Source organism: Pteronotus mesoamericanus, unplaced genomic scaffold (genome assembly GCF_021234165.1).
Source record: "Pteronotus mesoamericanus isolate MK-2021 breed Mesoamerican mustached bat unplaced genomic scaffold, CSHL_Meso_final contig_42, whole genome shotgun sequence".
NCBI classification, from domain to species: domain Eukaryota; kingdom Metazoa; phylum Chordata; class Mammalia; order Chiroptera; family Mormoopidae; genus Pteronotus; species Pteronotus mesoamericanus.
The window spans coordinates 12,444,680-12,516,768 of NW_026555157.1; the positions used below are offsets into that span (position 1 = coordinate 12,444,680).

The 72,089-nt window shown below is 36.7% G+C and overlaps 2 protein-coding genes and 2 pseudogenes across 3 annotated transcripts; 2 read left to right on the plus strand and 2 right to left on the minus strand.

Moving 5' to 3' along the window:
• Nucleotides 1-9,132: 9,132 nt before the first annotated feature.
• LOC129073699 (olfactory receptor 5K4-like) lies at nucleotides 9,133-10,059 on the plus strand. The gene has a single exon (XM_054577341.1). The coding sequence runs from the start codon at nucleotides 9,133-9,135 to the stop codon at nucleotides 10,057-10,059; it is 927 nt and encodes a 308-aa protein (XP_054433316.1).
• Nucleotides 10,060-21,270: 11,211 nt separating this feature from the next.
• Nucleotides 21,271-21,921, minus strand: LOC129073644 (triosephosphate isomerase-like; annotated as a pseudogene).
• A 9,414-nt stretch (nucleotides 21,922-31,335) lies between these two features.
• LOC129073646 (60S ribosomal protein L13a-like) lies at nucleotides 31,336-38,196 on the plus strand (annotated as a pseudogene).
• Nucleotides 38,197-59,620: 21,424 nt separating this feature from the next.
• Nucleotides 59,621-66,903, minus strand: CLDND1 (claudin domain containing 1). 2 transcript variants are annotated; one of them, XM_054577347.1, is made up of 5 exons: nucleotides 66,820-66,903; nucleotides 65,158-65,464; nucleotides 63,010-63,120; nucleotides 61,543-61,680; nucleotides 59,621-61,371 (listed from the first exon to the last, which is right to left on the minus strand). In XM_054577347.1, exons 2-5 carry the CDS (start codon nucleotides 65,444-65,446, stop codon nucleotides 61,151-61,153), a joined length of 759 nt encoding a protein of 252 aa, XP_054433322.1. In that variant the 5' UTR covers nucleotides 65,447-65,464; nucleotides 66,820-66,903; the 3' UTR covers nucleotides 59,621-61,150. The 2 variants fall into 2 exon arrangements, with proteins under 2 accessions (XP_054433322.1, XP_054433321.1); XM_054577346.1 differs by having other exon boundaries at nucleotides 65,158-65,459; nucleotides 66,820-66,900.
• Between the last annotated feature and the right edge of the window lie 5,186 nt (nucleotides 66,904-72,089).

Below are 72,089 nucleotides of genomic sequence, written 5' to 3' on the forward strand. Positions count from 1 at the left end.
GATAGCAAACCTATCAGATGCACAGTTCAAAACACTGGTAATCAGGATGCTCACTGAATTGGTCTCAAAATGGAGGAAAAACTGAAGGCTATGCAAAGTGAAATAAAGAAAAATTTACAGGGAACCAACAGTAAAGGGAAGGAAACTGGGACTCAAATCAACAATTTGGAGCAGAAGGAAGAAATAAACATTCAACCAGAATAGAATGAAGAAACAAGAATTCAAAAAAAAATGGGACAACTGTAATAACATAATCAATAAAATAGATATTAAAAAATAAAATATAATAAGACTGAAGAATTCAAATACATGGAAGTTAAACAAAACACTGCAGAACAAAAAAAAATGGGTCAAAGAAGAATCAAAAGAAAAGTCACAAGGTATCCTGAAAAAAAAAAAGAAAACACAATTTACCAAAACTAATGAGAAGCAGCAAAGCAATTCTAAGGGGTAAGTGTATAGTAATAAATATATACTTTAAAAAATATATCTCAAATAAACAACCTAACTTTAAATCTAAAATAATTAGAAAAAACTAAACCCAAAGTTAGCAAAGAGAAAAAAATAATAAAAATTGGAACAAAAAGAAATAAAATAGAGACTAGAAAGATGAAAGAAAAGATAAAAAACTAAGAGAAGATTGTTTGGAAAGATAAAGAAAATTGAAACATTCTTAACTAAACTAACAGAAAAAAAGAGAGAAGACTCAAATAAACAAAATTATAAATAAAAAAGAAGACATTATAACTGTCACTATAGAAATGCATTGTTTAAGGGGCAACTATGAACAACTATAAATCAACAAATTAGATAATCTAGACCCCAGTGGATAAATTCCTGGAAACATACAACCTACCAAGACTGAATCATAAAGACAGAAAATCTGAACAGACCGATAACAAGTAAGAAGAATAAATCAGTAATCAAAACCCTACCAACAAAGAAGAGCTTAGGACCCAATGATTTCAGGTAAATTCTACCAAACACTTAAAGAAGAATTAATGCAAATTCTTAAACTCCTTCAAAACATTCAAGAGCAGGGAACACTTTCAACCTCATTTATGAGATCAGCATTACCCTGATACTAAAACAGATAAGTAGGCTACAAGTAAAAAAAACTATAGGTCAATATTTGTGATGAATATATGTGTAAAAATTCTCAGAAAATTCTATCAAACTGAATTCAATAGCACATTAAACAGCCAATATGCCATGATTAAGTGGGATTTTTCCTAGGATACAAGAATGGCTTAATATTTGGAAATCAAGAAATGTGATACAACACATTAACAGAATGAAAGATAAAGATCATATGATTATTCAATGCATGCAGAAAAGCATTTAATAAAATTCAACATCCTTTAATAGTAAAACCTTTTAAAAAATTGAGTATACATCATCTTAATTAAGGCCATATATGACAAATTCACAGACATTTAGAAGTAAAACACTGGTCAATTAAATTCAGATAGCATGGTACCAAAAGGTTATTTTTTTATCTGAAAATATACTACTGGGAGTATCATTCAATAATCAGATGGTCTGCCAATACTTTCCACTGAGAAATATATTCTGATGTTATTATTCAGCCTTTCAATGTATGTAAAAGAAATCTCCTGGTTATTCATCTGTTCATGAGAACCTGATGTGGTTATTTACCAAAACATATCTAAGACACCTACAAAGTAGCATAGCTTTATTAACTGTAATAGCTTTAGATAACAGAAAGCTCTCGACTATTTATTGATCAGACCTGACAAAATTAATACAGTATGTTGGGAAATGCCCTGTCTGGTTTCAGGGACTGTACCCTCGTGAACAGGCAAGAGAGCCCCAAGGCTAGAGATAATCAAGGAGGCCTTGATAGTGTCTAGACAAATAGTATGCTGACAGGAAAAAATCAATTTCATAGTTTACCAAGTTTTTTTTCTTTTGTAAATTTTGCCTTGCCTTCGTTCAGCGGCAATTCATAAATAATTGATTTCCCTTATATGAACAAATTTCAGTTGTTATTCTTTGAAAAGGCATTGGGCCAAATGGTCATCCGTCAGTATAGTGTGTGACATATGTTGAGAAACAAGAAGGACTTCTGTCCTTGGAAGTGCTGCTAATGATTTCCATTCATTTGTTTTCAGTCTATCATTGTACAATACATTGCAGTTTACCTGTGCTTAGTTAAATGACTTTAAAGATATGTTCTAATTTTATCTCATTTTTCTATGAAATGGTAAAGTCACCTAAACATATTTCTGGAAATTAATGTTTGAAATTAACACTGTTATTCAAGGATAAGCTAATAAGAAGGAGAGGAGGAGAAGAAGAAGGAAGAAGAAAATGGCCAAACTGACATTTCCCTTACACTCATTATAAGCACTTAATCAGTTTTAGAGATAAAATTGATGACTCTAATATCATCTGAAAAAAGCAAGAGAAAAGCATATATCGAAAGTCTCACAAACTGTACAAGAGATTTGTGTTTTTATCTACTATCATTAATAGTGAAACTCATCCTGAAATGTGTTTTGTAACACTAGTTATTGAAAACAGAACTGTTGCCCTGTTACCACCAGCTAAACATTTTAAAACTATGCACCCAGGGCATAAAAGCCTTTTGAATTTTTTTCAAAATCTATGTTTAATGTCACTAACATAAAACAACATATTATGGTGACTAAGAGCACAGAGTGTAGACTCTAGAGTCAAAAGTCACTGGTTTCAAATATTGGTATTCTAGCCTATAATATATGGGACCTGGTGGTGGTTACTTAATCCCTGTGTGTCTTAATTTCCCCATCTATAGAACTGGAATAATAATATAACCTACTTTACAGGACTGTTATGCAGTTTTAGTGAATTAGTATATTAAATGAGAAGAGTGCCTAGAGCAAAGCTGCTCACAAACTGCCAACTATCATTATGCAATACTCACTCCATTACTTTAAAAATTTAACTAAATGATGGAAGTTAAAAAGCTCCTATTGAGACTATGTAATTAAAAGTAAAGATAAAAAGTCATATATTAGTGGGGAAATGCTTATTTACCTTGAATAAAAATGCCTATACTCATTTAAGAATTGGCAGAAATAGTGCAGAAAAACAATATAGTAACAAAGCAAAATGTATTCCTTTATCATTAACAACTGCCACACAATAAATCAATGAATAAAACAAATAGAGATACCACTTCATTTGAAAATAATTATTTTTGACATTCATAGATGCGACAAAGAGGCCAAAGCCAGGGATATATGTAGAGAAACAAGATGTCATTGATATGGTTATCTTTTAATTGAAATGATTCTTAAAATACTACAATCTTTATGATATCTTGAATTGAGATGAGAGGCCATGCACAATACAGCGGTTCACTGAGAATATGTCAATATTTAAAAGAGTTGCTGAATTTAGGATGTGTTCTATATGTACTTTTATTCTAATATAAGGCAGTTATTCTAAATTCAATGATCCATTCTCTGATCAGAAGTAGCTATTCAACCAATATTTAAAAAGTAATTAACATCTTTATGTTTCTCTTAATATATAATGTGATATTTAACTAAGTGAAAGCAACTGCTTTTCAAAAGAAAATCATACAACACAAATAAAATTTTGAAAGCATATTTGGGTTTCCATACTCTGATATGATTTTCTGAGCAAAACTCATATAAGTAATATATTAAAAATTCTCATGTGTGGCCCTGGCTAGGTGGCTCACTTGGTTGAAGTGTTGTTACGTACACCAAAAGGCTGAGGGTTCAGTCTTCAGTCAGGGTACCTACCTAGGTGCAGGTTTGATCCCCAGTCAGAGCATGTATAGGAGGCAACCGATCAATGTTTCTCTCTCATGTCTAAATTTCTCTTCCCCTTTCTCTCTCTCTCAAATCAATAAACATATCCTCGGGTGAGGATTATTAAAAAAATTCTCATGTCTGCATATATTTTTTTAAAACTTGGAAACAGAATTTTCTAACCAACATGAAAGTATAAAAATATTGCAAAGAGTTTCAAGGACATTTGAGCCTATTTTTAAATATAAAAATTTAGCACATTTTGATTAGTTTCCATGAACAGCTGAATGACATCAGAGAATATGGTAATTTATTAGCTAAATATTAGAAAAATCCTTTACAAGTTAGGAGTTAGTATTTAAAATAAAGTACCATAATTTTGAAAATGTACTAAAGAATACACTTTTTTGTTTCCACAAATGTGTATTTGTGAGGAAAGGAGAATCTATTGTAATACAAAATATGGAGAGAAAACAGCCAGAGATATAGGCATAAAAAATGTTTTCACAGAAACCGGAAGAAACAATGAATTCAGAGTATGGTCAACAATACCAAATCATATAGTTATTTAATTAGGATAATAATTGTCAAAAGTGCTTTGGATTTGGTGGTTAGGATATGAGCGGTGAGGCTGGTAAGAGAGCAGTGTCAGCAAAATGGAGGGACAGAAGCAGAATGAGTTCAAACCAAACCTCCCAACTTCTCCTATTTCTAGCATGTTCCGGACACTGGCCACCCTGAATTACTCTCCATTCCTTAAATACAGGATCTGGCAGAAGCAATGCCTGCTTGAGTGTGGTTGGTACCGTAATAATATGGGGTAGTAATTTATAGTTTTAATTTGAACATTTCACCTAAAATGTCATATGGTGGTCTTGACTGAGATATTGTTATGTTACAGAATTACATGCTTATGATTTTGTAATAAAGAGAGGTGTTATTTGTGCAGGACCGTATATTTTCTATGAGTTAAAGCTTCCATGCCTTTACCTTTAATCATGCTGTTCCTTCAGCCTACAATATCTTACCACACATTTTCTGTTTATTGAAATCTAATCTATCCTTCCACTTTGCAAACCACTTCTTTGCAAAGTTTTTTCCCAGTCTCCTAAGTTATGTCCTTCACTGAGTTTCCATATACCTTGTATTCAGTTCTATTTTGATATTTAACTCAGAATGAGCTGCTCTTTATACAGCTCTGTAAGTGATGTCCTCTTAGATTGCTTGCTCTATGATGGCAGGGTTCTTTCGTATTTATCTGTGCAACTTCCTTCCCAACCTCACCCCTACTGAGGGGTCCTCTTTGCTCAATGTCTGACTCAATGACTTGTCTTTTAAAATCACCCTATGAATGCTGAATTTCATTTAAATAAAATCTCTGCAACTAAATCAATAAGCATTCTTTAAGGGCCTATATTATCTGGTACAATGAGAGATTTGCAGTATGAAAAGTTAAATAGAAAATTCAGCTGAAAGTAAACAAGACTCATATAAAGAAAAACCAAATGAATGAACATCCAAGTGAAGTATAATTAAAAGGTCCTTCTATGCCAAAGATAGTTAATTATTTTGCATCTCAGAATGTTTAATATGTTTTCATGAAGGAAATAGGTGTCATATAAAGATTAAATAGGACTTGGGCAAAGGAATGGGTTGCACAGGGCAAGGGCATTTTAGATGAGAAGTAGATCCTGAGTAAGTATTCTAAGTTAGGATTTAAATCTAATGCATCAAGAAATAGAGAATCGATAGGTATGTTTTTGGAGATCGATTCTTAAAGATTAATGGTAGAAAATAAGCCCTAGTTGGTGTGGCTCAGTGAATTGAGCGCTGGCCTGCAAACCAAAGGTCCGTCAGTTCAATTCCCAGTCAAGGCACATGCCTGGGTTGTGGGCAAGGACCCTAGTAGGGGGCGCATGAGAGGCAACCACACATTCCTGTTTCCTTCTCTTTCTCCTTCCCTTCCCCCTTCTCTAAAAATAAATAAATAAAATCTTTAAAAAAAAATAGAGTAATAGGTGAAATAAGACCAGTTCCATGGAGACCTTGAAATACTACATAAAAGATAAAGACTTGGTTTCGAGAGTAATGAGGGGCCAAAAACATTTCCAATCCATAAGAGTATATTTATAATATAAAAATGGTAGATATGGAACACCAATTAAAAAGTTCTTTTATGATACATAAGTGAAAAAAAGAACACATTATCAGTGTTGTTTCAGAGGATGACTCTATAGCGCGGTCAGATTCATCAAAGGGAGTAAAAGAAGAATGCAATCATATTTTTGTCTTCTTTCCACAAATCAAAAGTCTCTCTTCACATTTTGGCTTAAAATTCCACTTTTTCCATTACATGATCAATATGATTTTCTTCTCTCTGCTATAATTTTCAAGTAAAGAGGATAAGAGAGAGAGAGGGGGAACAAAGAACAGAGAGGGGGTAGTGGGAGGGAGAAGGAGAGAGGTATCTCAACTGCATAAAAAAATAAACATGATCCTCCTTGGAGAAGTGTCTGTTCAGGTCTTTTGCCCATTTTTTAATTGGATTGTTACAAAGGGCCCAGAGACATATGAAAGGATGCCCAGCCTCACTAGCCATCAAAGAGATGCAAAGTAAAACCACAGTGAAATACCACTTCACACCAGTCAGAATGTCCGTCATAAACAAACCAACAAACAAGTGCTGGCGAGGTTGTGGAGAAAAGGGAACCCAGTACACTGTTGGTGGGAATGCAGACTGATGCAGCCACTGTGGAAAACAGTTTGGAATTTCCTCAAAAAACTAAAGATGGAACTGCCTACTCTTCCTGACAGCATAGATAGAACTAGATAGCATTATACAAAGTGAAATAAGCCAGGGGGCTAAAGACAAATACCATATGATCTCACCTGTAAGTGGAATCTAATCAACAAAACAAACAAGCAAGCAAAATATAATCAGTGACATGGAAATAAAGAACAAACTGACAGTAACCAGAGGGGAAGGATGAGGGGGATAATGGGGCAAAGAAGAGGAAGGGTCATCAAGGAACATATATAAAGGACCCACCAGCAGACAACTGGGGGAGGGGAGAATTGTATGTCGGAGGTGGGGGTGGGTAGGGCAGGAGAGAGTAATGGGGGGGAAATGGGGACAACTATAATTGCACAACAATAAAAAAAATAATCAACATAATCCTTTGCTGACTCTAGTGATGGTCATTTAGCTTAACCCCTGAATCTCAAAGGATCTTTATCTTTCACTGATGCTCTTTGGTTTAATTGTGTTTTAGAAACCATGTCTCTCAGGTCAGGCATTTCTGCTGAAATACCATGATGCCAGTGCCAAGCAAATCCCTCTAGAATCAACAGAAAACTTTAACTTTGCCTGAGGCTAACATAATTATTGTCACTGACCTATTGGTAGAGAGAGTATCCTAGAGTTACATAATTTATTCCCAAATGTTTTAAAGACCCAGATTTTTTTAATTTATCTAAAAACAAACATCAAGTGGCCAATTAGCTAGTATACGATATGTGTCATTTTATATGAGGACTGATTTCTAATATACTTACATGAAAGCATTAAAATGCAGAAATACACACTTTCCTAAAATACCTCAGCACTTTTAATTGGTTTTGCATTTTATCCACGTAAGTGCTTCCTTGGTCTGTGTCTAAATTAAAGACACCCTAGAAAGTCATAAAGAAGTACAGTACAGTGGATCATTCTGTCCTATTCTGAGTTCAAAAATACTATCATCTTCTCAGTAAACATACAGGTAAGGCTACAAATTACTCTGTAAAATAATTATGGGATGTAAAGTAATATTGATTTCTAATTCAGTTGAATAATTTGTATTTCACATTGAGGGAAGAAGAATGAGTTTTCACTCATTATTCTGATATATTATCTTTTACGTAAAATAGTGATTATTGAAAATTAAACCAAAGTTCATAGGATAAATATTTTCAATTGATTTATCATTATGTTTTGCTAAAATAATAATAAAAAGCTGTCTTTGATACTTTCACTAAGTTTTCCAAAATACTATAATTCTAAAAGGTATTTTTAAAGAGGACCTAAAATATAAAGGGTAAACTTATTTTATTCATTTGATTGTAACCTTCTAGTGATGAGTTCAGAAAACTTTACCGTACTATGCGAGCAAATAGAAAAATAGTATATTAAATTCAGTGTAGACAATGATAAGAAACAGAAAAAAAACTAACCAAAGTATGTTTTAAAAACAATGTACTTCAATTAACTATTGTAGGTTCTTCTTCAAAAGTGTCTGAAAAATGCTGAGGCCAAATACTTTTAGCAATTTCTGGGAGAAAAGAAAGATGATTTTGGCATTCTTAAAAATCTATATTTCTTATAATATTATGGTTGCTAAACTATAATAAATATATAATCAATTTGGGTGATCATTGAATTCCAATAAATATAAGGGGGTTAGAAGTAAATGAGTTTGTAAATGTAAATAATCATATAATTATTATCTGCATATAATCTGCATATACATGCAGAACCTTCATGGGGTTCACCAAAAGTGAAGACATTAATTTCTATATAAGAAGTTTCAGAGAGTACAAGATAGGTATTTATCATGACATATGCATACTGTGAATGGAGACCAAATCTTGTAATATTAGACATGCATGTAGGATACTTACAACTAGAGACAGAAAATATTAAGATAAACAGATAATTAAGAACAATAATTTGTGGGGGATGTGTTATGTTAATATAGGCATAAGATTCAGAATGTGTTGCAATAAATATAAAAATATCAAAATTAATTTACTCTTATACTGTCGCAAAGGCAAATATGTATTCCTTTGAAATATCCTGTGGTAAACTTAGCTGTGAAGGGATACTAAACAAGAGGAACCATTTTAAAAATCCACTGTGATTCTGTGGAGTTCTTAACATTAGACACTTAAAATAGCTAAAGAGCAATTTGTTTTCAAATACCACATCAGTTCCATAGGAAAGTACTTTAAACTTATTTATTTGTTTTCCTGGAGGAATAGACACCATAAGAAAATGTCTTTTAATTTTGGAAATGCCAAATTATATGCAAGGACTAGGACTTCCCACATCAGCGTTGGATAATTCATGCAGAAAAACAGCTATTCTCTCTTGAGAATTCACACAGCATTTCTAGACAATATGTACACTATCTGTGATACTTGTCTTCTCACAGACTTGACCTACTGTGTTAGTTTTCAGGAGACAGTACATGATGATTGAAGAGTTTTTTCATTTTGTATATGGAAATATTAGGGGGCAGAATTACACCACTCTACCTTAGAATTTCATTTCTCTATGATTTCTATCTCAGCCAAGAAGCCAGGAATGGCTAAGGAAAATCACTCGTTGACAACTGAGTTTATCCTCATAGGATTTACAGATTATCCAGAGCTGAAGATCCTTCTGTTTCTGGTGTTCTTTGCCATCTATCTGATCACGATGATGGGTAATCTTGGCCTGGTGGCACTGATATTTGTGGAACATCATCTGCACACACCAATGTACATCTTTTTGGGCAACTTGGCTCTGATGGATTCCTGTTGTTCTTGTGCCATTACTCCCAAGATGTTAGGAAACTTCTTTTCTGAGGACAGAATAATTTCCCTCAATGAATGTGTGGTACAAATTTATTTTCTCTGCCTTGCTGAAACTGCAGACTGCTTTCTCCTGGCAGCAATGGCTTATGATCGCTATGTGGCCATATGTAGCCCACTGCAGTACCACACCATGATGTCTAAGAAACTCTGCATTCAGATGACTATAGCGACCTTCATAGCTAGTAACCTGCATTCCATGATCCATGCAGGGCTTCTATTAAAGTTAACTTTCTGTAGATCTAATAAAATTGATCACTTTTTTTGTGATATCCTTCCACTCTATAGGCTCTCCTGTACTGACCCTTATATCAATGAACTAATGATATACATTTTTTCAATGCCAATTCAAATCTTCACCATTGCCACTGTCTTGACTTCTTATATTTGCATCCTTTTTACTGTTTTAAAAATGAAATCCAAAGAAGGGAGAGGTAAAGCATTTTCTACCTGTTCATCTCACTTTCTGTCTGTCTCAATATTTTATATTTGTCTTCTCATGTATATTCGACCATATGAAGAAGAGGATAAAGATATACCAGTGGCTATTTTTTATACAATAGTAATTCCTTTATTAAACCCTTTTATTTATAGCCTGAGAAATAAGGAGGTAATAAAAGTTCTGAAAAAAATTACACAGAATCATATTCTTAAATGAACTTCATCCTCAATGGAAACATTTTAATTTATTAAAATGGTTTCATAGATAAGAGACATAGAAAAAGAAAAATATATTTTCATGTAAAATAATAATCTCTAAATTATTCTTGTATTTCAAAAAAAAGATATATGAATGGAATTTCAAAATTGTCTGGCAAATCTTTAATCCAAACTCCACTATTACCAAGTAAAGCAGGAGAAAACTCAATGGTAACTTTCCATACCAGCTCTCATTACTCTCATGGAATTGTGTCAGACTATTGTTCCAAACCTCAATAAATTAACACAGCATCAAAATTAAATGTTTAAATGTGCATCAAAGTCTGCCTTGATTAACCTTTTCTAGTTAATGGAAGACATTATATCTAATCTGATGTAGAGTGTTTGAAACATTTACAATTTCTTGGCAGAAGTCTGTTCATTTTCATTCAGAAAATTGACCTGGTAGTCATGTAGATTAGTTTGTGTGCAGAGAGAGACTAGGAGCAAACTAATTGCAGTAATCTATTTTTAAAGTAATTATGTTTAATCTAGATAAGATTCATGAATGGACAGTAAAATGGGATGAGAAGAAATACACACACACAGAGTCAAATATGCATTTTGTAGCAAATTATAACAAGTTGGCTACAGTAGATTAGGGCCTACTTTAACCTGTAGTATGATTGAGGTTCTTTGCCTTTTTAAAAACATCATTAATGTTATGTATTATGGAATATAGAACATCAACTTACATGGTAAATATTCAATAAGCATTTAAAACATTAATGAAGTCTGTTTTATTGTTTTATATTTTTAAGTAATAGTGAAATTAATTAATATCTTATTTGTTTATTGGCCATTTTTACTTCTATAAATTATCTGTTAATTTTTTAAGTCTTTATGTTATTTCTTAACTTATTTGCAGTACTGTTTACAGAGAAAAGATATTAAAGTGGCAAGATTATTTGTGGCAAATGATTTCTATATGTTAATAGTATGTCAATATTTGTTATTTCTAAATTGATAAAAATTAAAATTTGATATGCTCACATACATTGATTTTTGTATTATATAATCTTTTATGTTTTTTGTTTAGAATTTCTTAATCTGAGATATACTATTAATCATTTCTTTTTCTCTTTTTCTTTTATCTCTTCCTCTTCACTTTCCTCTTTATTTCTTTTTTTGATAGTTTAAATTTTTGCACTTTTGATTCTATTTGAAATTTATCTGTATATGGCATGAGTTGAAGACTTAACTTTATTTGGCTTGTTTTTACAAAAAGCACCCACAGGTTAATTTAACTCAAATAAGCATCCAAAGAGGACTTCTTTGGGAACCTGGCAAAATAATTCTAAAAGTTTTCTGGAAAAATAGTAATAAATAAAGCAAATAGACTTGATGTTTATAGATTTAAATATATAATTTAGTGCCAGTAACTAAAACAATTTGATTTTAAATCAAGAATCAGTACATGGATCAATTTGAAAAGTCAGATTATCCACATTTTATTACTCCCATATAAAATAAGAAGAGCATCACAATGAGAAAGAAAGAATTGATAGTGAATGGTCCTAGATAAATTGGTTAGCAGTTTATTTCTTCCATTTGTATTAAAAGTTATGTTCTCATTCAGAGATATTTTATGAACACATTTTTTATCTTTCTTTTCTCATAGCTTAAATTTTTATACATAGCACTTCTACTCAACTGGGATTCATTTTAGAATGTTGAAAATTAAAATCTGATTTTTTATAGTTAACCAGTAGTTCACCAGCATTTACTAACTCTTCCTTTACTTACTTCTCTTATGACTCCTTTTTGTTCATTCATAATCATACACTCACAGGCACCTGCATATAGAGAGAAGATTAATTCTCGTCTCTCTATTCTGCTCAACAGAAACAAGGACAGACAGTCCCAATATCTACACCTATATTCTGTTAGGGAAGAGAGACTTTTAAAGAAGTAATTAAACAAAGCAGCAATGACTTTTATGAGAGGAAAAGATTCTTCTGCCTCTAACCATAGTCTGAATATTAGGATTCTATAAGTTTCAAGTATAAAATTCTTTATGCTATACTTTCCATTCTTTTTTTTATGACATATTTTTTTTACTGCTTTTAATATCATCAACATAAAGAAGGCTGAGAATGTATATTTCTAGTTCTGACACATTTTCTAGATCTCCAGGTTCATGTATTCAACTGCCAAGCAGGACATAATTATTTGAATGTCTCAAAAACACATTAAATTTTACATGATCAAAAAGTACCTTAGAATTTTCCCCAAAACATGGTTTTCCCTGGTCTTCTCTGTCCTGTTGTAGCAGCCTCCAATCAACTGGGCAAGGAAGAAATTAGGAGCAATTCTCCATCTCTCTTTGCTCTCATATCCAAACTTTCACAAGATCTGGCAACTGGCTCTAAAATATATCTGAAATGTGCCCAAATCTCTCCATTTACACTAACTACCTTTACACAATTCCATGCTGCCATCATCTCTTGCCTGGACATTATCAAACGATTCAGACTAGTCCCCCTCTTCATTGCTTCTTTTATTTTATTTGTAGTGTTTATTTTTATTCAAAAACCAATTTTAAAAATAGCGCTGAAAAGTACATTGTAAAATGGCTGGTTTTATGCTCACCAAGACCTATGCATTTTAGCTACAACCACTTTATAATTGTTCCAGCTGTTTCTGTAAAAATTTACCTTTATATTTCTTAGTATAATTGTAGACATATTAATAAACTTTCTGTTGTGGTAAATGAACATTTATTATTTATTTATTTATTTATTTATTTATTTATTTCTCTTTCCCCATGCCCTCATGCTTGATGGTATATCATGATTTTCCGTAATTTGATAATCAGTTTTCGTTAGGGACATGCAAATCTTTTTCACCACTGAAACAACTAGTGTACCATGCTTATATTTTCTTTTCTGTGCAATTTTTGTAGGATTTTTAAAAAGTTAATAAAACTTTATCTTCCCATTTGTTCAATTAAGTCTATTGTGTATCTATCCAATATGTTCCTTAAAAACTCAACCGTATCAAATAATCTTTTCTTCTTTTTTGTCTTAGAGATTTTTCCTGGTGTCCTCTGTGCTCTTGTTCTGGTCTAGTAAGATTGTTCTCTCTGAGCCCATTGTATCAGCTGTCCTGCTGAGACTTCCTTTTACTGAGTTACTGTGTTAGACTGTTTGCAAGCTCTCTGTCTTGCTCGGCAAGGTTCATTCTGTCATTTAGCTAAGGAATTTTACTTGCCTCTGGCCAGTCAACATTTGGTCTTGACATGTTGCCAATCATCTTTGTTCTTTAATCACAAATGATTAATAATTTGGTTTCTTTGAAATTCTAGATTTGAAATAATTTTCATTCCAACATTGCATGCATTCTTTATATTCTAGCAAGCACTGATACTTTTGAGAAATTGCATGTCATTCTGATTCCCATTCTCTTGTTGTCTCTCTTGAAACTTTCAGAATTTACATCTGGCTTTATAAAAGCTCAGAATGATTATCTTTGACATTTTTTCCATTCATTTTTCAAAACAGCGATGGAATCTTTGTTCTTTTATCTTTGCCTTCTTGGCTCTGTTTTCTGTTTTATTTTATTTTCTTTCTCCTTTCCTTTTCTCTCCCTCCCCTTCTCAATTTGTTCTCTTCCCCTTTTCTATCTCTTCCTTTTCTTCTGTCTACTCCCTTTTTCTCTACTCTTTCTTTCCCTACCTCACTCCCCTGCCTTGCCCCTCTTTCTTTCTCTCTCTTTCACTGTACAGATTCAAACCCAAGAGACAACAAATAGATACAATTCTCATAGTAAAAGTAGAATTAATAATACACCTAATTACCAGCTTTCCAAATAAATTGTTTTTCTAATATCTTATGAAGATCATTAATATTTTAAATATTATCATTATAAACCCACAGATTTTATTGTTTTATATGCCTAAGTCCATTATAATTATTATTCCTTATCTCAAATTTGGCATGTAGGAACTTAACTCAAAAACTTCAAGGTGGTTTCTTAGCTCTTCTGATATGGCTGCAGTCTGATGGATTACTTGTTCCTTGATACAAGCTAGGCTTGTTGCATTTCTTGCATGACAGTGAGACTATAGATATTTTTCTGAATAAACCCTATAAGCAATAATGTTCATTAGTTTCTTGTCCATATTTCTTCTGTTATTTTTTAAAAATAAGAAAACACACAAACATACATGCATATCTACACAATCTTATTTCCCCTTCTTTCTCACTCAAATGGTAGCATGTACCCACACACACTTTGTGCCTTTTTTTTTTTTTTTTACTTTACAATGTGATTTGGGAATCATTTCATATCATATGTACTGATATTTCTTTTTATAGTCACAAAGTACTCCATTTTGTGTATATTCAACTGTCTTCTTATGTATTAGTTTTTAGATGGTTACTTACAACTTATCAGATACATCTCTAGTCATACATTTATTTGGAGGATTTTTGCATCACTTCATTTTAGTTTTATCTGTGTATAAAGTACAGAGGTCAGATTCCTTTTTGAGAAAATCTGAAAATCTTTTTATTAGTAACAGTTTAATAGTTTAATAATTTAGTGTAATAGTTTAAATTATTCCATTTATATTAATTTATATGACTGGTTTAAACTCTCATATTACTTAACTGACATTTACCAACTATATTATGTTATCTTTAATGTTTATAAGGCTTGTCTTATTTACTTTTCATATATCTTTTTGTATTTTAGATGGTTTGAATTATTGTTTCACTTGTTAACTTTATGTTAATTTATTGCATAACATTACCCTTGTCCTGTATTTATCATGCTACATTTGGTTTGTCACCTTTAAATAATATCATTTGATTATGACTAGTATTGACTTGGAAATCTATGAATTTATTCCTCCTCTGCTTATTTTTTAAAATTTTATAAATATTTTTACTTAGAAATGATTTTAGATTTTCAGAGTTACCATGTACACTTTACCCAAGTTCCCCTAATGTTAACATTTTAAATAATCATGGCACAATGATCTAAACTAAGATGTTAACTTTAAGCTTTATTTTGGATTTTATAGTGTACCCACTGTCATTTTTCTGTTCTAGAATCAAACCCAGGATACTATTGGCATTTAGTTCTCATGTCTGCTTACTTTCCTCCTTCCTGTCTGTGACAGTTTATCAGTGTTTCCTTGTCTTTTATGACCTTGAAAATATTGAAAAGTTTTGATTAAATATTTTGTTGAATGTCCCTAAATATTGGTTTGTCTGATATTTGATCACCATTAGACTTGTATGATGAGTTGGGAGAATATCATCGAATTCAAGAGGACCTTCTCATTGTATCATATTGGGGGCACATGATGTTAACATGATTTATTACAGTACTGATAGCATCAACATTGATCACTTAATTAATGTGGGTCTACTAGGTTTCTCCCCTGCAAAGTAAACTATTTTTCTTTATTCATACTTCATTTACAAGAAACAAGTCACTAAGTCCAGACTGCACTCAAGAGGAGGGGAACTATGCTGCATCTACCGGAAGGAGTATCAAAGAATCTATGGGAATATTTTAACACCACCCCAGTAACTAACAAATGTTTTGGGGAGATATTTTAAGACTATAAAAATATCCTTTTTCTCCTTAAAGCTTTGCTCAACACAGCAATTATTACTGTGGGATTCTAATTACTATTTTCCATTTTCCTGATTCTGTCTATGTGTCTTAATTGAAAAGTGAAACTTACCTAGACGTAAAATTCTCAACTCACTTTTTCTCCTTGAGCTTATTGAAACTATTGATCCTCAGTTATCTTGCTTTGTATGTTGCTGTTGAGATGCTTTCCTGATTTCCTTTTTATGTGAAGTGCAGTACATTTTTTTCTATCTTAAAGTCTAATACTTTTACTGGGATATATATTGGATTTCCTTTTCTGCAGTAAGTATCACAAGTATGTTTCAAAATGTATATTAGTCTTCCATTATTCCACACATTTTTCTGGGACTATAATTTTAATATTATTTGTATTCCATTATTTCTCTTCCTTTTCAGGAATTCCAATTTTATGTGTGGTATATCACCCTTGCTAATATTCCATCCATCATACTCTCTCCAATTTTTTTTAGCCCTTTATTTGTTTCACCTTCAGTCTCTTAGTTATTTTCTCTCTTCATGGACTCTCTTACCCCTTGAGAACCTTATAATTTAATCTTAATTTCTAAAATGATTCTCTTTTTCTCCATTGTTTTCTACCTTTAGACAATTTTCATCTTAAATGTTTCTTTTTGTCCATCTCTGTTTTCATTTTTGAACTTTTAATAAAAGATTTTTTTTCATATCTGCAACAGATTGTTTAAAGAAAATGAGTTTAGGTTGAAGTGTTATGTTAGAATTTCTCTTTTTATAGTTTTTTTCTCAGAAAAATTTTCATAAAATAAAATATTTCTGTTTACATTTTCAGTTTCCTTCTTTTACTGGATTTGTGTGGAGGTAGCCTTTCATATTTCAGTTTTGGGGGGAATGTCTAGTATTTTGCTGGATCAGCAATGACAGATAATTCTATTTAAGCAGGAGTGAGAGGACACTATAGTTGACTAAGTTATTAGTGAGAGCACTTTCCTCTACTGGTGCAGTGACTTGCTACTTAACACGTGGTTTATCTTTGACGGATATGGTTAGGTGTGTCTTCTGAGCTTGTGCTTTTTCTTTGGTTTTTGCAGCAACTTGTTTGAGGTCCCCCCAAAAAAGATCCTGGTCCCGGCTGTTGTAGCTCAGTGGATTGAGCACGGGTCTGCAAACCGAAAAGTCACAGGTTTGATTCCCAGTGAGAGCACATGCCTGTGTTGCAGGCCAGGTCCCCAGCTGGGTGCATGCAAGAGGCAACCAATAGATGTTTCTTTCACACATTGATATTTCCTTCCCTCCTTTCCCCCTCTCTAAAAATAAATAAATAAAATCTTTTAATAAACAGACTCTGAAATGGAGATGTGCATGTAAAGAATTTGTTGAGAAATTGTCTCAGATTATGGAAGGAGTGAAGTAAGTAATATCGGGCAGAAGAATAAGTTAAATGTAGTCACAACAAAGGCCTTAGCCAGTCCTGTCATGGGAGCATTCAGGATTTTCTTTCAGAGTCGCTATGCCTCACAGCAGAAGCCTGGAATTTATATTTTCTATGGAACCGTCATTGAGTGGAGGCTACCGTCAATGAAGGGATATGACCTTGATCAGAAAATTCTCTTTAGCTAAGAATATTTAATAGAGATAGAACCAGTTAAAAGCTGTCAGCTACCAGCCCTTTAACATCTGGGGAAATAAAAGTGGGATCTCTGCTACAAACCACTGATTCCATTACAGTCCACCTTATGCTATTCAGAAGCTATTTTTTGTTTGTTTGGTTTGTTTGTTTTTTACAATATGTTCTAGGAAAAGCCCCTCCCAACCTCACCCCAAGCCGCAGATTTGGGTCTTTTTGTTTTCCTAGAATGTCTTTCAAGATGAAATTAGATGGCACAACCTGCACTTCCCTCTGTTGCAGCTAGTCTCCAGGCCATAATATATTCATCTTCTCCCTCCTCTTAACTCCCTTCACTTTCACCTAATACTTCTGCTGGTCCAAGGAGCTCATATGGTGGGATAATCCAGAATTAGGTCCCTGGGGAATCTGAACCTCTCATCACCGTGCCCTTTTTTGGCCATGGTTGTTGCATTGGTTGATTTGTTGTCAATTTTGAGCAAGGGAGTACCAACAAATGCCTCTGGATCACTTGAATGTCAAATACATTTTTTGATGCCCCTCTTGGGTAACAATACCCCTACCTCTTTCTGATAACAGGACCAAAACCCCCGTTAGGCCTTGTGACTTCTTTTTCAGTCTAGTGGGCTCTTGGAACCAGAGATCTAAAGTGACTGGGTGGCAGCTGTAGCTTTACATATGATGAGATTCTTTCTATGTCCCCTAGTAAGGCATTTACCTCTGAGAACCAGGACCTCTAAACCTATACAGCTCAGGGATGTGGGAATGTAGAGTAAAAATTCATTCTTGGACCTAAGTATTCAACTTTGGTCACTCATTTCTGGTAATTCTTGCACTCTAGAAGACGCAGTCCTCATACTTCAATTATACTTTTGAAAAGCTATTCATCATTTATTAAGCCAGTAGCCTCTGGATGATGTGGAGAACAGAACCAGTCTACTACTCACTGCTCAGGACCACACCCTATTTACTGCAAATTAGATTTTTAAAAATTTTTTTATGTATTTATTTATTTTTAGAAAAAGGGGAAAGGAAGGAGAAAGAGAGGGAAAGAAAGACCAATGAGTGGTTGCCTCTCTCATGCTGCCCACTGGGGACCTGGCCCACAACCCAGGCACATGCCCTGACTGGGAATTGAACTAGTTGACTCTTTGGTTCACAGGCCAGCACTCAATCCACTGAGCCACACCAGCTGGAGCTGCAAATTAGATTTTTTGGTTCAATGAAATGCTCTTCATCACTCTATCAGCCTCACATAGTGGTGCTTCCTGCTGCCTTGAGATAGGAAAGATAACACGTACCTAGATTATGTTGATTCCACATCAAAATGAACTTCTTCCCCCTTCAGAGTTGGGGAGGTACCCATAGTACTCCATTTGGTAGTTCATAGTCACCAAGTAGCTAACTGATTTTTCTGAGAGGTGTTGCCATATGAGGGGGCTTATCAATGGCCTCTGTTTTTTTCTCTAACTAGTTGTACACGTCTAGGAAAAGTAGCTAGATTAGCCTGGAAAACCTATATTATTAGGCACATACATGCCTCCATCCCAGCCACTATTGCCATTATGCTCCTGTGCCCATTGTGTCAGCGTTGGAATAGCATAAACAAAGCTGTTTGGCCTCAGCAAGCAGAATCATTCTGTTTATTCGGTTGTTTAGTATCTCTTCCACAGTAGATGCTCTCTGGGGAATATTTGTATGTACTATGAAGATCTCCATACTTTGTATCCACTCTAGTAAAATCGTTCATATACCTCTTTCTCAGATTTCTTGGTCCCTGACCTTATCATCTGTTTCTCTCCAGGTCACTGACCAACAGCCATCCACCTCTAACCTGAATTCTTAGCTGAACCACTCTCTTTCTATGCAATGGAAATGGATAATTAATCCACTGATTCATGGGAGAATTTCCACTTGTTAATAACTTTCAAGGTAACTCTGGGTGAAACTATAGCTCAGCAGCAATACATCTTGGCTTGCCCCAATATATCAAGGTAACCATCTGAGAATCAATTTGGTCTTTTGAGGCCAGATGTATGCTGAGGGAAAGATGTCAATATAAGAGTGGTAGATGACATGAAGGCCTGGGTCACGTGCTTATGTGACTTACCGTGTTCTCTGGCCCTGCTCATACAAGATCCTTGGGTATACCACCTTCACCTTCTAACAAATTGCTCCTGGACCTGCTCTGTCTTATACTTAGTCTGATAAATTTTAGTTTAGGAAGGCAATTCTGACCAGGCACTTGATGTTCCAAAGTCAGGAGCTCTTTCTCTGGCAGGGTATATTGCACACCAGGAAGTTATTTTTTTCAGTAGTTTATAATTCTCTGCTGCAGAGAGCAAGGCCTTGCACTAAAAACTTAAGGGTATATGTTATTATTCCTGTATTAGAGTTTTCCATAAACTTCCCATTAACTCCATACCTCTTCCCATCTCAAACATCCTTAATATCACTGGCTGCTGAGTCATACAGTCCAAATGTTAGGAGTGCTTCCCTCGCAGGTTAGGCCTACTGAAGGGCCCGCTCCGGTTCCGGGATCCACTCAAAACGTGCATTCTGCTGCCATTTGGGCAGATGTATCTGTACGTAGCATGTTTTCAACTGGGTCAGACATTGAGAAATGTTTGGAAGTAAATTCAAACAAGTGCTTGAACTGCTGCATAATAGTGCCAAGCTGAGATTTAAATAATGTTATATAACATCACATGTCTTTTTCTAAATTTAAGATTATTATTATTTAATTGATGCGTTAATGGGAGTAAACAGCATTAATATATAAAATTTTAATATTTTTATTTAGTCTTACTGCTTTTTAATTTCTATTTTCAGGTTTTATAGTATCCATAATAGTTTAGTATAGTGGTATACCTATCTAATTTATAGGTAAAAATGTCTGTATTTAAAATATATTCCAAATTATTTTATGGATATGAATGTATGCCAGAATGGCTTAGAAGTCAACAGCAGGTGGAAAATAGTTGAAAACACATGAGTAAATGAGATAATCTACAAAAAACTCTAGAATGAGAGAAAAGGGAGGCCAAGGATAGAATCGGGGAAACATGAGCCTCATTAAGGGCCAAGAGATAAACACTACCCAGCATAAAAACCTGAGAGGACCGTTGGGAAGAGATATGCAGTGAGTGTATCACGAGAGACTTTCACTAGTACCAAGCACCATGCTTAGGAAGGTATTTCTTTGGAGTTGGCATTGAGAATTGGTTGTGACCTTATAAAGAGAGGATTTGGTGAATTGGCAGTGGCACAAAATAAATAAGTAGGAAGAAGTGAAATAGAACTATTTCCAATCTATTTCTCCATTCCCTTTATATTACCTATGTGTTTCCTTATATCATACATATAACTAAGCTTCAGTCACTGTAGTTTACTATAATTTTTTTTTTATTAAGCCTTATTTCAAGCTTCCAGACTATCATCATGCACTTCCCCCAGGCTTCTTTTCCTTATGCTCTTTGCCAGTTATTATTCTGCTTATGTTGTAAAGTTCATCTGAGATGACACTTCCATTTGGGAAATCTTTCTTTCTTCCTCCATTCACTGCCTCACTGTGTGTGTGTGTATGTGTGTGTGTGCGTGTGTGTTTTAGTGCCAGGACAACCCACATATACAACACACATAGTTGTTGGCACCAGGGTGGAGCAGGACCCCTGGCCTCTGAGGAGTAGACAGGGCTGTCTCTCAGCTCTTGGCCCCACAGTACAGGTTGGCAGAGAAGGATGGCTTCTCTTTCCTGCTTTCACTGCAGACTGAAGGGACCCATGAGCAAACTCTCCCCTTATAATGACTATAGTAAGGGGAGAAGGGATTTACCTGGCCCCAACCATTGCAGGGGAAGGTGCAAATTAAAAAAAGAAGAGGTACAGTTTGGATTAGGCCATGAGAGGGGGCAGGTGACACCATCAGAAGTATGTGAGGGGATTGGGGCAGTTATTGGACTTATGCGCTTTGTCTACCCTCCCGTAACAGGAGGGTAGGGGAGATGGATTGGGCTTGTTGTTTGACATTGATGATGCCCACAAATTTGGGTTTGAGGCATGTACCACATAAAAGGAAGTCATCCACATCAGATCGGCTTGCCAGCTCCTTGTAGGTTGCCCCAGTCACAGAACCTCCATAAATGATGCAGGTGGTCTGAGTCACTGGACTTAAGCCGTTCCCGGAGTTTTTCATGTACTTCCTGGGCCTGTTGGGGTGTTGCCGTCCTCCTTGTACCAATGGCCCACACAGGCTCATAGGCCAGCACAACCTTGTATCAGTCTTTCATGTTATCTATAATGACTTTGGTTTGTTCAAAAACAACCTTCTCATTGATGCCAGCTTCCCTCTTATCTAACTTCTACTCAATGTAGGAGATCATTTCGAGTCCCTCAGCCAGGGCATGGGCCACTTTCTACCCAATCAGTTCATCTGATTTTCCAAACAAGGCCTTCTTTCCAAGTGCATCAAGACCACCTATGTGGCTCCACAGTCTTTGATCATTCCGGGACTGGCCTTCCCAGTAAAGGCCCCATTAGTCACCCTGTAGCAGTTCGGGGCAGCCACAGCAATCTTGGGATCTAGCTTCTCTCTGGGGAAGTCAATGTAGGTAGTGGGAGTGGACAAGCCACCTAGGAGTCAGCCAGATGCAGTCGGAGTGCTGATGAGTTCCTCCAGACTCATCTTCCGTCTTCCAGTTTCCCTCATGAATAACTTCCTGGACGGCACCGTGGTGCTTGAGACAACACACTGAAGGCTGGGATCCTCCTTCACTGTTTTTATAAAACATGCTTGCACTTTTTAATATCACAGCCTAAACTGAACATTACTTAGCAATGTAAGTTCTTTCTCCCTGCTAGAATATGAGCTTCTTGTTAGGAGCCATAAGTAAAAACTAAGAACTTTCTACCTCTACCATGTTCACATTCTGTGCCCAGTCTGCCCACTGTTTTTTCCAATACCTTGTGTATCGTAGTTACTTGGTTAAGGGTAAACAAACTGAAATTCTAGCAATAGGTATAGTATATATTGAGGATCTAGCTCAGTTTATTGTCAGGAGTCCAAGAGATGTATAACATGACCAGTGAGTTAAGTCAAGATTTTTACAGTCAAGACACATATAAGTCACACTTGAGAAAGTTACAGTTTTATTATAAAAGTAGGTAAGTATCATGTAGATCAGGGATAAGAAAAATCAATTTGATTTTAAGAACCTGGAAAAGTCCTCATCGAGGAGATCACATTTGATCTCAAGGATGAGTAAGATTTGGATGGAAAGAGAGGGAGAAGGTGTTTTCAGTGAGGGAAACATGGTGAGCAAATTAATTAAAGCAAGTGCACAGAGGAGGAGTGAAGGAATATATATTCCTTCACTTCATCGCCAAGTGCGCTGAAGTGAGAGGAAGAAACATGGTGATAGATAAGATACAGGCCGAATGGAGCATCCAGAACACCAAAATAGGGAAAATCAATTTGATTTGGAAACCACTGAGGGAGGATTGCAAATTCTTGAGCAAAGGAATGTCATTTTTTCACTCATTCAACAAATATTTCTGGAGCACTAAAAGGGCCAGACACTGCTCAAGGTATTAGAAATAAAGGAATGAACATAACAAAGAAACCCCTTCATCTCATGGTGGACATTCAGGTTGTTTCATTGTCTTGGTTATTGTGAATGTTGTTGCAAAGAACAGGGGAGTGCAGATTTCTTCGAAATAGTATTTTCATTTTCTTTGGCTAGATACTCAGAAGTATCTATAAACATAAATATATATTTCTCACATTACACACACACACACACATACACACACACAAAGCCCTCACTTAAAGCTGTCACTAGGTTCTTGGGAACTGTGACTTTAAGCAAAACAGTATATAATGAAACCAATTTTACCCTAGTCTAATTATTATAAAGAGTTGAATTCTTACAGCATATTTCTTGTCACAAAACATCACCTGGCTTAAAAATAATGACCTAAAACCCTTCTAATATTAAACATTAAAGTAAATGTGAGCTATACATATGTTTAAGAAAGATTAATGAAAACATATAAGATAATGATTTTCCAAACTGCTTAGTCCAGTTTAGGGTCATGAAGAGCCAGAGCCTCTCCCAGCAGCTCCAGGAGTAAGGTGGGGCCCCACCCTGGACAGGGTGCCCTTCTATTGCAGGGCAGTCACACCCTGACCCAGGCTGGGGCAATTCAGACATGCCAGTTCACTTCATGTGCACAGTTTCGGGATGTGGGAGAAAACCAGAGTCCCCAAAGAAAGCCCAGGCAAACAAAGGGAGAATTTGCAAACTCCACATAGAAAGTGGCCTCAGCTGGGAATTAATTGTTTTTCTCCTTAACATGATAACAAAATGATGTTGAACAAAACAAATTTACTAGAGGACCTGCTGTGTGTATTATATATAATAATTATGTATATATACATTTATAAAAAAATACATATAATAGAATATTATTCATCCATAAAAAAGGAAATAAATCCTGCCATTTTATAATATAGATGGACTTTGATGCATTATGCTACATGAGATAAATCAGAGAGGAAGACAAATATGGCATGCTAATATACACACACACGTGTGTGTGTGTGTGTGTGTGTGTGTGTGTGTGATCTAAAAAAGCTGAACTCAGAAACAGAAAGTAGAATGGTTGTTGTCAGAGGCTGAGGACTGAGGGAAATGGGGTGATGTTGGTCAAAGCATACAAACTTCCAGTTAACTGTAATGGCTATAGTTAACAAACTGTTTTATATATTTGAAAGTTGCTAAGAGAATAAATATTAAAAGATCTCACCACACACAGCAAAAGGGTGATTATGAGAGATGATGGAGGTGTTAACCAATTTACTGCTATAATCATTTCACAATGCATATGTGTATCCAATCATCACATTGTGCAGCTTAAATTTATACAATGTTGTGTGCTGATTATATCTCAATGAAGCTGAAAAGAAAATAATGGAACATCCAAGCATGTAGGCTCCTGAGGCTGGAGGAACAGGCAGCAAAGTTCTGAAACAAATTCTGGAGACCTCACTGCTGCTAGGAGGAGGAACTGGATGAGGTAGGGGTGGGGGATGTCAGGTGGTTCGCACTGGAACTGCACATTTAGGTCGTTGTGGCCTCCGACAGTGGCAGACCTCCCAGTAGGGCCCTGGGGCCCTAGTCTGAAGCCAGCAGAGCTGACTCAGGGCCTTCTGCCTCCCAGCAGGCAGGCAAGAGGCTAACAGCCTTGAGCGGGTACAGCTCACTCCCCCTTTGGCCTCAGGCAGTTTGTCCCCGGCACAGCCTTTGGGCCCAGCCCAGTTCACCCTACTTGTCACTGTAACTCTAAGTGGGACGTTGAGGGAGGCCTAAACAAGAATTGGGTTTTGCTTGATAAGCATGTGAGCCCAGCTGCTTAGGAGTCTGGGACGAAGAGCCTGGGGCACCCAGGTGTTTCTCATCCTGGGCATTTAATTATTGTGTAGATTTTTGCTTGTGGGTATAAACATATTTCTTTTTAATATTACTAAGTTAAAATGCTAGCTCCAACATAATGCCACTTTTCTAAGGGAATATGATAAATAATCCTGTAAGGATGTACATTAAAATGATATTTAGTAGTTATTTAGTAGCTACTCAGTCTGCATATTTTTTAATTTTAATTTTCTTTTATACATTTCTGATTTTTATATCTTCTTTGTTCCAGTTTTTATTCTATTAGCATGTATAAAAGTAACACTTTCATAATAACAACTTTTCATTTAGATTCATAAGAAACTAGAGAATCCTGCCATTATTTCTTATCTATAAAGCTACCTTCACTTACTGTTTTTATGCCAGTGTCAAAATGACTTATCCAGAGTCAGATTGGCTTGATTCAGCACCTGATCCTCGGGTTTGAAAGCCAGCTTGAAACAGTGTGATGGAATCAGAGGTTGTTGCTTCCTTAGAAGAGGAGACAGCCTCTTTCGCCCAAACACTGAGGGCTGGAAGTGGCCAGTCATAGTCAACCCACTTCACCTTCTCTGGAAGTGCTTTGACTTGGGGCCCATTTGGAGCTCCAGCAGGAACCTCGACGAGTGAGTAATGAAGTGAGCAACCAGCTATAATAAGCCCAGGGATGTCCACATACATGAGTGGAAGTGAAAGTAGGTAGAAGAAAAAAATGCAGAATAGAACCAGAGAGAGTTGCTCTAAGTAGAGAAGGATGTAGAGAAGATGGACAAATATAGGAAACAAAATAGGAATAGACCTAGAGATGGGAGCAGGGAAAATAGAAAGAAAGATAGAAGTGGAGATAAAAATGAGGAAAAATGATGGATACCTCCAATTTCATATAACTTAAAAGAAGTGGAAAAACACTAAGGTTGATCTTGGTGGTGACTACATTATACAGGTTTATAAATAGGTAAAAATTTGTTGGACCATACATGTATGATTTGTATACTGTGTTACATGTGTGTTATATCTTAGTGTTTAAAAATACATCAAGCTCTAGCTGTGAGCTCAGATTCTGAGGGCTGAAAGGTCCCTGGTAATTAGAAAGGGAAGTCACGGTGAATCCATTTACACTAATAGGGAACAAAATATAAACAAACAAAGCAACAGAAGAGTAAAACTATGACTTTCCAAGAAAGAAGTACCAATTGGCAATTATTTTTCTTCCTTGCACCTCAGGCTTAGCTTTCATCTTAATCATCAAGATTATAAATAGAAATAATTGATATTTATATCAATTATATAAATATATCCAAATGTTGATATTTATATCAGTATAAATAAAAAAATCTGATTTAGAGCATCAAAATACTTGAAGCAAAACAATTTAAAGATTTTTTTTATCCAGACTGGAAAATATTATAGATTCTCTTGGATAAAGAAATTACAGAGAGATCCAAGATGACAACAGAGCAGGTGAAAGCTACAATAACCTCCTCCCGGGACCAAACTGGAATTACAACTATATTATATAAAAATCATCATGAATAAACAACTAAAGACTACCTGGAGAGAAGACTTATAACCAAGGACTTGGAGAAGAAATCACATTATCACATTGAATCTACCACTTACACAGGGCTCCGGTGGATGGAGGGCAGGGTGGACTAGAACTGTATGAGGAGATCTGGGATTGGTGAATCTGGGGAGAGAGGGAGGGTCAGCTGCCAGTATCCCTGTGCTCAGTCATTCCCCATACTGAAGAAGCCATCTTTCTCAGGCAGAGTGCTCCCTTCCATGCGTCATTCAGCCCGGAAGGAATGAGAGCCCCCCCTGCAGAAATCCCTCCTGCCCTGCTCTGTGTAGTTTAAGCTCTACTGAAGAGTATAGCCAGAGCTATACCTTGATATAGCCAATGATACCTTGGACAAGGGTTTGATCTCCAAAACATATAAAGAACTCACATTACTCCACTCCAAGAAGACAAACAATCCAATTAAAAAATGGGCAAAGGACCTGAACAGACACTTCTCCAAGGAAGAGATACAGAGGGCCCAGAGACATATGAAAGGATACTCAGCATCACTAGCCATCAGAGAAATGCTAATTAAAACCACAATTAGATACCACCTCACATCGATCAGAAAGGCCATCATAAACAAATCAGCAAACAAGGGGTGCTGATGAGGCTGAAGAGAAAAGGGAACCCTAGTATACTGTTGGTAGGAATGAAGACTGGTGCAGCCACCCTGGAAAACAGTTTGGAATTTCCTCAAAAAGATAAAAATGGAACTGCCTTTTGACCCAGTGATTCCACTGCTGTGATTATATCCTAAGAATCCCAAAACACCAATTCAGAAAGAACCTATGCACCCCAATGTTCATGGCAGCACAATTTACAATAGCCAATTGCTGGAAGGAGCCTAGGTGCCCATCAGTAAATGAATGGATCAAAAAATTATGGTACATTTACACAATGGAATACTACACAGCAGAAAGAAAGAGCTATTACCCTTCGTGACAGCAAGGATGGAACTGGAGAGCATTATACTAAGTGAAATAATCCAGGGGATGAAAGACAAATACCGTATGATCTCACCTATAAGTGGAACCTAATCAACAAAACAAACAAGCAAGGAAAATATAACCAGCAATATTTAAAGAAAAAAGAAACCAATAGAATCAAGAGGGAAGGAGGAAGGGAGGGGCAGGGAAAGGAAAGGGAAGGGTCAAGTTAAGGAACATGTATAAAGTACCCATGGACAAAGCCAAAGTGGGAAAGATGGTGGTGGGAAAATTGAGACAAATGTATTTCAACAATTAAAAAAAAGAAAGAATTTAAAATAAAATAAAATAAAATAAAGTAAAATAAAATAAAATAAAATTATCTTGGTTATGTTCCTTTGCATTTCCATATCAGTCTTAGAATCAGTGTGTTTATTGCTATTAAGGTCCTGTTAGGGTAGTGATTGGAATTACATTAAATTTATAGATCAATTTTGGAAGATTGAGATCTTTACAATCTTGGGTCTTCCAATTCATGGACATGGTCTGACCATGTATTTAGGTTTTATTTTATTTCTTCCATCAGTAGTTTTTGATTTCTAGTATACAGAGATTACACATGTTTTTAAAAAAAATATTTATACAAAAGTACTTTTTTTGGGAGTGTTGTAAATGGTATTGTTGTTTCAAATTTTATTTTCAAAATTCATTATTAGTATCATTAGTCACCATTCTAAATAAAATTATTATTTGGGGGGGGAATACAAGAGATCAATGAATCCATGAGTTACTCCTTGGAAAGATAAACAAGACTGACAAACCTTTAATCAGACTCATCAAGAAAAAAAGACAGATGACCTGAATAAATGAAATCAGTCCTGAAAGAAGAGAAGTAACAACTAACACCAAAGAATGCAGAAGATTGTAAGCAAATGTTACAAACAACTATATGCCAACAAACTGGACAATCTTGACAAAATGGATAAATTACTAGAAACATACAATCTTCCAAAATCAGGGAAGAATCAGAAAATTTGTACAGACATATTACATCTAGTGAAACTGAAGCAGTAATTTAAAGAAAACTCCCAACATATGAAAGCCCTGGACCAGATGGCTTCTCAGGTGAATTTTACCAAATATTCTGAAAACTAACACCTTTCCTTCTCAAACTATTCTAAAAAATTCAAGAGGAGGGAGAGCTCACAATCTCATTTTATCAGGCCAGCATTATACTAATTCCAAAACCATAGAAAAACACTACAAAAAAAAAAGAAAATTATAAGCCAATATCTCTGATGAACATAGATGCTAAAATCCTCAGTAAAATATTAGCAAACCAAATACAGAAAAACATCAAAAAAAATCACACACCATGATGAAGTGAGCTGTATTGAGGGATGCAAAGTTGGTACAATATGTGCAAATCAATAAATATGATATACCACATACACAAAATGAATGATAAAAACCACATATGTATTTCAATAGATGCAGGAAAACATTTCATAAAATCCAGCACCCAATTATGAAAAAAAAAAAACTCAGCAAAGTGTGAATAGAGGGAATATACCTTATCATAATAAAGCCATATATGACAAAGCCACTGCCAGCATTATACTTAACATACTTAACAATCTCAAGCATCCCCTTAAGATTGATAACAAAACAGGGATGTCTGTTTTCACCACTCTCATTAAATATAGTACTGGAAGTCCTAGCCATAGGAATCAGACAGGAAGAAGAAATAAAAGGCATCCAAATTGTAATGGAAGAAGTAAAATTGTCATTATTTGCAGATCACATGATACTGTATATAAAGACCCCTAAAAATTCCACCAAGAAACTCCTAGAACTGATAGATGAAATCAGTAAAGTGGCAGGATACAAAATTAAAGTCCAGAAATCAGTTGCATTTTTATATGCTAATAATGAATTATCAGAAAGAGAAATTAAAGAATCTAATTCACAATTGCTTCAAAAAGAATAAAATACCTAGGAATAAATTTAACCAAGAATGTAAAGACCTATACTTGAAAATTATAAGTCACTGAAGAAAGAAATTGAAGAAGATAAAAATAAGTGGAAGCATATACTATGTTTATGGATAGGAAGAATTAATATCATTAAAATACCCATACTATCCAAAGCAATCTATGGATTCAAAACAATTCCTATCAAGATACCAAGGACATATTTTGCAGAACTAAAATAAATATTCCAAATATGTATATGGAAACACCAGAAAAATTGCAAACAGAAACAGTGATCTTGAGAAAGAAAAACACTGTTGGAGGAATAGCACTACCTAATATCAAACTATACTACAAGACCATAGTAATCAAAACAGTTTGGTATGGGCATAGAAACAGGTATATAGATCAATAGAACAGAATGGAGAACCCAGAAATAAATCCACACCTTTTTAGTCAATTAATATTTGACAGAGGAGGCAAAAACATATAATGAGCTAATGATAGTTTATTCACTAAATGGTGTTGGGAAAATTGGACAGACACATGCAGAAAATTGAAAGTAGACACCCTTCTTACGCCACACACAAAGATCAATTCAGAATGAATAAAGACCTAAATGTTAGACTTAAAACTATAAATATCCAAGAAGAAAGCAGAGACAGTAAAATTCCAAACACTGCTCATACCCATGTTTTCTGATATCTCCTCAGGCAAGGGAAACAAAAGAAAAACTAAACAGATGGGATGATATCAAACTAAAAATTTTTGCACAGCAAGAAAACCACCAACAAAATAAAAAGACAACCCACCAAATGAGAGAACATATTCACTGATTCATCTGTTAAGGGGTTAACATCGAAAATTTATAAAGTACTTCTATAGCATGGACAGAGGACCTGAATAGACGACCCTGCTCCAAACAGGACATGCAGCTGACCAACAGACACAAAAAGATGCAACATCACTAATCATCAGAGAAATGCAAATTAAAGCCACAATGAGATATCACCTTATGCCTGATGGAATGGCTATCACCAATAAATCAACAAACAACAGAAGTGGAATTGTTGGACTTAAGGTAGTTACGTTTTTAATTTGTTTTAGGGAACTCCGTACTGCTTTCCACAGTGGCTGCACCAATCTGCATTCCCGCCAACAGTACACAAGGGTTCCCCTTTCTCCAACTCTTCTTCCTTAAGAAAATGTCTACATATCTTTAAAGATCAGGGTCAAATGTCTTCTGGGTAATCTGTAATAAAACAATCTGCTATTATTTTTTCTTTCAAATGTGTGCACACACATGCTTTTTATATGCATGCTGGGCCTAATTGTAGAATATTTTAATATGATTGTTCTGTTCAGCATATGGCTATATCTTTGTACCTAAATTTGGAAACTCCCCTGGAGGAGTGGGTATTTTTACTGTGAATCATGTACGGCAGACATAAGCCCTCCGACAAGAAGTCAGTCTTCTCTCTCCCACAGTCTTGGATATAGATCTCCTTGGACTGAGCCATGCTTAGATTTCCTGGTGACTGGGAAAAGACAAGATCTGCTTCTCAGAGGTGGACTCGGAGATAGGTAAGGAGGTCTCACTGTCCAGAACCATAAATGCAAGATGAGCAATCCATTCATATAAACCAGATCAGCAGCCTTCAGACCATTGCAGCAACCTAATCTGTCACAATCAACTATGAGAGGCATGGCAATTAACGCCTTCCTAGTAACGAAGTACTGTAGCTTAATATGATTTACTTTTTTATGTAATTAGAGTGGATTCCACTTTATCTTAATAATACCTTCCGCAGTCCCTTACATGATGAAATGCTATCTTGAATGAGAGAAGAATGAAGAGGAATCATAGCTAAGGTAACAGAGAAGTGCACATTCATTACATGGGGAAGCTCATGGGGGTGTGTCACAGTCGACATTTTCTGCCAACTTTCTTTCTCAGTGGGGAGAAAGGCTTGAGAGCAACTGTCCTAGTTGTATATTACTGGATTTCTTTTCCCTGTAGTATTTCCAAGTCTAGTAAAGACATGTACAAATGATCCCTTAATCTTCTCTATGCTTCAAGGAATCGTTCGGGCCAGAGTGAATGGGAGAACAATGCTTTCTTGTAGTCATCATGGCTTTGGCAGCAGTGATGGCTACTTCCTGAGGGGAACAATGAGGATCTGGGAACAGGTTTGTGGGCTGAGAAGATTTGTTTCTCCCACAAGATTTGCTTTCCTCCACCAAAATAAAGTGTTATTTTATTGTGGAAAAGGCAGTTTTGTTACAGCAAGCTTTTTAACACCCCCAGGCAAATTAAGTCATCCCCATCTGTTCTCCCATACTTCTGAATGTATGATTATACTCTAGATGCTATCACTTCGCATTCTAATTATTTGTTTACATGACTGCCTCCCAGTATACTGAGAAGTCACAGCAAACATGGATGGGGCCTTATATTGCTTTGCTTTACTATTGCTTACTAGGCATTGTAATAAGCACTATCAGCTCTTCGTCAATGAGTCAACATGACCAGAAAAGCAAACATCACATTAAATTTACTCTTTTTCATTGTCTTGATTTTTATGATAATGCTCTTAGTCTAAGACATTATTCTTTATTCCACATCTTTAATCATACATGGTACACAAGGGGTGCACAAACATTTGTTAATTTATCATCTATGCCATACCAGAATGCAAAATGTAACATAGTGAATAAAGCAATGAGTAATACACAGAGTTATCTGAACCTCAGATTTGATAGTATCAGCACTTGAAAAATTTATTCATGACCTACTAAATAAAACTCAAGCTCTTCAATTTGGCATTTTTTAGGATACTTTCTGTAATTTCTACACTACCACATTCTACTCCCACCATGTATTTTGTATGCTAGATAATCTGGCCTAATATAAACCAGAGTCTCAGAGGCTTCTCTCCCAGTACCCTTCTCTTTTCTGCCTTCTTACTCTCTCTAGATTATTTTACTCAGGTCCAAGTCTTTAAAACAAATTTCATATAATTATATATATATATATATAATTTGCTTATACACACACACACACACACACATATATATACACACACACACTAATGACTCCTAATCTTTACTATGTCTTTTATATTCAATTGCCTGTTCAACATCTCCACTTAGAGAACTAAGCATCTCAAACATGACATGGATAAAATAAAACATATTTCCATATCCAGACCTTGCTCCCCTGCCTTTCCCAAGAAAGCATCCCTCCTTTAGTCTCGTTCAACTCAGATGCTGAAGGTAAAAAAATCTAGGCATTTTCCTTGCTAGCTCTTTTTACCCCCCTCACATCTCCCTCTCAAATGTAAATTATCAGCAAGTTCTGTTGGCTCATCCTCTAAAAATAACCCAATTGCATCTATATTTCTCCATGTCCACTACTATCCTCTTCATTCTGAACTACTGTGATATCCTCTTAGCTGGTCTCCCCACTTCCGCCCTTACCCTTCATGATCCATTTACTGAACAATTTATAGAGTGTTCCTTTTTAAAATGTAAATAAAGCAATGCTATTTCCTGGCTTTAAAAAACTCTAGTTTTGTTGGCAGAATAATGGTCTCCCCAAAGATATTCTTATCCGAAATCCTCAAAAGTTGTTCATATGCTATGATGTTACATGGCAAGGTGGGGGGGAAGGGGGGCGGGGGATTAAATAATCATGGATTATCCAACTGGCCCAATGGAATTTTTTAAATGTTGAAAAAAGAAGCAGAAGAATCAGAATCAGAGTTATATAATGTGGGAGAGATTTAACTGGCCATTTTGGTCTTTGGAGATGGAAGAGGGGCATTAGCCAAGACATGCAGACAGACTCAAGAAGATGGAAAGGCAAAGAAATAGATTTTCCGGTACAGCCTCCAGAAGGGATGTTGACACCTTAATTTTAGCCCAGAGAGACTCACTTCAGAATTCTAAGCCCCAGAACTGTGAGAGAATAAATTTATGTTGTTTTAAACCACTGAGTTTATAGCAATTTGTTACAATAGCAATAAGAAACTAATAGCCCCTCCTAAGGCTTCTCATTGCATTGAAAATTAAATGCAAACTCCATAGTGTATGTTACAAACCCTAGAAGGTCAACTTTTCAATCTCATGACCTTTTCCCTGCCTTTTATGGGTTCCTCAAATAAGCAAAGGTTATTCTCGCTCTAAGAAATTTTCACTACCTCCCCTCTTTTTTTAACATGCTCTTTCCCAAACTTCATCACTGGTTTTTTGCCGCTCATTTCTCAGCTTAACTGTTCACCTTTCCTATAGACATTTTCCAACCATCTGATCTAATGTAACTCACAATGATGCTTTATCACATTGTTCTTTTTTATCCTCAGTATTCCCACTTACTAGTTTTTGCTTTTTTCCTGCAAAATATGTATTATTTCCTTCAATAAATGTATTTATTTATATCTGCTTCTCCAATCTCCTCTATAAGAATGTAAGCTCCATGAAACAGAATGCATAACTGTGATGACACATAGTTGTTGGTTCTCAAAGAGGCTCCCATACACAGAGCACAAGGAGAAACCAAAGAAAGAGGAAGATTGCTCCAGACTGGTAGGTAGCAGTTTTAATAAGCAAGGGAACTTATCAGGCTTGTCTTTGGTAGCCACAAGACAAGGAGATCTCTACACCTGCCTGCTAGAATCTTCAAAGATTGTGTAGAGGCCTTAACTCAGTTCAGCCGTATTTACATGGTCTCACCAGCACTGTTTCAAGACTTCATCCTTGAAAAGGGCTCCCACTGTGAGAACAGTGGGCAGAACATACATTCCAAAGACAGGGAAGGGAGTGAGGACTTGGTCCAGTTCATGTATCAGCCAGGAGTGACGTCTTCCAGATGATCTCCTTCAACAATAGTAGGCACTAGAAAGTACTTACTGTATGAATGTATGAATAAGTGATGCAATAAATGGCAACCATTTTGTAGTACAATATAAAAGTTTTCATAAATTTGTAAGAAATAAATTTAGAACGAGAAATGAGCTATATGAATTTCTTTTCACTGAGTTCATAACTGACCCTACATTGTTTCATGACTAAGCAGTGAGCTAAAAACAACATTCGTCATTTTTCCACAGTTCCTTTGTTATACCCTTTTCCCCAACAAGTCTTAACAAGCCCTCATTATGGGAGAGAGTTTCCCTGTGGTGCCATATCAGCACAGACATGGCCCTGGATTATCATAGAAATGTATTCCTTACCTGAAATAATTACATTGTTCTATAATTTAATTCCAAGACAGAGATTTTTTTTTCTGATTTGTTCTTTGCTGTGTCCTCAGGGTACATCTTGGAAATGAGGTTGCTATCAAACTGAGGAGAATAAGACTTATTCCCATGAATGCCGGAGGACTATACAAGGCAAAAATTGAGACTCAAGAGGTGTTAATAAGTAACAAGAGCTTGGGAGATGGGTTTGTCCTAGGGAAGTTGGATAGACCTTGATCAGAGCATTAAAGAAGGGGTAGGATTTGGTTACATGGAGGGACACAGAGAAGGTAACGCAGGTAGAGTAAAAAGCACCAAATGAAGAAAGAAAGGGACTTACTCAGAGAACTGTGAAGAGAAGGGCTTGACTTAGGGGTGGTACATGGTAAGCACAGGATATAATGGGATAAAGTGGACTCAAATGATATAGAGTTAGAAAAATCAAGATAATTAACCAAACAAATTGAAACTTGAGATTGATGAGCAATATGGATTCGTAACACTAAGATTATGGAGGAGTCCTAAATAAGGAGGTATTTTGAGAAAAGTCTTTTGAGAATCAAGACAAATATAAAGGTATCTAAGTTATCATATTAAAGGCATTATAAATACAATTTCAAAGAAAGATTCTAGAAATTATATGACTTTTAAAAGAGGTGGGAAATGTGCTGCTCTACAACCTCTGTTTACATCCCACCTCTCTTCTGAGGCAAAAAAAAATCCTAGCTCATTTCCCACTTTCTCTACAAAGCCTTTGCTGACCAACTCAGTGGGATGTTTTTCTTCCCACTTAGTTAGGACTTTATATTCAGATTGTTGAGGAAGATAAATTAACTCGTGAGTTAAAGTCAAAATATGACCCTTAATATTTGTTTGGAAATGGGTATTTGCCTTAAGGATTTTTATTACAGTTCTTATTTTTCAATTTTTGAAGTTCCTTAAACTCTTTCCTTTAACCTAAAGTCTATTGTATAAGCACTAATCTAATTACTGTAATTCATTTGTATCAATTCTGAATTCAAGAGAAACAGAAATTTACCAAAAATATGAGGTCTGTCCAGAAAATGTACAACCATTGTTAATATAACAAAAACAGTTTGCGTGACATCACTAAACTGGCAGCCAAGGAGAGTGGACTGGAGTGTGCATGCGTGAACAATGATGACTTCACTGTACTGGTCAGTGGGGGTGGTAGATGCTGCTGAGTGAGCATGTGTACTGTGTGGCCACCACATTCAAAATGACTGAGCGAGTAGAACAATAAATCTGTGTCAAATTTCACATTAAGCTTGAACATTCTTCCACAGAACTATTCAGATGATTCAGAAGGCCAAAGGTATGGGAAACTGGTGATTGGCAGCTTCATCATGACAATGGGCCTGCTCATGCATCACGTCTTGTGCAGAGTTTTTTGGTAAGTTTTTTGGCAAAACATCAAATCACCCAGGGGACTCAGTCCCCGCCAACCTCCATAGCCCAGATTTGGCACCGTGGGGCTTCTGGCTTTTTCTAAAACTAAAATCACCTTTGAAAGGGAAGAGATTTCAGACTGTTGATGAGATTCAGGAAAATACAACAGAACAGTTGGTGGCAACTGGGAGAACTGTGTGAAGTCCAAGGTACCTACTTTGAAGGGGACAGAGGCGTCATTGTCCTATGTACAATGTTTCTTGTGTCTTGTATCTTCTTTAATAAATGTCTCTATTTTTCATATTACATGGCTTGATACTTTCTGAATAGACCTTGGATATAAGTAAGGCACACTTTTGTAATAAAATTAGTGCAGTTTTGGAAAAATCTTTGAATAATGTTTGCCATATAATTTATAAGTTAACAGATGAAATTGGTTATTAACCTCTACAATGAAATAGTGTTTCAAATTTATGTGTTGGACATTTCCTAAAAATTAAACAAATTATATGAGAAAGGAACATAGTTTCAAATCATTTTTTAAACTCCTAAAGTAATTTTAGGGAGCTTTCTAGTTTCTCTTCTGATTTTTAGAGAAGTTAAATATCAATGTAAAACTTGTATCTGTCTGATTACTTATTATCAACTTGGGAAATTAAATCCTAATACACAATTTTCTGTTACCGGAATGAATTGCCAAGTATTTGAGTATCCAGAGTTGGGTAGACTAAAGAATATTTATTCCATGCATGCCATTTATGTCCACTCTATTGGTCATCCTTCTTTAGGATCATATTAGTCCTCATTATATATATATTTTCAGCCCAGAAAATTGCTCCAAAGTTGGCATTGCTTGCTGGTGCAGGTCTGCTTTATCAACAAGCCAATCTCACCACACAGTTTTAAATATTTGTTGATAAATGATGCTAATGAAATGTCAGAGAAGCAGAATCTAATATCTGTAGCTCATTCACCTCTAGAAATAAAAATAAATGTTAAAACTTTAATTCTTCAGTTTAATATCATAACTCTCAGGTGATATTTTAAATCTGTCAAGATGTGACGATATTTGGATTGTGTATAGGGGAAAAAAAGCATGTGTTTTTTAGATAACTATTTCTACATCAGAACTAAAAAACTTCCTTCCATCCTTGCATATGTCTAAGTCTTGTTCATTTTTCAGAAATTTAAAACTAATATCATGAATTATTTATACCAATTTGAAGTTTTCATTAATTTGATCATTAAAAAAAAAGTTTAACTAAACACATGATTTTTCTATTTATATTTCAAAGAGGGTAAACTTGTTAGTAGATTGGGTTTATTAATTCCTTAAAAAAATATTTATTAAGATATCTATGTAACAGTATTGGGTATATGAAGCAATAAAGGAAGTATGTTATAATATAAAACAACATAAATAATAGTATAATAATTATATTTATTCAAAAATATTTTATGAGTATATACTTAATAAGTAGTCATAACTAAATTTCATCTTCTGTAGCTCACAAGTAGGAGAGGTTATATTGTCCTGGTATCATTACAAATTTACTAATACTCTATAGAGCTTGTAGTTAATGGATAAACACTTTCAAAACTTCAGAAGGCTGAAATTTAAAAAATCATTTTACTTCCCTAGGTGACTGCCAAAGATCGTAGAGAGGCAGGTCCTGGTTCTCAATGGCCAAGGCCACCTCTTGGGCCGCCGGGTGGAGTTGTGGCCAAGCAGGTACTGCTGGGCCAGAAGCTGATGGTTGTACACTGTGAGGGCATCGACATTTCTGGCAATTTCTACAGAAACAAGCTGAAGTACCTGGCCTTCCTCTGCAAGCAGATGAACACCAAGCCATCACACCCCCCTGACCATGGCCAGGCCCCCAGACGCACCGCTGGGAGGGCCATGCGGGGAGGCCTGCTGCCCTGCAAAAGGAAGTGAGACAGGGTCACCTTGGACCACACTGAGGTGTTTGATGGGATCCCACCACGCTATGACAAGAAAAAGCGAATGGTAGTCCCTGCAGCCCCCAAGGTTGTGCACCTGAAGCCTGCCTACCTAGGGCACCTGGCCCATAAGGTTGGCTGAAAGTACCAGGCAGTCCCAGAGACTCCGGAGCAGAAGAGGAAGGAGAAGGCCAGGTTCCATAACCGGGAGAAAAAGCAGCTCATGAGGCTGCAGAAACACGCTGAAAAGGACATAGAGAAGAAAACTGACAGATGCACAGAGGTTCTCAAGACTCGGGTTCTTAGTGTAAGGTCAATAGCATTGACTGTTAATTTCTCATGCTTGGCCTGGCCTATGCTTCCTCCATCACTGCCCTAGAATGTGGGGGACCCCCAGGGGCTGTTGGTCTGGGGTCACAAGTGCCCTGGGCCTGAGGAGGCTGGAAGCACAGATGGGGCCTTAGTCACTGTTGTTTAAGAAACGCCTTTTAAATAGCACATATGGCTCTAAGAGCTGTACAGTAGAATTTGCCAGTGACCTACTCACTCATGAGTTTTGGAAAATCAACACTTGCCACAGCTAGTTCCCTTTCAATAGTTACAAGTAAGCTGGAAAACTCCCCACATGGGAGTTTAAACTGCCCACATGGTCAGATACTCTACTCCTCAGCTCTTAGGATGCAAGGGAATGCTTGGGGCAGGATGAACCTAGCATTGCACAAGGGCACTAACAGATGCATAGACTGGGGCTGACAGCCACAGAGTCACAGGCCTTGCCCTTGCATATTCCTGTACCTTTTGATCAGAAGTGAATAAATTATTTTTAAAGAAAAAAAAATTTTAGAAATATGTGTAGCGATTTCTTTATGACTTTATAATAAAAAAGACAGTATGTTTAAAAATATTTCTTAAGGAAATATTTACTTATTAACTATTCCAACTCTTTAAAATCAAACACATTTCACAAACATTAAAATGATAATAAAGGAATATTATGAACAACTCTATGCCAATTAATTTGATAACATAGATGAAATGGACAAATTCCTTGAAAGACAGTCTGCCAAACTTACCCAAAAGGAAATAAACACACTTGGATTAGTTTATATCTATTAAATAAATTGAATTAATGATTAATAACCTTTCAAAAATAAGAAAGTGCCACACCTAGATAGGTTCAACCCAGATGAATTCTACCAAATATTTAAAAAGGAATTTATACCAATTCTCTACAATCCATTTCAGACCATAGAAGCATTGGGAGTACTTTCTAATTCACTGTATGAGATCAGCATTACTTTACTACCCAAACCAGACAAGGACATACAAGAAAATGACCAACTAATATCTCTAATGAACATAAATGCAAAAATTCTCAAAATATTACATAATTGAATATAATAATTTATGAAGAGATTATACACCATTGTCAAGTAAAAGTTATCACAAGTGTGTAAGGTTGGCTGTACATTTAAAAAATCAATTAATGTAATCTATTACATCAATAGGTTAAAAAAGAAAAATTCACAATCACTTCAGTAGATTAATAAAAAGCATTTGGCAAAATTCAATATCCACTCATAATAAAAACTCTCAGCAAACTAAGAATAGAGGGAAACATCCCCAACTGAATAAAGAATATCTACAATAAATCTACAGCTAATATCATATTTAATGGTGAAAAATTTAAACCTTTCCCACTATGATGAGGAGCAAAGCAAGGAAAAGCACTACAGCTCTTCAATATTGTACTAGGAAACTAGCTAATGCAATAAAATAAGAAAAAAGGAATAAAGATTGAGAAGAAAGTATTAAGAAAACTATATTTGTTTACAAATGGCATGATTGGTAGAAGAGATGGATGAATGAGAGGAACACAGAAGATTTTAAGGGCAGTGAAAATACTCATGTATCAAACCATAATGGTAGGTACATGTCATTAAAAACTTGTTCCAACCCATAGAATATACCTCACCAAGCGTGAACTCTAATGTAACCTATGGAATTTGGGTAATAATAGCATGTCAACAATGTAAAGAATGTACCACTCTGATAGGGGATGTCGATAATGAGGGAGGCAATGTCTATGTGGGACAGGGGGTAAATGGAAAACCTCTGTACCTTCTCAAAACTTTGAACCTAAAATTGTTTTAAAAAATAAAATGAGATACTGCCACAGACCTGTTAGAATGGCTATTATCAACAAGACAATTAATAACAAATGTTGCAGAGACTGTGGGTGAAAATGTTTCCTCATCCTCTAAGGGTAGAAATATACACTGGTACAGCCACTATGGAAAACAGTATGGAGGATCCTCAAAAAATTAAGAATATAGTTACCATATGACCCAGCAACCCCTCTTCTGGTTATCTACCCCCCAAAATTGAAAACATTAATTCACAAGGATATATGTACCTATGTTAATTGCAGCATTATTCACCATGGCCAAGACATGGAAACAACCCAAGTGTCCTTTGATGGTGATTGGATAAAGAAGATGTGGTACATATATACAATGGAATACCACTCAGCCATAAGAAAAGTAGAAATATTGCCATTTGTGAAAACATGAATGAATCTTTAAAACATCATGCTAAGCAAAATAAGTCAGACAGAATAAGTCAAGACCATATTATTTCAGTCATATGTGGGACATAAAATTGGAAGCAATAAGTGAACAATCAAAACAAACAAAGAAACAAAAATTCATAGACACAGACAACAGTATGGTGGTTACCAGAGAGGAAAGGTGTGAGAGGGAGGTAGTAAAGAATAGAGGGTCAAATATATGGTGGCAGAAGGAGATTTGACTTGAGGTGGTAAACACAGAATGCAATATACAGATGATGTATTATAGAATTTTAAACTTGAATTCTTTATAATTTTATCAGCCAATGTCACCCCAATAGATTTAATTTAAAAAATAGAAAAAATAATAAGTATATTAAACATGAAATATTCCAACACTATCTGTAGTTCACACACGAATCTTTTAATTTCAGCTCTTCCTGACCAAGCACTCTGTGGTTTATCAGCAAAAAGCAGTCTCTTTTTATTCCCTCAAGATCTCCTTCTGGTTTCTGATTTTCCTGCTTTTTATTTTTTCCATCTATACTCATTATGAGGCTGAGCTTCATAATTAGATTATTTTATGGCACAATCTCTTCCATGTGCCTCTTCTCACCTTCTCTGAAAAATAACAAATAAATGGCATTTCAGTTTTCACCTACAAGTGACTATAAAATATATTTGTTCCTTGTGTTTCCATCTGACTATATCCTTGTTTATCCACTGTTTAAATAAGATCAGAAAGCTTTTTCTTTCATTTTCACTTCATCCAGATGTAAAACTCTGCATTTCATCCAGAGTTTTTATTATGAGTGGGTATTGAATTTTGCCAAGTGCTTTTTATTCATCTACTGAAGTGATTTGTGATTTTTCTTTTTTAACCTATTGATGTAATAGAACATCCATTAATTTGTGCTTTTATGTGGCAAACCTATTTTTGAGGTTTACAATATGCAAAAAATTAAGAGAGATCCTGGGTCCATGACATTTTGAACCCCCAGGTTTAGAAGTCATATAACTTCTGCTGTATCTCAATCATTAAGGCAATCACAGTATTTTATTTACATTCAAGGACAGGAGCTATAAACCCGTTATTAGGAAGAGTGTCAATACCACACTGCATGAAAAGAATGTGGAATGAGATACAGTGCTGGTCATCACAACTTACAAGAGTTTAAGGAGAATCGAGAAAGATGACAGGGCGAGGGGTGAGGGTACATCAAAGGCTGGGTTTGGAGGAAGTACATTAAGGACTCCTTCACTCATTTGTTCTTTACAGAATTGGTTTCCTCTGAATAAATGCTGTGAAACCAAAAATAAAGTAGAAAGCTTGAAGTGAGTTTGGTTGACTCTTCAGTTTCCGGAATCTTCATATGTTTTCTAACTCCCACCCACACAATAAGCCAAAATACTATGAGAGAGGTACAACTGTTATCTCTATGTGTCAGGTACGAACATGAAGCCTGATATGGTTGTGTCACTTTCTCAATGTCCCAAAGAAGTATTTGTGGTTTTAACCCAAGCTGATTAAAAAACCCATACTCTGGATTATCACATGAGAAGTCACAAAGGATCATGCAAGGGTTGCATGGAATTGTTTAGTTTAGCTCATGCCATGCAAAACAGCATAGCCCTTTTTAAAAAATTAATTTCCAAGAATTAAAAAATAAAGAGATTATTTATAAAAGTAAGTTTTAACTTCTCCTGAAAAAGGAGATCTGGCAACAACTAGTTCTTTTTATGCCACCTACCTGGCCCTCTGAGCATTTGAATATGTAACCTTCTGTTACAAAATACTGCCTCTCATCATTTTTCATTATTTCAATACTTACTTGCAGCAAAAACATTTACCAAGTTGCTATTATGAACTATAAAATATGCTGATTTGAACAATTTTTTACTGTCTTGGCTCACCTTTTATAGTACAAATACTAAAAAGGTGAGAAATGACCAAAAGGCCCAGAAGGGATAATTTATTAATTTGCTAATTAATACATAGTCAGAAATACAATGGGTTATTTAAAAAACAGAAATAACTAATACATAAGGTAAATACATTAATTTAGTTTTTAAAAGGAACATCTGCCCTGGCTGGTGTGGCTCAGTGGATTTAGGGCCAGCCTGCAAAGCAAAGGGTCGCTGGTTCAATTCCCAGTCAGAGCACATGCCTGGGTTGCAGGCTAGGTCCACAGAAGGGGGCGCATGAGAGGCAACCACACATTGATGTTTCTCCCCCTCTCTCCCTCCCTTCCCTTATCTTTAAAAATAAATAAATAAAAATCTAAAAAAAAAAGGAATATCTTACTGTTGAACTGTACATTTTTTTTTAAATTTCAGTTTTATTTGGCAGGAGATTTAAGTATGAACTTCATAGAAATATGATGTAAGAATAGTTAACATAATTTATTTTAAGCAAATATTATATTATCCTCTTATTAACTATGATCTTCCTATTTTACTTAGGTTTAAATACCTTTGTCTCTTTGTATTATAATTTTTATGCTTTGTATTTCTTGGTGAATCAATTCAATCCCAAGAGACAGAGACAACAAAACTAGTTAGTCCTGTTTACTGTATTAATAAGAAAAGCAATTCCCTTTCATAAAGAAACAAAAGCCAGTGGGAGGTCCAAGATAGCAGAGGAGTAAGTGAAAGCTACACTAACCTCCTCCCAGAACCAATCTGGAATTACGACTAAATTGTGGAGAAATCATCTTGAATGATCAACTGAACACTAGCTGAACTGAAGACTTATAGCCATGGACAGACACAAGAAACCGCTTCAGCAGAACGTGACTGGTAGGGAGTGCAGAGGCAATAAGAGAGGGCTGGTTGGGCTCCCAAGGGAAGCAGCTGAAGTGCTGAAGGGATATTCCAGAGGCTGGGAGGTTCCACCTGAGACGTGTGGGTTTAGATAAACCCCAAGCTAGGCTCCCAAGCCTATAGCACCAGAGCTGGAAAGGAACCCAGATAACACCCAGCTGTGAAAAACAGCGGGGTTTCTGTCTACCAGGGAGAGACAGCTGGAGACACATAGAGCCTCTTAAAGGGCCAAAGCACAAAATGTCATTTGCAGCCACTTACCCTGGGTGCTGGCAAAGGGAGGGCAGAGTAGGCTAGAGATGACTGAGGAGAGTCTTGGGTTTGAGGAAGAGAACTGAGCGAACAGCTGCCAGGATCCATGCGCGGAGTCATTCTCCATACTGCAGGAGCCATCTCTCTCAGGCAGAGCACTCCTGTCTGAATGGCATTGGCCTGAGTGGAAACAATAGCCCCACCTGCAGAAATTACTCTGCCCCATCCTATGGTGCTAAGCCTGACTGCTGATTACAGATTGATTAGGTTAACAGGTGATTAGTTTAATATCGAAGGTGGAAAATTCAAAGAAGCAGCAAAAAATGGGAAGACAAAGAAATAGACCCCAAATGAAAGAACAAGAGAATTTTCCAGAAGAGCTAGATGAAAAGGAAGTAAGCAATTTACCAGAGAGAGAATTTAGAGTAATGATTATAAGGATACTCAACAGCATGAAAAAAGACATGGAAACCATAAAAAAGGATCAGTTGGAAATAAAGAATGCAATACCTTAGATAAATAATACATTAGAAGAAATAAACTGTAGGTCAGATGAAGCAGAGGATCAAATCAGTGTTTTGGAAAACAGAGTAGAAAAATACAGTCAGGCAGAGCAGCAAAAAGAAAAAAGAATTTTAAAAAATGAGAAGAGCTTAAGAAACATTTTGGACACATGAAGCATAACAACATCCTCATGGTAATGCCAGGAGAAGAGAGTGAGCAAAAGACTGAGAACTTATTTGAAGAAATAATAACCAAAAATTTCCCTAATCTGGTGGAGAAAAAAGTCGCACATGTCCAGGAAACTCAGAGAGTGCCAAAGAAGTTGGACCCAAAGAGGCCTACACCAAGACACATAATTAAAATGATAAGGCTTGAGATTAAGAAGAGAATCCTAACAGCCGCAAGAGAAAAGGAGGTAGTTACCTACAAAGGAGCACTAATTAGACTGTCATCTGATTTCTCAACAGAAACATTTCAGGTCAGAAGGGAGTGGTGTGAAATATTCAAGGTGATGAAAAGCAAGGACTTACAACCAAGGCTACTTTACCAAGCAAGGCTATCATTTAAAATAGAAGGAGAAATAAGGAGCTTCCCAGACAGGAAAAGCCTAAAGGAGTTTGTTAACACCAAACTAGTACTGCCACAAAGGTTAAAGGGCTTGCTTTAGGAAGAAGAAGAAAAAGAGAAATGGAAAAAAAAAAAAAAAACCAATGCAGAGGAAAACAGTCTAACAATAAAATGGTACTACATACATATCTATCAATAATCACCATAAATGTAAATGGCTTAAGAGCTCCACTCAAAAGACACAGGGTAGCTTAATGGATAAGAAAACAGGACCCATATACATGCTGCCTCCAAGAGACTCATCTCATATTGAAAGTTTCACACAGACTAAAAGTAAAGGGATGGAAAAAGGTATTTCATGCAAATGGAAAGGAAAAAAAGCTGCGGTAGCAGCACACATGTCTGACAAAATAGACTTTAAAACCAAGGCTATATAAGAGACAAAGAAGGACACTGCATAATGATAAAGAGAAAAATCCAACAAAAGGAATCCTAGTAAACATTTATGCACCCACATAGGAGCACCTAAATATGTAAAGCAAGTCTTGATGGACATAAAAGGAGAGATTTTCAGAAATACAGTCATAGTTGGGGACTTTAACTCCCCATTGACTTCAATGGATAGATTTTCCCAGGCAGAAAATCAACAAGAAGACAGTGGCTTAAATGACACAGTAGATTAAATGGTTTTAATTGATATCTTCAGAGCATTTCACCCCAAAGCAGCAGAATATACATACGTTTTAAGTCACATGGAATGTTTTCTAGGAGAGACCACCTGCTAGGACACAAAAGTAGTCTCAATAGATTTAAGAAGATTAAACAACCAAATTAAAAAATGGGCAAAGGATCTGAATAGATTCTTCTCCAAAGAGGACATACAGATGGCCAATACACATATAAAAAGATGCTCAACATAACTAATCATCAAAGAAATGCAAATAAAAACCACAATGAGATACCATCTCACACCTGTCAGAATGGCTATCATCAATAAATCAATAAACAACAAGTCCTGGTAGAAATGTGGAGTAAGGGGAACCCTTTTGCATTGTTGGTGGGAGTGCAGACCGGTGAAGCCACTGTGGAAAGTAGTATGGAGATACCTCAAAAAATTAAAACTGGATCTGCCTTTTGATTCAGTGATCCCACTTCTGGTAATATACCTGAAGGAACCCAAAACACTAATTCAAAAGAACATAAGCACCCCTATGTTCAGTGCAGTGTTATTTACAATTGCCAAGATACGAAAGCAGCCCAAGTGTCCATCAACAGATGGAGTGGATAAACAACTATGGGACATTTACACAATGGAATTCTACTTGGCCATAAAAAAGAAGAAAATTTTACCCTTTGCAATAATGTGGATGGACAGGGAGAACATTATTCTAAGTGAAATAAGCTGTTCAGATAAATACAAATACTATATGATTTCACTCATTTGTGGGATCTAACAAACTGAACTAATAAGTGTAACAGAGACAGACTTGTAGATGGACAGCAGATGGCAGCTAGTGGGGGGTAGAAGTTAGGGAGTAGAGGGATTGAGCAAAAAGGGAAAAGGACTCATGGATTTGGACAACAGTGAGGTGATTGCTGGGGGGAGGGGAGTACAAAGGGACTAAATGGTAATGGAAAAAATATATAATAAAGATTATTTAAATAAGAAACAAAAGCCAAATCCTAATGTGGGAGTATATTATCCTAATGTTGTGTTATGATAGTTTCGAAGAAATGAGTCATTATACATTGATATTACTTGCAGGCATTTTTCCTTTAACACTCCCTTTAGAAGATAAGGACAAAAGCACATATATGAAAGAAAGGAAAATTGACTGAGATAAAGTCCAAGACATTATATTAAGTGAAAAAGCTTCTGGAAAAATGTTTTAAACACGATATCATGTAGAGATACGCATGGATGTTGAACTAGTTCATCATAAAACTACAGAGGGAACAAGAAAACAACCCCCTTCTGGTTATAACACTCTGATAGGCAGGTTAAGACGTGTAAGTGCAGGTGCCTAAGCTTATTGGCATGTCATCTACACAGATGGGTGGGGGAGAGATGTTCAGCATGTTGGCAACGAACCTGGAACATAAAAGAGTTACTTGGGAAAAAAAGATTTACTTGAGGTTACCACAGTTGGGGACAACAGGACAAAATTGACTTATTGACTATTTATCCTGGAGGACAACTATATAGAGAGTAGCCCTATAAGCAGACAAAAAGTAATGTAATTTGAGGGGCTCCAAACTATTCTCTTGGTCAAAATATTTCTTGATCTCTATAGCAACGATATAGTCCACCACTAGAATGTTGAAACAAACATGTTGAATAGATATGATTTTCCTTGCCAAATGAGTAAGAGCATGATTGATGATTCTGATTATTATTCATGGACTCAAAAATGAAATGTGTTATACTTCCATATTAAAGAAAATGATTTACACTATTGTGTTCTGAGTGATAGCCCATGTTCCACATGATGACCATGAGGGCACGAGTTCAATGTGTATCCGCAGGGCCTATTGCAATGCCTGGCACAAGCGTTTTGAGATCTCAAAAACTGTATTGAGAAAGAAAGGCAGGAAGGAAGGGAGAAGAAGAAATAAAAAAATAAGATTAAGGTCCTGAAAGTCCAAGGGTTAAAATGGAAATAACTTACTTGGAAGGTGTGACTCCTTATTCCAGTAGCACAAATCAATTCAACAGATATTTTGCGAGCTATTCATCAGGGAGAAGCCCAAAGGAATGAGGCACAAATTTAGGAAGTTTTACTCTCACACACACCAAAGGCCAGATATGGCCCCAAACATGAGTCTCCGAGAAAGCCAGGGGCAGTCTGCGGATCCTAGGCTCTGCAGGAGGAAGCAGATCTAAAAGCAGGAGGGAGGAGGGCCTTGAAACAAGTTACCTTCTCAGTTTTATGTTGACTAAACTAAGAGGGTAACTTTCCAAAGAATGCGTCACTTGGGTCACCTCTTAGTCTTACATTGTCATGAGAAACAAATGTTAAGACTGAAATTTCTCATGACAAGAATTCTTGCAGAAGCACCAGAAATGAAAATCTTTGGCACAATTCGCTCATCAACCTGAAGGCTGTTTTCCTTTGTAACACTCTCCAATGTGTCTGCCTTCTGCCCTCCTGTAAAGGAGTCATTTTCCTTCCTGTCATCCCCAGGAAAGTACATACTGATTTTAGTTCCTCTTAGTGTGGGAAATGATATGGTGTGACACACAGTAAAAAGAATTGCATAGGCATAATCCTTGCTTCTTAGATATTCATCTAAAGTAGGCCATTAAGAAGGAAAGAAAATTGTACAGGATATTTATAGCGCATTCATTATAATTGACATAGTAAACTAAACTAAGCAGAAACTCATTCTCCACAATGCTTTCCACTCTCTGGTATGTTGTCTATTTAACTAACTTCATATTTATATATGCAGCCGTTGCTTATAGGGAAACTTTAATTTTTGAGATAGAAATACTACTCTCCTCCTGAGGAAATATACACCAAGAGAATAACTTGTATTTGTTTGAAGATTGATGGGCAGAACAATGAAACTTAAAATTTACTAGTTATATGTATATGCATGTAGTTACACCTGAAAAGTGAGTATTCTGGGCAATCAGACTTAAAAGAAAAGGACAAAAGTCAGTTATGTGACCTAAACGTATTTATCATGCACCGTTTAGTTGATACTTACTGAGCATTTTATTATACATGAGGCACTGGCTAAGCATTGTGTGCTATGAGTGAAGCCAAACAAGAGGAAGAAGATGTTATACAAAACCATTACAAGTTAATAAGTTTAATTGGATTTAAATGTAATTCATCTAATTATCTCAGTTTAATTTTATCAGAAGTTCTACATACCAAAATGAAATGTTAGACCTACCTCAACAGGATTTGTAGAAAGTAGTCTAAAAATGGATCTTATGGTCTTTAGCTCATTATTGTCCTCAATGGGTGCCTTGGGGATCAGTCAGTTTGGAAAATTAAAATATAGATGTTTTCTGGAGAGATACACTGAAGGTTATGGGCTTTCCCCTAGGCCCTCCCATTAGGATGAGGAGGGGGTTTGCCTCCCCCCTTACTCTGCTAAGACAGTTGAGAGAGGTTTTACTCAGAGAGCTTAATACATGCACCCTGGGCTCTGAGAAGACCATGAAAGAAAAATCTGGCTCACTCTTGAAAAGTGTAAAGATGAAGGGGCTTGGCTAGAATGGTCCTGAAGAAGAGAAGCAGCAATACCCCAGGGTGAGCTGGGAGAAACCTACATTCTTGCTGTCCAGATATCCATCAGCTTTTCTTGTTTCTTGGAGGCTAAGTGTCTTTCCCATATGAGCTGACAAAGGGTCCCTGAAAAAAAGAACTCCTGAACAACCTGAAAGCAATAGGACCCCAACACAGAGGATCCAGCCTGCCAGGAACTCAGGGACTTGGGGGAAGTTGTCAGAAGACAGCTGAAGGAGAGACATTAATTTCAATTGTTAAAAGAACTACAGTCTACAGGTCTGCAAAGAGAAGGTCTCTGAGAAACTCCCAAAAGTGACCCTGTAACAGGGAATAAAAACTTCATACTACTCTGATGTATGACGTATGATGTAAAATAGTACATTTTATTCGGACTTCATGGTAATCAGAATAAAATGTACTAACAAACTGATAAAAAGAACTCATATACCAGAAGTTTCTTTGTAAGCATACTGCAGGTGCTAATAGTTCCAGTTCCTGCTTCTACAAGAGAATTCGGGTGATACAGATCACCCAACTGCAGGGATTTGGCTGCCACTGACCAGCTCCACGATGCTGACATTAAAGACCCATATTAGGACCTGCAAGGACACTGCTGGCACGTCCACAGCCTCTCCCCCAATCTCTTTGTTCTCCTTGTCCCTCTCCCTCCTTACAAGAATCACTGCCTGCACTGACATGTGGAGACTGGCTTTGAGATGAGAGGCCCCGTCTTCCAGGTTGCCAGCACCTCAGTAAAATCACTTCCCTTTCCCTCAGCACCTGTCTCTCAAGTATTGGCTTTCGAAATGGCAGGCAGCCAGACCGGTGTTCAGTTAGAGCCCTTAGATGAGTCTACAGTTGTGCCTGGGCCCACTACAGCCTCAAGGTGGGATGACAGCTGTGCCAACCACATAAATAAAACTCCTTTTCCCTAATCTACTCAGTGTGTGACCACGGGGGGCAGAGGAGGGGGGTGGCCAGAAACAGTAACTGGCCATGTACCATGTAGAAGGAAGTGACTAAGGACAGAAAGAAGAAGCTGACCAATCCCTTCTCTTACTGTAGGCCTCCTAGCCAGAGGCAAGCCCAAGCCAGGAAGAGAGGGAGATGTAACTTTGTTGTTCTGCTTTTAATATTTCACTAACTGGCTTGGAATGTGATTGTCAGATCACACTGAACCTTTTCATATCCCTCTCAAAGGTGACTTCATTAATTATTAAGTGACCCCCAAATCTACCTTAGATTCTATTAAGGATAGGGAAGACAGGACCCATGGAGTTTCAAAGGAGAGATGACAAAGAGTCACTCTCAACTTTGGACTTTTTTTACGGCCTACCATAGTCAAGAACTTTAGAGTTCTAAGAAAAACATAAGGGGAAGAACTACTACAAGAAAGGTGATCAGGGAAAGCTTTGCTGAGAAAGTACATATCAAACTTTGATTAGAGAAATAAATAGGAATTAGCCAGGTAAAAAAGTGAAAAGAGAAGTAGAGTATGGGGGGGGGGGGGGTCATAAAAAGAGGGGGAAACTTTTGAAATTCTGTGGTAGGAAAGAGCATTATTTTAGATACTATGACTATATCATAAATGACTCCAAAATGTAGTGGTATAAGAAAACAATTTATTATCTTTTCCAGTTCTGTAGGTTGATTGGGTTCAACTGGGTGCTTCTTGATTGGAGTGTCATAGGGTTATTATAGCAGATAGCAGCTGGGTCATGGTCATCTGAAGGCTCAACAAGGCTAGACATCCATGGTGGCTGATGCACATGGCTGGAGGAGGATCTTGGCTATCAACTGGGAGCTTAGCTTGGGATTTTAACTGTAGCTTCTACAAAAGGCCTCTCCATGTGGCCTGGGCGTTGCAGCATGTCAGCTGGTTATGAGACAGAGCATCCCACAAGTGAGTATTCTAAAGCCAGGTGTTCCAAGAGAATCAATCTGAAGCTGCATGTAGCCTTATGTGACCTCACAGTATCACTTCAAGCAAACACTAATGGTCAAAGCAATCACAAGCTTGCCTAGATTCAAGGAAAGAGGACAGAGAACCCCCCTTTCAATGGGAGAATGATCAAAGAATTATAAGGCCATGTTTTTAAACTGCCATAGGCATGGTCCACTGAAAAAACCCAAAGGGCCAGTGTGTCTAAAGCATAGAAATTGCTGGTCAGAGTTTAAGGCCTTTTAAAAATCTTGCAAAGTATCCTACGAGTTAAGGAACAAAATTAAAAGATTGTTGATCTATAAGTAATTGTCAGGAATAGTGTAGGAGATCATAAATATTATTCATTGACCAAGAATCTAATTTTCTTTAAAAGAGTTTATTACCTAGCTACTATTAATCAAGATAAACACTATTTCCGTAATCAAGAGAGAATTGCATAAGGAGCAAAGTTCTTTGGGAACAGGGCCTGATTGAGAATATATGGTAAAATTTCCTATTGATGAAATTACCTCTTGATGAATATGTCTTTGAAATAAGAGGCACCTTCATTTTTATATCCTAAAGTACTCATGCTGCCCTCCATTTATTAAACTTGTAACTTTAATAATGCATTTAGAATTTTACTTCATAGTTTAAATATAGATAGGGATACACTGACTTAATCAAACTTCTCCAACAGTGTTATACTGTATTCACTTCTGAACGTGTCTTCTAACCATGTCAACAAAAGAATTTAAACATTTTCTAGTATAAGCACTTATTATGAAATGTGCAAAAGTCACAAAAACCTAAGAGATTGAGTTTAATGGTACATGTAGCATCACAACTGACAAAGAACAGAACCCAATTCCTCTTCCAGCTCAGGTGGGAGAAAACTACATATGCGTACCTCAGAGTTCCCTGGAAGAACCCAGTAGAGAGCTTTCCCTCCAGTGTTAAACTTGAGCTCCTGTCAATCAATTCTAATTCTTTCCTAGGCTGTGGAGTTTCAAGTATATATTTTACAATGGGGCTTTCTAATAATTTCAAGGATTAACATTCAGAAGCCTCTTATTTCCTGAGATTACTCTTTGCAAGGCAATGTGGCAGATATTAGGAGATGCATAGACTAGGTAGGCAATAATTTCTAGTAGGGAAGATTATATGCATATTAATCAGTGTTATATAAGGTAGAAAGTGATAAAAGTCACACAAGATTACTCAGCATGCTAAAAGGAATTCTAAAGAATGAGACATTTGAAATGAGCTTTAAATTGTTCTATTTGACAAAGAAATAGTTATGGCTCTTTAAACTAATTTCAGTGAAGTGGTAGGGGCAGGATTTGAATATGTGGAAAACAGAATTCCAGTAATAAAGACAGGGCAACAAAAAGCATGGGTTTAAGAAAGCGCAAAGAGGGTACAATTAACTGTAAGTCTGACTAAAAAGGAGGGGAACAGAAAATGTTGCAAAGATAGAACTAGCTAATGCTAGAGCTTCTGTGTGAGACTAAATCTAGCCTATTCTAGATTGCTTTTTATAAGCAATGAATAGTCATTTAAAGTTTTTAAGTAAACCACTGTTGTGATCAAATCTATGGTTTTGCAAATCACACTGGCAGAATGTATAAAATGGATTACAGGAGAAAGAGCTGATGACAAGGAGTCCAGTAAAGAGGTCACTGTCATCATCTAGTAGCCTGAACAAGGGTTTTAGTGAGACAGACATTATAGGAGTACAATCAAAAAGTGTTGATAAGTTATCAGATATATAAGGCAAGGGACCCGGAGGAGTCAAAGATGATGTCACCGCTGAAAGCCTAGCTGATGGGAGAAACATAAAGAAAATGGGAACTGGAAAAATTATGAGAAGAAAAATAAGTTTACATTTGACCATATTAAGTTTTGGATACCATGAGAATATTCAAATGGAGCTGCCTTGAGGCAGTTAGAAATGTAGACATAAGTTTAGGAGAGAAGTCAGGGCTGGCGTTTGAAATTACCTGCACATTAATAATAGCATTTATTGAAAGCTTAAGATGTGCTGAACACTGTACTAAGTGCTTCACATGTATTATCTTATTTAAGCCTCACAATAAACATGAACAGTGAATATTATTATCCCACTGAGATCTAAAGAAGTGATATAACTTTTCCAAAGTTTCTCAAGGGCTAAAAGGCAGAGTTGGGATTACAAGCAGGTGTGCCTAAATCTAAAGCAGATCTCTTGATGTGAAAGTCATGAATTGACTCGAGAGTAGATCTGCTTTTTCACTAGAATGGTGACTATTACGTACACTAGAGTCCATGCTTCCATTCTGTGGTGGAGGAGGGGAGAGGTCACAGCACCCTCCACTCAAAAACTCAAAGCCTTTTCCTTCCTTTACTTCCTCCAATCATCTTACTTCAAATGAGGAGGGATGAGGAGCACTGTTTGGGGTGATGGTTAGGTAGCTAGAATAATAAAATTGGGTTCACCTAATTCTGAAACCAACAAAGGAAGAAAATTATAAGCCAATATCTCTGATGAGCATATATGCTAGAAACCTCAACAAAAATATCAGCAAACCAAATACAGCAATATACCAAAAAGATCATACACTAGGATCAAGTAGGATTTCTTCCAGGGATGTAAGGTTGGTAGAATATCCACAAATCAATAAATATGATACATCGTATTTTTTAAAAAAGATAAAATCACATGATCATATCAACAGGTACAAAAAAGGCATTCAATAAAATCTAGCACCCATTTATGGGGGGAAAAAAACTCTCAGCAAGGTGGGAATAGAGGGAGCATACCTCAACATAATAAAGTCCATATATGAAAAATCTATAGCCAACATCATATTCAATGAGCTAAAACTAAAAGCATTTCCCTCAAGAGCAAGAACAAGACAGGGATGTCTACTTTCACCTCTTATTCAACAAAGTACTGGAAGTCCTAGCTACAGCAATCAGACAAGAGGAAGAAATAAAAGGCATCCAAATTGGAAAGGAGGAAGTGAAATGTCATTATTCACAGACAACATGATATTGTACATAGAAAACCCTAAAGATTCCACCAAAAAACTACTAGACCTAATAAATGAATTTGGCAAAGTAACAGGATACAAAATCAATACTCAGAAATCAATGGCATTTATATACACCAATAATGAACTATCAGAAAGAGAAATTTTTAAAAATCCCATTTATTATTGCAACAACAACAACAAAAATAAGGTAACTGGGAATAAATTTAATCGAGGAGGTAAAAAGACCTGTATTTGGAAAACTACAGGACACTGAAGAGAGAAATTGAGGAAGATACACATAAATGGAAGCATATAATGTGTTTGTAGGCTGGAAGAATTAACATCATTAAAATGCCCAAAGCAATCTATAGATTCAGCACAATTCCTATTAAAATACCAATGGCACATTTCACAAATCTAGAACAAATATTCTAAAAATTCTATGGAATCAAAAAAGACCTTGAATAGCCTCAGCAACCTTATAAAAGAAGAACAAAGTTGGAAGTATCGCAATGCCTGATATCAGACTATATTATAAGGCCACTGTAATCAAAACAGTCTGGTACTGGCATAAGAACAGGCATATATATCAATGGGACAGAACAGAGAGTCCAGAAATAAACCCATGCCTTTATAGTCAGTTGATATTTGACAAAGGAGGCAAGAGCATACAATTAAGTAAAGACAGTCTCTTCAATAAATGGTGTTGGGAGAACTGGACTGGTATGTGCAAAAAATTGAAATTACCAACTTATACCATACACCAGAATAAATTCAAAATGGGTAAGAGACTTAAATGTAAGTCATGAAACCACAAAAGTTCTAGAAGAAAAAATAGGCAGTAAAGCCTCAGATATCTCATGTAGCAATATTTTTTGCCAATATGTCTCCTAGGGGTAAGGAAAGGGAAACAATGGAGAAAGTAAACAAATAGGACTACATCAAATTAAAAAGCTCACACAGCTAAAGAAACCACAAGCAAGATGAAAAAGGAACCCACTGTATCGGAGACCATATTTGCCAATGATATGTACATCTCATAAGGGTATAATCTCCAAAATATACAAAGCATGACTACAATTCAACACCAGAAAGACAAACAATTTAAAAAAAAAAAAAAAAGGACAAAGAACCTGAATAGCCGCTTCTCCAAAGAGGTCATACAGATGGCCAATAGACATATGAAAAAATGCTCCACATCATTAATCATCAGAGAGATGCAAATTAAAACCACAATGAGACACTACTTCACACCTTCCAGAATGGCTATTATTAGTAAATCAACAAACAAGTGCTGGCAAGGATGTGGAGAAAAGGGAACCCTAGTTCCCCCTCAGTGGGAACGCAGACTGCTGCAGCCACTGTGGAAAACAGTCTTGGGAGGGGTTGTAGCCCCAATGTTTGAACTCTCCCTAGAATTTTTAAAGATAATTTCTTACCTTTCATATCTTTGAATGCTCCTTTAAGTCCAGAGCAACAAGAAAATTGCCACTATGCAACTTACTGTAAGTGCTCATGAATATACCCAGTGGTTGAACGTATGGTGTGCATCAAAACCTCTGCCCCAGACTCACAGGCAGAGAGTAAACTGAGAGTTGCCAGAGGGGTGGCAGTAGGTGGGTGAAAAAGATGTAGGGGAATTAAAAATACAAACTTGCAGTTATAAAATAAATCAGTCATGGGGATGTAGCATAGGGAACACAGTCACTAACTTTTTAATAATTTTGTATGGTGACAGATGGTTACTAGACCTACCACAGTGACCATATCGTAAGGTATATAAATGTTGAATCACTATGTTATACACCGGAAACTAATATATTGTATGTCAACTATAATTTTTAAAAAATTAACCATCCAAATCAAATTGCATTGTATGTGGTAGTAGTTGATTTCAGGAGACTGAGAACAAGCCACAGGAATCCAAGTTCCTCCCATCTCCTCAGTGGACCTGAATCCAATTTAAACAAGATAAAGACAGATTTTTTGATGCAGCTAATCTTGAATCATCAACTGATACTTAACAAAATCATCAAAAAGACCAAAAATCTGGCACTTGTGCAGTCTTGTTGAGAAAAAAGATAAAAACATAACCTTTAGCAAGGTTGGCTAAAAAGCCTGTGTAATTAAACGGCTTTAAAATGAACCTTGGCTGGAAACTAGACTCTCCCCAATAACTAGGTTCCAGGCCTAGCTTTAATCCCTGCAGGTGTGTAGCCACACGACAAGCCACCACAGCCCCAAACCCTGAGTTTACTAGGGCCTGACACCACAGGTCAGGCAAAGGCCACATCCTCCCTGTGTTGTGTTGTTTCTAAGTTATAATACCTAACGTTTATTGAACTCTCACGTTTCAGGATCTGTGTACCTTATTTAACTCTCAAAGAGAGATACTATTTTATCCTCATTTTATATGTCCGCTCTCAAGCATTTCAGGCTTATGTAGAGGTTAATGCCAATCACTTATGTGTCTGTCCTTACTGGTTCTATCCAACAGTAGGAATGCAATGAATGAATAAGCAGACAGGGATCAAAGTTTTCACTTTCTTCATGGAGGTCTCATTATATCAGCTACAGGATTCCTGAAAAGTACTGGATTAAAGAAAGTAATTTGGAATTGAACCCCCCAAAAAACAAGGCTTCCTATATCCTTCTACCAAATCTGAATCTTTGAACCAGCCAGTGAAGCATATTGGACCTGCAGGCAGACTCTTCACACACATCTCCAAACAACAGTGTGGTAGATTGGGGCCCACCTCACGTACCCAGTCATCTGCAGAAGCAATGGCTTCTAGAAAGCAGGCACTGTGCCAGGCCTATTTACTTAACAGAGCCCACTGTCCCCTTCTAACAATCTGCCTAGTAAAGAAAGAATCCTATTTCTTGCTTTTAAACATAGTTTTCAAGCATATTTTTCACATAGCTATCCCACTGGCATCGTTTAGAAAGGTTTAAAGAATTGCAGTGAACTGGCCACACCACAGACCAACTAAATCAGAATCTCTAGGGTGCAAGTATTTTTTTTTTTTTTTTTTGACATTTTCCAGGCAATTCCAATGTGTAGCCCAGGCTGAGAAACACAGCTTCATAGGTTTGATAACCCCATCCCCTCTTAATGCAGTCAGTCTTAACTAGCACTTTTTGAGGGCCTGCTTTAAGCTAAGCAATTGACATGATCCTCGTTACAATTCTATGAGGCAGGTATGATCACATTTCACAAGTGGGAAGAGTGGGGCTTGGGAAGGCTAAATGGCAGATCTGGGATTGTAAATTTAGTGTTCTGTCTCTAGAGCTGAATACTTAACCATCATACACTTTGTTGCTTTTTGTGAATGCCGTGATCCTAGCAAATCTCTCCAACCAGCTAATACATTTCTTCTTTTGTAAGATTTGGAGGAACTGGAACAATTTATTCCAACACTCCCTCATTAAAGAGAACATCGAAGTGAAGGAAGAGTAAGATTCTACTAGAGATTCTGGAAAATGTGTGGCAGGGAGTAATAAATCAACAGTCGGAGGTGGTTAAAACTGTCAAGCAGCTAAAGTCAAATAGCATAATCTTTTTCACAGAATCACTTTACTGTTTTTTGAACAGCAATCTTTTGTATTTTGAGACTGAAAATAAGAAAATTGGGAAGACAAGGCTAAGGATCATGAAGAAAGGTGTCAAGGGAGACTATGGAAATAAAAGAATCAAAACCTCTTGTGAACATATCCATGACAATACAAGTTGAGTAGAAAAAAAACAAGAACAGAAGCCTAAAAAACTTGGAGGGAATGAACAGCGACAGGAGAGGTGAAGTCTTGTTCACATTCTGAGACACTGAGTCAAAGGATGAAAAATGAGCCCTGACCAGTGTGAGTCAGTGGGTTGGACATCATCCAACAAAGTGAAAGGTCGCCTGTTCGGTTGGGTCAGGGCATGTGCCTCGGTTGCAGGTTCAGTCCCTAGTTGTGGGCGTGTGCGAGAGGCAACTGATCAAAGTTTCCCTCTCACAGCAATGTTTGTCTCTCTTCTTCCTTCCTCTCTCAAAAAATAAAATCTTAAATAAAAAAGATGAAAGGTGATGCATTACCGAATAACTCAGATATTTTAAAAGGCGGAAAAAGAGAATTATCTTTCCCTCCTTATTTCATCTTTTTAGAAATTCTGCAAAAAAAAATATATATATATAAATTGGATCTTCTTTATATGTTTTCTGAAAGTATATCAATGCTAATGTCAAATAATATATTAATTTTGCTAACAAAAATTTTAGCATTGAAGAGGATTTAAGTCTTACAGTATCTTCTATATAGCAAATAATCATTCTAATTTATTCTTTTTGTAATTAGAATTTTCACATAATGAATTTGCAGGCCATTGGCATATCCTTTGATCCCAGGGAAAAATGTATGTCATTACAACATTGTGTTGAACACTTCATGAGCAACAGACAAAAGAATTCCTATCCATAGATGTTCTTCCTCGTTTTAATTTTCTTTTCAAGGTATGAGTCATTATTCCCTCATGAGTACAGGTCTGAAAGGAGGACAAAAGACTCCACCCATCTGTGCCTGGACAAAGCTGAATCCAGTTTGTGAAATAATTTGCATCTTCAGAATCGCACCATTCCTTGCTCCTTTAGTCGCAGGGAAACTTGGCAAATCAGGTTAATTCAACAGGTTGTTTGCATTTCTGATGAAAGCCAATACGAGGGTTAAATTTTAAAATGCCCTCGTACTATTTACTTTACAGTCAACTGAAGATCACTGAATCTATATAATAAGTTTTAACTGCTAGTCTACAATTTGATATTGTCTTTGGAATAGAAAAACAATCAAACTCTAAATTGATTTTTTTGTATGATCATTTCATTCTCATTTGTGTGACTAAATCAGTTCACCTATAAGTGACTTATCAGGTCTATCCTCCCCCCACTACACACACACACACACACACACACACACACACACACACAGGAACACTTAGGGCAGGTACAACACATTACTGTTAAATTCTTGAGACTGGTGTATCATGACATAGACAGTGGGCACAGAATTAACTGAACAAATAAATTCTTCCAGAACTGTTATGCCTTTTTTATGGTATATTAACTTTTACTATTTTTATGGCTATCTTAAGGAAATTTTGAAATGAGTATTTTGCTAAAATGGATAGAGCAGATATTCACATCATTTACACATCAGGTTAGGAACCATAAAATTAAGATTTTTAAAACAGGTTTCTTATGTTGCATAAAGCTCATGTTTTGAAAAATCTGAAAATTATTTTACTTTGGGGTTACTTTCAAAGATTAGATGAGAAAGATTAATAGGACTTTATCTGTCACTCATTTTATGTATTAATTTAATTTAAAAATGGTCAAATATCAGTAATTCATAGATTCTACCTCTTTAGAATTATGAGATAGCTGAAAAACCATAGTTTTCATATCAAACAAAATAACACGGCCCTATGTATTAAAAAAAAAAAAAAGTCTACACAGGAGGGGACAACCTCAGCTACACTGCAATGTGCTTAAAATTCCAACTACAACGCATCTTTAGTTAGCACAAGGGCTTATGGTGCTACCTTTCCATATTAAAGGTTGCTACTGGTAAGGCTATGACACCAAAGTCCAATTCTGAGTTCCCACAGACTGCTGTTATAATCACAGTCACAGGTAACTTTGGAGTGAGAAGAGGCAGGGACCACTGTTTAAAATAACTCCTGATACAAAAATGCCCTGTTGTTCAATAATTTTAAAATCTCATTCCCAAAAATGTTTTGTGTTTGTTCGCTTAGCTTTTCTCCTATCTTCCACAGAAGGTGCTGAAGGGCAATGAAACTTCAAGAGTTAGAAAACTGAGTGGACAGCCATTTCATAGGGAATAATCAGCTGCAGAGTAATATTAGCTTTGTTGGATGTCAAAAGCTGACTTGATTATTTCTTTAATACAAAACACAAATATCCACAGCCATTAAGTGAATTTATGAGAAACTAGCCACATTAAGTACGACAGATCACAGAACTACTTTGAAAACATAATTTTAAACTCTCAAATGTAAGTGATAGTCTCTTATTTTCTAATGGGGGCAAGAGGGAAGATAAAATAGAAACCCAAACACTAGACATAAAGGTAGGCCTATAAAGCAACAATGCATTTTCCACAGAGAACCACAGAGATACTCATTCAAATTCTTGTACATTTTTATGCTAAGGTACTGAAATTTAAATCAACTGAGTCTCTTCTCATTTTTTATTTTATTTTTTATAAAAGACAGATTTAGTGTATTGTAAGAAATTACTAAATTACATTTTAAAAAATCTGTCAAGTGCTACAGTAATGAAATAAATAAATAAAATTTTTAAAAGTTCAATGTTTATAGACATTTATCAAAAAAAAAAATGACTGAATTAGAAGACATTAAATAATGTTGATACACACCAGGAAGGGATTTAGGCAAGGAAAGGCACATCATTTCACCACAAGAAATAAAGACCATAGTTGGAAGTTAATGACCAGCCTGGTTGTAGTAGTTTTCCTAACTCCAGAGGGTCTTTATGATGGAACGTTCTTTATGGTTGGTACTCAGCTGAAATAAAGAGATAGCAGTTGAAGAATTTTACTCTGTGACCCCAATGTAATATTAAAAAGAAAGCACTCTTTGAACAAGCCTGGTGTGTTAAGGGGGAAGGAGTAAAAATCCAAAATGGTTTGATGGTACTGAAAATCCCACAGAATTTTTAAAGAGAGTTTAAAAAAATAAAATAAAACAAGGTTAATCTTCTATTCTGGGTGAATTGGAATTCCTGCAGTTACAAAATTAAAATTTCAAGTAAATTACTATGTTTTTCACTCCCTTTCTTATAGACAAATATGGTGTACATAAACAGCTGCCATATTTCATCTCAGTGAAACTATATAACGATATTTAGGGAAAAGGATTTTAAGTAATTCTCCTATTTTATGTACCTTAAGTGTTTGAAAACAGCACTAATACCTCTGGCTGACTGGCTTTCTATAACAGCAAAGTCAACGTAAGTCTTGATAATAGTGAGGTTTCCCAATAAAAATAAAATTTCCAGTTGAGCAAATATAATTAATTACTTTACGGAGAAGTCTAATAGACATCAGCAGAACTTGCTCTGGGTCAATTTCCCACTATCAGTTATCTTTAACAAATTTGTGCCAAGTACCCACCCATTTCCTTCTGTCTGGACTCTGACCCTACATCAGTTTGTTTGGAATCAAAGTAGTGCATATAAATTTTAGTATTTTCAAAAACTGTGTGAATAAATAAAATGGATTTTCAAGATAAAATGATATATCAGCCAAAAAAAAAAAAAAAGTTAAATTAAAAACAGTTGGGAGGGAGTGACAGGGAAAATATTACTCTTAAAAAAAGAATAAAAATGGCAATTGCGAAGCAGCTGGCCTCCCATTCATGCCACACGATATGCCTTCATTAAGGTGTACTCTTTCCGGTTGGTGTGAGCTGCCCAGATGAAGAGAGCAGAAGCCATGAACTGTAATGGAGCTGAGACGCAAGCCAGGCAGAAGGACCATCCAAATTCCCCAGACACATTCTCAGGCAGCTTTAGTTTCTGGTGGAGTAGTTCAATTCCAGCAACATAACAACTCACTGAGCCCAGTGTGCACAGACCTTGGAGGAAAAGTTAAAAAACAAAACAAAACATAGGTAGATAAGAGCACCATAAGTGTTCTTCAGGCAATGTGACAGTGCAGAAATATATGAATGTTTAAGAATTACAACTCTTTGGTGTCTAGGGAGACAGAAAGGGGATAAAATGTAAAGTATGATGACAAGACCCACCTGCAAGGAGATGGAGAATGCCTGTGGCAATGGTGGGATACAAGCTGCGGCAGATACAAGCACAAAGTCCAATCAAAGCCCCAAAGCACATCAAACCTAGACTCACAAAAGGTAATAGGAACTGGCAACGCCAAAGATCTGATTTTTAAAAAGAGAAATGAAAAAATGTTACCATGATTATAGACACTTTTTACACAATGACAATTTCTTCCATATTCTAATTAGACCTTTTCTCAAAAATGAGAAAGGAATATTGAGGTTTCTTTTCTAAAGCACACTGTTCAAAAGAATGCCAACTCTGTCCTGATAAAAGTAAAAGGACACTAACAGTTAACAACTACTGATCTCAGCAGGACAGGGCTTACAATGTGCCGGGCAGGCTCTGTTCTACAGATGCTTTGTATATTAATCCTCCCAGCATCCCGAGCCACGTAGTATTGAAGCACAACATTCTAGCTCTACATACAAACAAATCTAAGTCCTTATAGGATCTGTGGCAGGAATAATAAGTCAATGAATGGTAATGATAAAAAAAACCTGTTGAAAGAATATATATAAAGCACAAGGTAGAGGATCTGGTCTATCCAGGCACTCAATAAATGGCAGTATTAATTATCATAAATTCCTTCAACCACATGGGGAAAAAGTCAATGACTTTACAAAGCATCCCATTCCATTTTTATTTTTATTATTAGCAATGTATTAAGATCAACTGCAAACCAAATCTACCCTTTAATGCTAGTTTTACTTGTTGAACTACATAAAAGTCTTTTCGCCTACTTTCCTTCAAATTGTTAGCAATAAACTTCTTCCTATGTATTTGCAACACAGAATTGGATACTTGCCATTGATTCTGTTTCTTCCCATGACATGGTCATTCTTCCAGGAGAGCTCCAATAAGTCTCCATAGATTGGAAACTAGGTTCAAATCTGAAGACAGTATTTCCTGGATAGACTGACCCTCAAGGAATAGAATGTTCCTAATAAATGCTTTCATTTATTTTTGACACCTATACTTTTGTTACTACCACTTAAGCCTGGATTAATACTTGTAGCAGGCCTGACATTCAATTGAGTCATATAGAGCTTGCAGTCAACTGTTTCACACATTACTATCTGCTCTCAGGTAACTGAAGTGTTTAAAGCAAATATAGGAATTTATTATTCATCCCTGTTAAACTTCTTTAAATGGGCTCACTAGCAACAACTTTTGAAGGATCTGAACTTTGCCATCCAATGTGTTATTCTGCCTTTTTTGATTTCCTAGTTTCAATTGGCTAAGTATGTACCTAACTTCTAAAATGTAACCAGCAGATCAAAGTTTGCTGAGGTACTGTTAGAGATCGCATTCTCTAATAAGTTGACACAATGTATTAATTAATCTTGTTCCAAAATCAGAGTTCATAAAAAAGGGCAAAATTACTTTCTAGTTTCCTCTAATTGTCCTGCTGATATCAAAGTACTCACAGGTCCGAAGCAGATCAATCCCAGCATTGTGATTTCCAGGATCAACAAATTTCTCCATGAACTGCTCACTTAGTGTGAAACTCATGCATCTTGTAACCACATCAAATGATTCTGGAACAAGAATAACAATGATTGCTCATTGTTTTAATTGTAAGCATTTAACAAAAATCTCTTTTGAGTAATTAAATAAAAAGTGGCATAGAAAGATGTTCCTGGAGGAGACAGCAACCTCTTTGGTTCTGAGAAGTAAAACCGATGCCCAATGGATTCCAGTGGTTCTCAGTGGCAGGCTTCAGACATGGGCACCAGAAAGGAGGAAAAACGAAAGTAGGAGCAGTAAAGTGAATGAGAATAGATGTGTAAGACTAGGAAGGAGGAGAAGGGGATGAAAACTGAAATAATTAGGAATTCTGATATGCTCTCCTAACCTACTCCACCAGCCATCTTCCCCATCTCAGGTAATGACAATTCCATCCTTCCTGTTCCTCAGCCTGGAAACTTTAGCCATTTGTGCCCACATACCTTCCATCAAGAACCCTGCCACTGCTCAGAACTACCACCATGGTCTGAGTCACATTTATTTCTCACCTGCATTAGTGCAAAGGCTTCCTAACTAGTCTCCTGGCTTCCACCATTGCCTAACACCTGTATTCAACATATCCACCTAGATGACCAGATCATCTCACCTCTGCTTTAAGGCCCCCAAAGGATCCATCACATTCAAGGTGAAAAGTAAAGTCCTCACCATGCCTAGAGAATCCTGCATGATTTGCCCTACTCCCGCTCCCAGAGCACGTATGTCTCGGACAGAACACCCACTCTTCCTCTCCCTCCATTCCAGCCCAGGGCTTCCTTGCTGTCTTTGACAATCCTAGGCAAGCTCCCAACATAAGGCCTTTGCAGTAGTTCTTCCCTCCATCCTAAATGATTCCCTCTGCTTCCACAATTACCTATTTGGCCAATATCTTCACCTACATTAAGTCTTTACTCAAGTGGTAACTTTTTGTTGGAGCCTATTCTGCCTATACTATGGTATATCATAACTTATGCCCACCAACATCATATGTATTCCTATTCTGGCATTTTTTTCCCATAACACATGTCATCTTCTATTATACTATATAATTATTGTTTATACTGTTATGTTTATTGCTTGTCATCCTTTATTAGAATGTAAATAGCTACCCCAGAAGTAAGAATTTTATTTTTATTTTCTCTGATAGATTCCAAGCTACTAGGCCCTGGAACACGACATACAATAAATATTTGTTGAATGAAGGATAAATGGTTGCTAAGATTCAAATATTAAGTACTCCTATGCTCTCATAAATAGACCTAAGCATGTTACAATAAATTTTAACCAACTTTCCCCTCTACTAAATTATTTTCTTTTTTCCATATGAAATCACAACTACCATTCTTTTGATGTATGGAAACTCAAGCCTGTTGAGCTGTAAGTAGTAGTTACAAATAATAACAAAATGTAAAGTTGTTCCTAACAAAGACCTCTAAAGTTTCCGTTTTAATAACTGGATATTAAAATTTTTAAGTATTAAGAATGCTTGCAAAATAAACCTGAGAGACAATGTCTTAGATTATTTTTCTCATGAACTGAACATTTTTAACCTACAAACTCTATCAAGATTGTTGTAACACAATGTCAAATATGCACAGATTTAAATGTAGAGTTGGTCACATTATATCCTCTCAGATTTAGAGGGCAAATGACATCTACTAAAGCACAGCTAACTCATAAAAGGGCTATCACTTCATATTTACTGACTTGATTATGGATACAAGTCCTTTTTACCAGTTTCCAAGTATTTAAAGTCTTCCAATGTACTTTTCCAATTATTTCCTCAATGTGTGCCATTACTAAAAAAGGCTTTTAACGAGTAAGTACAGAGATTTAAAATGTCTTTCCCATGATAAGAACAATTACTCATCCAGCCAATATTTATGAGTACAATGGTAAGCTGTGGAAGGAAGAGGGGAGAGAAGGCGGTATGGAAAGAAGAGACATGTAAGATTTATCTCTTTGAGGTGAAAAAAGAACTCAAAAACCTGCTTAAACATAATTGGGCCATCATCATATCACTTTGTCTATTGTTGAATAGGTAAAGGAGACAGAGCTAAAAAGGGAAATACCTGTCCTTTCGTGGTTACCCCACTCTATGTTTTGGGGTATAGTGATACACCGTCTCCACAATCCCACTGTGCCGTTATATCGAAAAAGTACATCATTATAAGTCTTTTCATCTGCTTCATCACTAGCGAAGTTGACCCAGATGCTTTTGTTCAAATCACTGGAATTTTCTTGAACTGGACTTCGATACTCATACCAGAAGTCTGTGCCAATTGAGGCTGCCATGTAGATGGTAGAGATGAGGCTAAGCACACACGCTATTACAAACGCTGTAGCAAAACGGTTATCCATTCTGGCATTCAGACTGCTCTGTATAAAAATTGAAGAAAAGTTAACCCAACCAAGGACAAAGATTATTTTGAAAGAAATTAGTTGCCCTTTACTCCCCATTCTTTGGCTATTTGAAGTAATGTCTGATCGTTAAGAAAATTTTTAATAGTATTTTTTAGTTAAGTTCAAAACAAAAGTCATCATCATGAAAGTACTTATTGAAAGTTCACATACCCAGGATGCTACGGAGACAGAGGTCTTGTTCTCTAGTCTATCACCTGCACACTAAAACAGACAACACTGAAAAGGACATACACATTACAGATACAAACAACAGACAAGCCCGAGTCAGCAATATACCATGCATAAATTTTTAATTAGACAGAATTTTCATACAAGCTGTAGAGCGTTAAATGTTCTGGGTCTGATGTGAAAAGGGCATAGAAAAAGGAAGCAGAGGAAACTCATTCCTCCCAGGTCACTCTTAAGAGGGAAACCAAAAAACAAGGTTTAGAGTCAGGAGGGCCGAGTTGAAGATATCTGTGAGCTCACAGTGAAAAGTAGTTCCAGATGTACAGAAGAGCAAGGAGAATATAACAACACATAATGCTAGATACCAATCTGCCCCTAATCCAGTAAAGCTAAGCCAAGCTCCTTTACACTGCCAAATTCTTTCCTCCTGCCTACTCTCCCCATTCCTTGTAATTTTGAACCTCCTCATCTGCAAACTAAATGCTCTCTCCCCAGCTTTACAGGAAACTCTGAATTAAACAAAATATGAACACTCCCAAGGCGTGGACACGGGCTCAATGGCAGTAGTAAAAGGCCGCGATAAAATGACTCAAGGCGTATCCAGCTGAGTCAAATACTGCAAATACATACCATGACCGCACCAAACACCTTACAAAGGAGCCCGAAAACAGGCTCGCAAACTGGGGTTACTGAGTTTGGAAGATGGGGAGTGACTCAAGAGAGCTCAGGGCAATTACAATGATTAACGACAACTCCCTAAGTTGGGTTTGGGTTTTTATTCTTTTTAACCCTCTTTCATCCTGGTGCTCTCAAATGACCTTAACAGGTCCCGGCCCCGGGAGCGGTGGTTCTCCCAGGTCGGACGTCTGGCGCTGTCACCTCGCGGGGCGCTCCGTGGGACCAGGGAAGCCGGACGCCTGTTAGGGTCAGGGTGGGGGAGACCGGCGGGCCCAGCCTGGGGCCCCAGATACCCAACCAGGCCCCTCCCCAGACCATTCAGCCGAGGGACAACCTCACCGCAGCCTAACCCCTCAGACCCGCCCACCGCAGCCGCGCACGGGCAGGAGACCCCTCCTTAAACCGCTGGAAACGCCCAACGGCTACGCGACCCCCGCCCAGCGTCGCCGGTCCCGCTCACTCACCGCCCATCCTCCTACTCCGCCAGCTTCACCCTCAAGCTCAGACCACAGCGCCCTACTCTCCCTGTACCTCCTCTGACGCACTTCCCTGCAGATCCCGCCCCCTCCATAACTCCCGCGCCCCCGCCTCCACCCCAGGCCTGGCCAAGGCCCGGGACCGAGGGGGCTTGTGGGAGTTGTAGGAGCCACAGAGGGAAAGCTGAGAGAGCAGGCGGACGGCATTGCTGGCGCCACGCGCGGCGCCTTGTGGGGGATGTAGTTCAGCTCCAGAGGGAGAGCCAGCACGCTTAAGGGAGGTCCGGGCCGATGAATTCTTATATTTTAGGAAGGAATGGGTTAGGACCCCAGATTAGGGCGAATTGTCTCCAGTTACCACTGGTCATTGATTGTGACCTAAATAACTCAGGTTTTACAGTTTGAAAGAGGAAGACCTCTACCTCAGTTCAAAGACAAGGAAACTGAGCCCAAGGTGAATAACTGACTTACCAAACTTTACTAGTGGGGTGAACTGACTAGCTTTGAGACATTAAGCAATTTACTTAACTTCTTTAAGTTTCAGTTTCATTTTATCCAAAATATGGATGTTGGCAATAACCCCCTATCCCAAGTGTCATTGTGAGGATTAAATGAGAAAAAATATATATTATATTAAATGCGTAGCACAGGGCCTAAGGCATAGTAAACAATTATTAAATTGTTAATATTTGAAAATATTTGTCGAATATCAAAATGTTTAAGTAGGGTCAGGATATACAGCTATTAATAGCTCCTGATTTCCCCTGCAGGGTGGAAATAAGGCATTCATAGAGGTAGATGTCTCTGGTCACTTCAGGTTTTATGAACCTGTGGACTAACTGTGAAATGACGAGGAAAGACTTACCAGGACCAGATCCTAGGCGTTCTCGCTTAGCTCTGTTCAAGCATGGATAAGTCTTCATGATTTGGGATGGCTATTTCTTGGGAAACCTGCAAAGGAGGGTGTCGCTTTCATCCACCAAGCCTGCAGAATGCCTAGAAAGCACACAAGACACACTTCACTCACCAAATTACGGACCTGGAAATGTCTCCATGTTTAGACTGTGACCATCCTACCTACTCAGCACCACGGACTTGCCCTGCCTCATTACACGCGGGATCACCAAGCACACAATTGTATTTCTGATTTATCTCTGCATCTTGGGTGTTTTCTATTTTCTCTTTGTAATTGCTTGTTGTATGGGTAGGCAATAGAAATCCTCAATATTTAAAATAATGGAGTTAAATTTCTGCTTCCGTTTGTTAATTTGCTTTTTGGGGAACTGTAGCTGGCCTGAAATATTTTCACAAAATGTTAAAGACAACTTAGTGCAACTCTGTACAGATTATGCAATTTAGATTTAAAAGCAAAATTGAACTAGACCTCTGACTTAATTTGTTAGGGATGGTTCTAATTTCAGCAGAAAGATATTACAATTACATTACAGTTTAAATAAACCAAAACTGAAGATCTAGGTACCTAGATATTATTATTTGTTTATATAATATACTTACAAAAGAACTCTTCATATGAAAATTTCCTTTCATACCAAATTTCCTAATCTACTTAAATGTTCTTTTTAATTGCACATTTTTTAGGAACTAGAAAGTATGTTAAGCAAGGTATATCTACATTATGTTTTTCTCATATAATTTTGTTGTGCTTGTTTTCCTTGCGACCCTAGGAGTGCAGAAAGGAGAAAAATAGAAATATGTGCAAGCTCTGGGTTCCAATCAACAATGACCCTTAAAAAAGTATCATTTAAAAAATTTCCTTGTATCAATTCACTGGAGCACAATAAGAAAATTAACCACGAACAAGGCAAATAGAAAAGTACATCTAAAATGGCTTTTTCATCAAGATGGTGGCATAGGAAAATGCTCTGCTCACCTCTTCCCACAACCACATCAAAATTACAACTAAACTACAGGACAACCACCCTTGAGAATCACCTGAAATATAGCTGAACAGAATTCCTACAACTAAGGATATGAAAAAAGCCATTGGGAGACTGGTAGGAGGGGGTAGAAGGAGAACAAATTGGTCCTGTTATGGATGGGGAGAGAGAAACCCGAGTCAGAAGGGTCCCTCCCCCCTCTCAGTTCTTATCTTGCTCTCAAGACACAAATTCAAAGGAGAAACAAACAAGTATAGTGGAAATGAGATAGCAAGTTTATTTATGAAACACATGAGCACAAAGCTGCCTGGATGCACCCACCTGGTCTAAATACGCAATGTATAGAGAAAATAAAGTTGTTAAGTAAGTTAGTGAGTTTGTTCTATCCTGTTGAGCAGAGGCTACAAGTGGGTACTTAGCTAATCTAAGTGTACTGACTGTTGGGGTTCAGGGTTTATATACTTTAGCTTTTAGGTTCCCCCCTTTTCTCCCCTTTCTAAATCTTGGGAGTAATATACAGCTACAAAGACTTTCTTCCTTAGTTAGGAAAGGCTCTTTTTCTTAGTTTGTGAAATTGTTGGGACTCCCCCAGCAATTTCCCTTCCTCAGGGACTACCTTCCCTTCCTCCTGTGCTATTCCTGATTGCTAGGTTCAGAACCCCCTTCCATCTTATTAAACCAAGCTCAGGACTGCTAAGTTAACTGGTGAGACATGTCTTCCTTTTCTTTCTAGCCTCCTGTAGTAAGTTCTTTGTTAGATTGTAACGGCAAGAATAAATCTGCCTTTATTCCCGCTTTGGCCACTCATTCCCAGCTGCTACTTAATAGTCCCACCCCCATGTGTGGAGGTTAAAATTTGGAAGTGATATTTTGTCTGAGGAGCCAGGGGTTCCAGCCCACACCAGTCCCCCAAGCCTGGAAGAGAAGCCCCCATAATTTCTGGCTGTAAAAACCAGTAGGTGCAGTGGCTGAGTGAGACTGAGTGCTTCTGGAGTCCCAGGCAGTTCCTCTTAAAAAGGGCATGCATACTGATCTCCTGGCTGAGGGACTCACTTGCTCTGAGCTCCAGTACTGGCACAACTGCTGGAAAAGCATAACGACATATGGGGAGAAACTGAATTGTCTGGTTTGGGTGTGAGGGCTAGAGGGGCAGCTTTCTGCCAGACAGAAATGCAGGAAGGTGCCACTTGTCCTTTGTTGATACCTGCCCCCACCCAGCTTGCAGACACAGGCAGGTGCCATATCTCAGTCTCCATCAACATGGCTAACAGCATTCCCCCCAACCCTGGTGATTCCCTAAGACCTCACACCACCCAACTTCTGGCTCATCCAAGCCACTTCCAATAGCTTTTCCATACAAATAGCCTGTCTTGGTTCATGCTGTAGACTTTCCTAAAAGATATTTCATGCAAATGGAAACAAACAAACAAACAAACAAAAAACTGAGGTAGGGATACTTATATCAAACAAAATAGACTTTAAAATAAAGTCTATAAAAAGACAAAGAAGAACCCAGCAATTCCACTTCTGAGTATTTACCTGAAGAAATCCAAAACACCAGTTTGAGACACATATGCATCCTTCTGTTCTTTGCAGCATTATTTACAATAGCCAAAATATGGAAGCGACCTAAGTGTCCATCAATGAATATGAATGGATAAAGAAGTGGTATGGCTATACAATGGAATATTACTCAGCTATAAAAAAAAGAATGCAATCACTCTGAATGGCATGGCTTAGATGGTTGGGCATCATCCCACAAAACAAAAGGTCACTGGTTTGATTCCTGGTCAGGGTACATGCTGAGGCTGCAGGCTCAGTCGCTGGACAGGGTATGTACGAGAGGCAACAAATCAATGTTTCTTTCCCGCTATTTCGCCCTCCTACCCTACCCTCTAAAAATAAATAAATTTTAAAAATTCTTTCCAAAAGAATGAAATCTTACCATTTGCAACAGCATGGATAGACCTAGAGGATAGTATGCTAAGTGAAATGTCAGAGAAAAACAAGTACCATATAATTTCACTTATATGTGGAAACTAAAACAAACAAACAAAACAGAAACAAACTCATTGATACAGAGAACAAATTGATGGCTGATGGGAGAGGGGTTAGGAGTTGGATGAAAATGGTGAAGGAATTAAGAAGTACAAATTATGGAGCATTTAAAATCTTACTCCCCAGCATATGTTATCAATTTGGTTTAAAGTAAACGCATAAAATTTTTTAAAAAGAAGTAAAAATTGCCAGTTATAAAATTAGTCATGGGGATATAAAGTACATCATAGGGAATACAGTCAATAATATCATGATAACTATGTATTATGTCAGATGGTACATACTGTGGTAATCATTTTGCAAGGTATTAAATGTCTAATCACTATATTGTACACCTGATGTCAATATAAATTGTATGTCAACTGTAATTGAAAACTAAAAAAAATTGATAAATAAAAGGCTTTTTCCTTTTAACAATTCCCATTAAATGCTACACAGAGTAACAAACTATAGTTGTGTAGATGTCCATGCTTCTGAAGGAGAGTGAACGGATCTATGTATATGAGAAGTTTACATTTAAATGGTCCTTTATTTTAAAATCATCACTCTGAGTCTTTTGTACATGACCTCTCTCTGGGCCCCAGTTACCTCATGATAAAATGATTATACTGGATGATCACTAATATCACCTAAGCTCTTAAAATTTTATGATTCATAATTCTGCTGGAAGAAGAATAATGTAACTTTAAAATATGGTTGTCATAGATGCACAGCATTAAAGTTTCCTGGGGAATTCATGTATCTGTTAGCCTAGGCACTGTACAAGAAGACAGAAGTAATGGGAAATGCAGATGGCAAAAGGAAAAGGAGGAAAGGTATATACATTCTGATTTTAAAAGATACAGCAACACAAACTTTTGCTGTCAGTAACAAACAGTAATCATGGGAAATGGAAACTGTCCAAGAAGTTTGCACAAAGCCCCTAATCACTGAACATGACTCAAAGTTCAGATATAATTCAATCCAGATCTACAAACACCTATTATATGCCAGACACTGTACTGTGTACCAAGAACACAAATACAAATAAACGTGTTTTTTTTTTATGGACACCCTAAATCCAGATTAAATCAACCATTATGAAGAAGCCTAAAATATGTGCCTGGAATAGTAACATCATGGCTCTTTCTGTAAATATGGGGTAACAAGGTAAATAACCCAATCAATAGAGATAGGTAGGACCCTGCTAACAGCAGACATTTAATTTGGTATGATATATTACCTTATATTGCACTAAACTCTCCAAGTAACTAATAGAATTTAAAATATTATTAACTTTTAGAGCATAAACATCTCTTAAAC

Coding starts and splice junctions, on each gene's coding strand:
- LOC129073699 (XM_054577341.1), top strand. CDS start 9,133: ATGGCTAAGGAAAATCACTCGTTGACAACTGAGTTTATCCTCATAGGA.
- CLDND1 (XM_054577347.1), bottom strand. CDS start 65,446: ATGGATAACCGTTTTGCTACAGCGTTTGTAATAGCGTGTGTGCTTAGC. Junction 63,121..65,157: donor GGGTAACCACGAAAGGACAG/GTATTTCCCTTT, acceptor TTCTTGTTCCAG/AATCATTTGATGTGGTTACA. Junction 61,372..61,542: donor CATTCTCCATCTCCTTGCAG/GTGGGTCTTGTC, acceptor TTTTCCTCCAAG/GTCTGTGCACACTGGGCTCA.